A 72,089-nucleotide genomic window follows, 5' to 3' on the forward strand; every position below is an offset into this window, starting at 1 on the left:
TGAAACCCCCCCTCTATATATACCCAACTACTTCTTCCTTTCTTTTCTTTTCTCATCCAAACACACACACATACTCTCTCTCTAGCACTCGGATTTAAAATCCAAGCCAAAGAAGGATGGAATGTCGTGTTTAACATCGTCAAGCAACAAGAATCACGTCCAGATCTACGTATTGTCCAGATCTGAACTCGAACCCGAAGCAAAAGGTGGGTTTCGATTTAAATGGTTAAGTTTTATGGTTAGAATCGTCATGCAAACAGATATAATGATAGATCGGGTTGTAAAATGTAAGAAAAATATAAACTTGGTAAGTAATAACCTCTTGGGTGCACTTTAAGGTAAAAAGATGGCGTTGGACTATGAGAGATATGGGTTCAGGATCAGGTGCATGGGGTCAGAATGTGTCGGAAAATGGCTTTAAAATGGTAAAAACGTCGAAAGGCAGGAATTTCGCATCGCACAGCCATGCGAAGCGAAAAAGTTCCATGCGAAGCGAAAAGCATGTGAAGCGAAAAAAGTTTCATGCGAAGCGAAATTCCATGCAGGGGCGCTGCCCCTTGGACCCTGCTAGGGGCTGCCGCCCCTAGACCCCGCTACCAGGGGCGCTGCCCCCGGACCCCCGTTAGTTGAGGGTGTCATTGACTTAGATGTAAGAAGTAGTCGTAATGGATATTTGACACTCGTAATGCGTTATACAGTTAGCCGTGCACAACTAAAGAAGGGAATTACCATTAACGGCCAGAGAAATCGACTCCAAGTGAGTTCTAGCTCAATTTCTCTTTGAAATGTTTTCGGGGCTGTGTGCATACTCCTGTGTGATAGTTAATACATTTACTTAATTGATAAGTGTATGATACATGTATGACTATGTATTGGATGTTATTACTATATAATGATAGTATGAATGAGCATGTATATATATATATTATATACATGAGACAGGTAAAATATGCACGTATGATAAATGTATGGTTATTAGAGGCAGTAGGGACCAGACCCTTATAATATCTGTGATGTTAGGGACCAGACTCTTATAATATCTGTGATGTTAGGGACCAGAACCTTATAATATCTGTGATGTTAGGGACCAGACCCTTATAATATCTGTGATTAGGGACCAGACCCTTATAATATCTGTGATGATAGGGACCAGACCCTTATAATATCTGTGATGATAGGGACCAGACCCTTACAATATCTGTGATGTTTAATGTAGAATAGCTTATGGTATACCATAAGGTTTTATGAAAGAAAGTATGTAAGTACGTATGCATGTATATAAGATATACATGAAAGGAGTAATAGAAAAGTAAGGTATGAATACGTATCTTCGGACGCGTATGAGTAAGGGTATGAATGTATTGTATGTAAATTGATTAACTAGAACTCACTCAGCGTAGCTGACTTTTAGTATGCACGCAGGCAAATAGGTTGAGGCAGCTAGCTTAAGGAGGGACACAGGGCATGGACTGAAGAGACTGGCATCCATGATGAAGTGTTATGACTGTTTTAATTAATTATTTATGAAAAGACAATTTGTATGTTAAGACAAGAATGAATGTTTTGTAATGTGATGTTTGAAGTTTTTAATTATTCCGCGAAGTTTTTAATTTACTCTGATTTTAGAACTGTGTTTATGAGTAAATCCAACACCAAAGTAGGGTTACCGGGAACGGGGCCTTACACCATTTGGCAAGAGAGTGCTCGGTAAATGAAGCTGGGGGAAGTGGTAAGAAAGTGGCTGACCAGAACAGGCCAAAGACGAGAGCCTACATGCTCACCCAAGAACAGGCCAAGAAGATCCCCGATGTTGTGACAGGTACTTTCTTAGTAAATGGTATTTCTGCCTCAGTATTGTTTGACTCAGGTGCAACTAGGAGTTTCGTAACTACCTCATTTTGTAAGGCAGCTAAGATGATTTGTTGTCGTGCACCTAAAACTTTTATGGTAGAAACCGCTAGTAAGACTTCGGTTAGAATTATAAGGATGGTTAAGAATTGCAAGATAGAGTTAGAAGGACATGGATTCCCTGCTACCCTGTATGTGATGACCTTAAGAGGATTTGATGTGGTACTGGGGATGGATTGGTTGTCTAAATTCGAAGCTTAGATAGTATGCAAGAGTAGATTGATAAGACTGAAGACTTCGGATGGTGGTACAGTAACCGTTTATGGTGATAGAGAGAGTTCAGGGCTTAACGTCATCTCGATGATAAAAGCCGAGGGTTTGTTAAGGCGAGGGTGCTACAGTAACCGTTTACGGTGATAGAGAGAGTTCAGGGCTTAACGTCATCTCGATGATAAAAGCCGAGGGTTTGTTAAGGCGAGGGTGCAGTGCCTACCTGGCGTATGTTGTCAAAGCTATGGCCAAGACGAAGGAAGTGAAAGACGTTCCTGTAGTGTGTGACTACCCAGAAGTATTCCCTGAGGACCTTCCGGGGTTACCACTGGAACGAGAGGTGGAATTCCAGATAGAGTTAGTACTAGGAGCACAGCCCGTCGCGAAAGCACCTTATCGTCTGGCGCCATCCGAGATGAAAGAACTAATGTCCCAACTACAAGAACTTCTCAACAAGGGTTTCATAAGGCTGAGTGTTTCCCCATAGGACGCGCCGATGTTGTTTGTTAAGAAGAAGGATGGGAGTATGAGAATATGCATCAACAAGTACCATTGATGTAAAAGTGCCATTTTGTTAGACGGTTACGCTAGTGCATCTGTATGCATATAAAGAAGCCTAATTCCGGACACGCACGTTACTCGTGAAACGTATGTATGAATGGACTCACTCTAACTCAGTCACGCGCCCTGGTCAACTCGCTCGAGCCACACCTATTCATTCACAACAAACTCTCACCGGCCGTCCGCTTATTCTACCGGAAAATCTCCGCCGGAGCTCCAAATCACGCACTACAACAACTCCGACGAAGATCCACCGCCACTCTCCGCCACCGAAATTCGACGGCGATGGATTCCGAATCTGTTCTAACAACAAAAACCTCCGATGACGGAGCAAATTCTGACGATCGGAGCGTTGTTGCCGATGAAGAGAGTCGCGGTTTGAATGAGAATGAAGTTAGAGGTTCGAATTTGTGAATTGATTCGTGTTTTATAGAGTCAGGTCCTTTTGATAAGGATAATTGTGATTATTACTGATGAGAAATTGATTGATGAAGGTGAGCGAAGGATTGAGCTGCCTGAGGAGCTGTTACGGAGTGTGGTGAAGCTTTCGTGTGACTCCTCTGTTGAAGGGGGAAATTGCGATGTGTATCTCGTTGGAACCGCGCATGTTTCTATGGTAATTCAATAAAATTCATGTTAATTTGCTTAATTGATTATTTTATTATTTGTTCAATTGTTATGTTTTGTTAATGTTATCTGATATTTAGTTGTTTAGGTAACAATTAAGGTTATAACAAGGTTTAATTAGTTATCAGGTTTTTTTTTCTTGTTTCTTAGCTGAGAAGGAAAGTATAAAAATGCTAGTCCGCAGTTCATGTTGCAACACCTTTTGATGTTCAAAGGCTAACTTGTAGGAAAGTGTGATATGTTGATGATCGAATCGGTATAAAAGTTCTGCTGTGTCTCAGGAAAAACAGCTATAATTTGTACTGCATTATAGTTGATTACATTAATATAGCTGACCTTTCAGAATGTGATTCATGTCAAACTAGGTGCTCGTATAATATCTGTTTCATTTCTAAGTTATTAAATTTGGTGAATTTCATAGCGAAACTGAAGAAGTTGAAAGTTGGTTGAACGTGTTGGCGTGTGTGTGCAGTCAATTGATATCTTGCCTCAAGGACAATAAGTACTTTTTTTTTTGTAAGAAATACACAGATATGGATATGTGTGTGTATGTATATGGATGTAGTAGAGTCAAAACACATTGAAATGATCAGCCAATGAGGTAGGCAGGGGCAGGTAAATAGTTGATAGTTGAACTACACATTATACCTTGTAGGTAAAGTTAAAGGTGGTATATCAATGAAAAATGCTATTACCACTCCAATTCATAAATCTCTTCGACTTTCAGTTTAAGCTGTGATGTTAGTGTTGTTATTAGTTTATATTAAATATCTTTGGAGCCATTTTGATGTTATTTCTTTAGTAGGTTACATGCTCTATAACTTGTTGTTTCCCTTGGTTGTTTTCATCTACATTTCCCCTGGAGTTCCAGTTTGATTTGTTCTTTTTCCTTTCTCAGTAACGAAAAATGGAGCTGAAAAATACTTTTTTTTAACCACAATAGCTTATCTGTTTATAAATCTTAACTTTATAATTAACTTATTTAAGTAGATGTCATTGGTCTGTTCTTACTTTTGTATTTTCTTACAGTTAAGCAAGCGCCACACATTTTATAATGAAAGCTAATTTGTAGGTCACTGCCTAGTCCTGTTAAGAAGATCTGTATTATGTTTTACTTTGAAATTGCAATTATCTCCTGTTTTGTAGCTCTGATATTGGCGTTTAAAGATTGACTTACTTTTATTTATTTATTTATTGAATCATAAATGCACATAAAAGTTTATTTGAATAATGAATGTGTCTTAACGTCCAGCAATTACGTGTTGAATTTTCATTAACTGTCATTTTTTTGGAAGGAGTCCTGCCAAGAAGTTGAAGCCGTGATCAGTTTTTTGAAACCAGAGGTACTTCTCTCTATAACTTATTACATTTGATTGATGGATGAACCTTTTGGCAGTTTAGCGGCTGTAGTTATGATTTATTTGATATTTTTTATGAATACAGGTTGTCTTTCTGGAGTTATGCTCAAACCGTGTGGCTGTACTCACTCCTCAGAATTTAAAGGTATTCAGGTTTATTAATTGTTTATTCTTTTGGGGACACAAATATCACAGGAATATAGATCCTTGTTTGCAACTGTACTGATTTTTAAGCTGGATAGATACCTACAATGGGAGAAATGGTGGACTTGTGGAAGAAGAATCACAACACATTTGGAATACTTTACAGTTGGTTTCTTGCTAAGGTATGATATTATTGTTCATACTTGCATATTGTAATAAAATAATTAAATAATTGAATGACTGATCTTATGTGCATATGTGTGCTAAACATATTCTATCTCTTAGTTTTTTTAAGTAGTTATAAATAATTAGAATGGTTATAAGCTAACGATTAGTATACCATCAAATCATTATATTTAAAATTTGGTAAAAATACGGGTGCAGATTTCTTTTGGTGCAGATAATTTTGATTTTGACATTTCATACGTAATAACGACTCAATGTAACTGTCCTCATCTAATGATAATGTTTTAATATGTATGCACATCTTCATTTATATTATAGAAAAATGCTTGGCATGTTTAAAAATCAACTTAAAAATATGATTTGAGACATGCAAACTACATAAAGGGAAAAATGAGTTCATATAAAATGTATAAAAGGGTGTTTATAAACTGCCCAATTTGAAGCAAGTCAGCTCTTTTGAGATCAATATGGTTTGTTTCAAGGTTGGGTTCCAGTGTGGCTGTTTAATGATGCGGTTTGGAACTTGGAACCAACCATATGAACCAAACCTTCCGTTGAACTTTTTTCTATTTCCTTTTTAGGAATAAGTGTCATATTCATGATTCATATTTTATCATTTTAAATTTTATAGTACAAACTAATGAATTTGGACAGAGAAAAATTGGTTCATACCCTCAGTTTGTTTTTCCTGAAACCATAGTTAGCAATTTTGTTCAAAATTTTTGTTAGTGAACATCCCTGCTAAGTAATATCTCAGTTCTTAAATGAATCAAGCTTATAATTAGGCTGATATTTCAGTCTAGGCATATTTAAAACCACTCTGTTGTATCGTTAGTATGCTTTCTTAATTCTATTTTATTTTTATGCTCTTCAAAATTAAATAACTAATTATGCTTATTCTATTTATACAAGATTATTACATGTGATATTTTTATGAGAAGTGTATTTAAGGCGTGTCAATCTTATGCTCTTTCAGGTTGCTAGTAGGCTTGAGGTTTTCCCTGGAAGTGAGTTTCGTGTTGGATATGAAGAGGCCATGAAGTATGGCGGAAAGGTGGTTCTTGGTGATCGTCCAGTAAACGTAAGATCATAATATTATGTATCTTTCTTAAATCTATATTTTATAATATTAACAAATAGCATACCGTTTTTTGCTCATGTGATTGTTCAACAGATAACATTACGCCGAACATGGTCAAAAATGCCACTGTGGCATAAAACAAAGCTGGTATATACCTTCATGTTCCAATCAATATTCTTACCAAGCCCTGCACGCTTAAATGAAATGGTACTTGTCTCATTCGCATAGCAATGCTTTTGTTTTCCATTGTAAATGTTGAGAAAGTGAAATTTATATAAAAAAGTTGGTGACTGTATATTTGTATTTATGCTTTGTGGAATAATGCATTTATTACTTGTAACAGTTGAAGGAATTGGATGATGTGGACATGCTGACACTTGTAATTCAAGAGATGAGCAAGGAGTTCCCTACTCTAATGGAAACCCTTGTGCATGAAAGAGACAAGTTAGTATCTTCTTTGATGCATGTATCATCTTTAATAACTTTATACACACACATATGTGTAGACACGTACATGCACATTAATATAGCTTTACGTACGCACATATATGTAAAGGTGCATTTATTACACAATCAATGATAAGTAGAGGCCCGCAATAAACACTTGTTCTCGTGCTCATGAGATGTAGTGGGCGGTTACATAATCACCTTATCACATTTAAAGCAATAAGTACAAGTATTTATACAGTTCTCAAAATGGTTCTGTAATGAATGCGCTCCTATATATATGTACTTGCATATATATACATAATATTTGTATACACAATACATATTTATCATTTGCTTCTGCTGAATAGGATATTGCTATATTTAGGGGGCATTTGGGATTCCTTATTTTGGTCTCCTTATGACTTAAGGAAAAGTCATAAGTTACAAAGTTGTAACTTATGAAACTTTTCCTCTCACATCATAAGCAATTCCAAACACTTTTTAACTCTTCAAAAGGTTAAAAAGTGATAAGGAGGCCAAAATAAGGAATCCCAAACACCCCCTTAGAGGTGGAAGTTTTTGCCAGTTTACCTTTATATGGATTACATTTTTTTCGTAGTGGTAAAGTATGCTAAGCTATAATATTTAAGGGATATTGGCTTTTAATACTCCCAACTTTTACTCCTTGGTTAATATCACTCCCAATTTTCACTGTCTTCCACCACTCCCAACTTTCAACCTATTTGTTTTTGTCACTTCCTCGCTAACCGACAACTAACGCTGTTAGTTGAGATGCTGGCGTGGTTTTTTTTTTATTTTTTAATTGAGTCAGATGAGGAGGCATGTCTACTTGGAAATTACATTTTTTCTTTTTTATTTATATCAAACATCAATAACAATACTTAAACAAAGCATGGGATTCAACACAATCTGCAAATCATTCTCGCTGTCACTATCATCATCATCGTCTCTGCAGCCGCAGTCGCTGTCGTCGTCATCATCATCACTCACCATCACCGGGTTCCGAAACCCGAGCTCCGGATTCCGATAGCCCAGAATCACAAAACCTACCTACCCATCATCATCAATTCCAAAATTCTCATCCAAAATCTGACCTTTACCAATTAGGGCTTCATCTAAAATACTAACTCCTGAATCAACTAACAGCAACACCTTCTGGGTTTCAATTACACCTTTATTCACATCCAATTTCAATTTCTTATCATCCAATTCATCCAATTTTGCGCCATATAGAATTTCATCATCGTCGCTTGGAACCCTAACGGTATCAATTGGGTGAATATCCGGAAACGATGATGATTGTGCCGGCAGGAGGACATTGGAGTACGGATCGCCGAACTCATCATCGTCTTCCATTGGATTGTTAAGCTAGGGTTTGAAAAAAAAAACCGGTGAAATTGGATTTCGGCGGTGCGGTGAGTTATACGGGTTATGTGGGCTGAATCATGACTGGTGTGATGGATTTGTAGGTGAATGATACCGTGGATTGTGTTAACTTTGATATGGAGTTTAGGGTTTGTTGAATCCCATGCTTTGTTTAAGTATTGTTATTGATGTTTGATATAAATAAAAAAAGAAAAAAAAGTAATTTCCAAGTAAGCATGCCACCTCATCTGACTCAGTTAAAAAGAAGCCACGTCAGCATCTCCACTAACGGCATTGGTTGTCGGTTAGTGAGGGAGTGGTAAAAACAAATAGGTTGAAAGTTGGGAGTGGTGGGAGACAAAACGAAAGCTGGGAGTGATATTAACCCATGAGTGAAAGTTGAGAGTACTAAAAACGAATATCCCAATATTTAATATGAAAAGAAAGGCTCAAACGGGTGGGATCGAAGGCCATCTGAAGCATATTCAAATGCATAAAATCTAAAAAATTTGTTTTATATCTAATAATATTCAAATACAAAATCTGATTTAAGTAGAGAACTTCAATAAGCATTTTATATGTAGTACTAATCATAGGTAGTGGAAGAGAGAATGACATGCAATTATGCGGTTGCGTGTATGCCTTATATGTTACAGTTAGTCATTCAAAGCAACAAATGTTAGTGTTTATGCGGTTCTTGTAGTTGTCTTGTCTACTTATAATTAGTTATGTATTGAATGTCCTAATTATCTATATAAATTAGGAATGGATCTGTGTACCTAACCTGCCTCCCCGTCCATTTGACAACCTCTGAAAACTAAAGGTCTAATCAACTCAAAACAACGATAGTTGGTATTTTAACGATATAAAGTATAAACCAGTTAGTTTATATATAGAGACTATAGTCAAGACGTGTTTCATAAACATGAATGATAATTTTAATTTATGGACCTTTTCCATGACTTTATGTATACCACAAGGTTGATTGTTGTAAGTTATTCTATAATTTAATCAAGGTTGACCACATGGGCTGTGAGAAGATGATATTTAAGACCAATTATTCTAAAAAGATTTAGTTTCAGTTGTTTTATTTATATGCTTCACTTATCTTTTCTTTTCCCTAATAACAACTACACATGAACCACAAGAACAGAAGTAGAAAAAATCGCATATATTCACTTCAAGATTCTAATAAGATCATACTTTTGCTATCTAGCCCTTCTGTAAATACTTCATGATTGTAAATCATTTTCCTATTCCTATTTTTAAGATTTTTTATTTTATTTATGTATTTTTTTGTTGAGTTTCTTTGACTGTACATATAGCTTGATTCGTCGTATCTTGAGCTTGTTTGGTTGTACATAAATAAAGATTTTCATAAATAGGGCCGTTCATGCTTTTAATAACATTAAGTTACGTGTAATTCTTTTGATTATCATATTTATTGGGATTCAAGGATTAGTAGCGTATTAATTTTACCTAGAATTAGTTTACAAAATGATATATGATACCTTACTTTTGGGACCTAAACTCTATGAACTTGAAGTGCCTTTTGTAACATGGTTTGCGTGTAGGTACATGTCTTCGAGCTTGCTGAAAGTAGCACGCGAACATAGTTCTGTGGTTGCAGTTGTGGGCAAAGGGCACCTTCAGGGGATACAAAAGTATTGGAAGCAGCCTGTTGAGGTCAGTGATTCTTTCCCATGAAATAATTGGATAAATCTATTATTCTGCAATTACAATAATAAACTGGTTTAAGGAATGATTTTTAAAATATATTAATTTGTGCCTCGGGCCGATGCAGATGAAGGAGCTTATGGAGTTGCCTTCAGCAAAAGCATCAATTTCGGTAGCAAAAGTTTTGTCAACGGTTGGGGTGGCGGTTGCAGGGGTGGCCATAATTTCTGGAATCTATCTTTCTAGCCGGAAATGATTCCAGTAATAACATTTCGTTTTACAGATAACTTGAATTTCTTGACTTTTTTTTTTGTTTTTAAATCTTAAACTTAAAACTCTTGGTGTTTTATGCAACAAGAGAGGAGGTAGATAAACACATTAGCGGATACAACACAAACATGTGTTCCCCTTACTTTACCCTTTTTCTGTTTTTACTTCAGAGCTTCTTGATTGGGATTTTTTTTAGTTGTTTTTAAGTCTTGTTTAAGTTCTGTTTGCGTGTGTTTGTTGGTGGTCAACCATGTTAAAAGAAATGTTTTCATAGCCGGCCGGCCGGCCATGTTCATCGTCCAGACAAGTGTCAAAAACCAGATCATGTCATAAATGATTTAATAACAAAGTATGTGACTTTAAACTCTCAATGTCAAAAGAATAAAATGTGAAGCTTTAAAATAACAAATACGTAGATAAAGTAGCTGAAGTAGTACTAGTAAATGATGTATTGAGAAAAGAAAAATTAAAATCCGATGTGATCACCCGATCTGGCTTCATCGGTAGCTGACCGGTTCAAAGAAAGATTGTTCAAATTGACTTACGAGCGGTTCAACCTCTTTGGAGGCATAAAATGGAGTCTAATATTGAGATCTTTTCTGAATTTCACTGCCAACAAATAAACTGATCATAACCCAAATTAAAATAAAGTCTAGAGCTTGTCAAGGTAAAATATACAATGACTTTTGCCTAAAATTTTACTGTGCTGCCCATGTTCTGCATAGCACAGCACAGCACACATATTGTCTTCTTACAGTCAGTTGAGCTTTGAGTGTTCCAAGGGAAGTAAGGATATAACTATGTATATTAATATCATAATCATTCAACAAATATAGTACATTATGTGACAGGCGCCTCAACAATCAAAACTATATCATTATCCGGAGAATACTACATCTGTAACACTGGTGAGGAGAATACTACATCTGTAACACTGGTGAGTTATAACAGCTCGCACCCTCGTCTTCAAATGTGATATAATATTCATGAGCTATCATAAACCTGAAACAAACACAGAAGTGAATTTATCAGAAATTGAAATCTGACTTTCTTAAGTCAAACTATCACTTTCCAAAATTCGAATTTGATATCAGTTTTGATGAGAATAATCGCCAATATCTTTTGGCTTGCAAACCTTTGTTAGATAACTTAATGTAGCTATTGATTGCTTTCCCAGGAAAAAAAATTTCAACAATAATCTCAATGCCAGGAAGTGACAAGTTTGACTTTTGAAAGTAAAAAATGTATCTATGTTCCAAAAATGGAGTACCATTAACAGAAAAATAAGACATGTTTGGGAAAATTATCATCTAAATGAATTACCTCAGTGCTCTGATACGGATTGAGAGCCTGCCACGTCATCAAGTGCCCATACATAAAAGAATCCTATGGGTCCATAGCAATCAATTCATCTGTTTCACAACGCCTCAAAGCAATAACCATCGTTTCATTGTACGGCTGTAAGATTTCACAGCATTCACGGCGCAGTGAACCCATCTGCACACAATACAAAAGCAAATCACCATAATTTTCATGGGGTCAAATAACTACTTAAAAGTAAATTAAGCGACCGTTAATCAAAATCATATGCATACTTGTCGCGCATGAGAATCAAGCTTCTGTGAGAAAACTTTAATATTACTCAAATTCCGTATCGCGTTACTTCTAGTGCAATTCATCGACTTTTTCATTTTATAAAAAGTATAAGACTTGTTATCATCTGGTCCAACATCTTCAAAGAAGAACAAATCTGGGCTTTTACATGGGTCTTTTTTATAATCCCGCGTATCAAACATATGAAGACTCGAAAAAAAGGTCTCTTTTCTTCTCCACGAGCTAAACGATTTCTGCACACGAATCAGATCAGGAAGTAACTGATTGCCTTCAAAAACCTGAACTGCATAACCCCACGAAACCGATACTGTGATCGATTTGGAAGAATCATAGCAGACTGCTTGCTGAAGGATCCGAGTAGGGTCGTGGTTGGCCGCTTTGAACAGATGTTTGACCGACTCGAGCTTGGTCAAACCCGGAAAGATTGGATCTATGATGTCAAAATGGTGAAGTGATAATAACGGTGATAATGGGTGTGCAGCAAGGATCCCAAATAAGTCACCTCTAACATCAATCTGGTATGCAAACAATGAAATAAAAGTCAACGCAAAGATTCAAATCCAAACAAATTTGTTCAAAAAAATGTAACGAATCAATATAAAAAATCAAATTATGAATTTATATAGCTAAACTAGCTGTGTAAACAAGCCGATCTGAGCCCGAGTTTGGCTCGTTTTGACCTACAAGAGCTCAAGCTTGGCTTGTTTATTATTTATTAATAATTAATAATTAAGTTATATACATTTTTAATTATTTTTGAGAAAAACCTCAAAAGAGCCTCAGCTCGGTTCAAGCTCGTGTAGTACCTTAAGCAAGCCAAAGCTCGGCTCTCACTCGACCATGCAATGTAAAACTAATACATAAAAGTCAAAAAGAGGTAAAACTTAAAAATACACAATGCTCGAGAACTAAACTAGCTTTATTAGAGGCTCGGGCTCGGTTTGTTTTAAGCTTTTCATGGATCCGATCTCAAGTATCTCGGCTCGTTTGCACCCCTAAGCTAAAACACCATTGGTTACATTTAAAAAACATAACTAAAATCATTTCATCATTGACTTAAAAAAAAGTCAAAATTAAACAATATTCACCTGATGAAACCCTGGTTCAACAGTCAAGTCAACACCAAGTTCAACCAAGCAAGAATAAACCCTAGAATCACTTCCATACACATGCGGGTACCTCATCAAACACGAATCCAAAACCCTCGCCAAAACCCGAGCCAACGAGCGGCTAATCGCAAACCCACCGCCACCAAAGGCCATATTAAACGAATGCTGCATATTCTGATCATAACTCTCGGATCTACTCCCGATATAAAACCACTCATTATGATCATACTTATTCAAAACCCTAACCAAATTCTCCGTAAAAAACACCGTGTCATCGTCGCCGAAAACGTACCACCGAATATCATCCGATTTCAGTTCCACCGCTTCTTTCACGATCCGCGCCACACGAATCGCTGACCGCAGGCCCTTGGGGAAAGTGTACGGGAATGCCGACGTGTCAGCGGAGATAACTACTGGAGGAAGATCGGAATCAGACCCACCACTTGGTGGAGGCACCTAAACAATAACAGGCGCGTCATTATTACTGTAAGCTTATTTACAAAATAATGACACGCCTGTTACTAACAAAGCTTACAAAACAATAACAGGCGCGTCATCTTCAGACCCACTACTTTGGCCTAGCTTTTTTAACAAAGCTTAGAGTTTTTTTAGCTTTTTTTTACAAAAATAAGTTTTTTTTAGTGTTTGGTTTAGCCTTTTAAGCTTATAAGCATGCTATAAGCTTATATAAGCTAAGTTGAAGATGGTTATTTAGCTTAGTTGTGTAAGGGTGAAACAACTTATTTATGTAACAAATTAAAGAATGATGGATCTAACAACTTATTATGAACTTGTAGAATATAACCTAATCCAAACACTTAAAAGAGCTTATCAATAATAGAAAATAAACTATAAAATAAACTATATAAGCAACTTCATAAGCCAAAAAATAAAAGCTAGGCCCAAAAATAACTTTTTTTTTCTTTTTTTGAAAAACCCAAAGTTTGGATTTGAATTCGAAACCCGACCCGTGAATAAAAAGGTAAAAGATGGGTTACCGGACGGTCTAAGAAGACGAGTGCTTTAGTGAAATTGGGTTGATACCATTGGCGAATGTATGGTTTTCGATTTGGGTAGGATTTGGTGGAGGATGCGATTGAGAATAAGAGGTGGCGGAGGGCGGTGGTGGTGGGCGGAGGTGTGATGGAGATGGGATTAGATATTATTAAGGGGTGAGAGAGGAGGTAGAAGATGGAGAGGCTGGATATTATTAAGCATATGTCTTTGATGTTCGATGGTCTGATTCTGAGAATTGGCATTTTCCGGTACAAGCTGGTTATGCATCAAGGAGGCTCATCATTTGTAGGGGAGAGAGAGAGAGAGACTTTGCTTATTGGTGTCAAAAGGCATCCTCCATCTGTCATGCCCAACATTTTTTCTTTCAATAAAATATCTTTGATTAAATACTGGTCAATCTTTTAAAAACCAGTATTTAATTCATACAGGTTTGCAATAAAAAATAGTGTAATCGGTTGAACTGGGTTGTACCGGAAGATTCAACCGGGTTAGTAGTTTAACTTGTAATATCATATAAATATAACTTTATATAAAAATAACCTAAAATTATATGATTACATAATAAAATATAATTCAAAAGTTAATCTATAATAAAAAATTAATAAAAAAGAATTAAATTTTAAAAAGATAATCCTGAAGTTTACTCGTTTCGATGTTAATTGCTAGGTTAAAAATAAATTTTAAAAAACATGAGCCACAAAATATCAAAAATTGCTTGGGTTAGAACCGGGTTGCCGGTTTAAACCAGTATTTTAGAAAAAACCGCCAGTTCGATGTTTTAACAAACCGCTCAAAAATACCAGGGCCAAAATATCGGTCTAATATGCAAAATCCGGTATTACCGGTTCAACCGGCCAATACGAATCGGTTTTTAAAACACTGATACTAGTAGTAGAGCCCGAGTATTATAACCAGATGCACGAGGGATTTGGTTGAAAGGTGGTTGCTTTGTTATTATACGGTTTTGGGGAGTGAAGAAACACTAAGTGACCCCGGCAGATTACGGATAATCTGGGGATTAAGTAGATGTTTCCCACGAGGGTTAGGTCCGGCAAAAATGGTTATTCTTCTGATGACCTGCAAAACAGACACCGTGAGCTCGTCACTGAGAATGGGGGGTTCCTCCTTGTGACCACCCTCCGGCGTGAGAATCAGACTAGATTGCTCTGAATATAAGTGTATATTAAGAGAAATAGCCAGAGAAGATAAGATACAAGATGATGATACCGTTCCAATGTGTTGGAGTATTTATAGCCGAAGGTAGGTTTCCAAGCAGGTACAGCCAGCTGTATAATATTCCTTTTCTACCAACTGTGGGCTACGCACGTGCCATGCTGGTAGTTGGTGGATAGGCAGCGGCTGATAGTGACATGGCCGGCTGTGTACTATTCCTTTTCCGCCGGCTGTGTACTATTCCTTTTCCGCCAACTGCAGGCTATGTACGTGCCACGACAAGGGTTGGTGAGTAAGCAGCGGCTGATAGTGACATTTTGTACTAGAGCGTGCTCCTCGTACTGTTGTCGGTGAGCTGTCACCCTGTGATTGGTTCATGGGCTGCTTTGGTCAGATATTGTCTATTTTGTCCATACCTTGGCAGGTATAGTACAAAAGATCTTCCAGAAGCGTACGGACTGGCTCATTTGGGCGGGAGTATTCCCGCCTTGCTCATTCCTTCTTCAGGTGACACTGAATTATTGAGAGTTAGTGCCTTGTGCGTGTAGCCTTGCTATTAGTGCGGGTAGCCTTCCCTGATGGCTTGTATCCGCAACTGCGGGAACAGGCGGGGTACTTCACCATTGGGAGGCTTTTCCTGCGGGAATAGCTGGCGTACTGCGCGTAAGGTCTTCATCTCTGAGCATGGTTGGTCCTGCGGAACCAGTTGGTCCTTGCGCAGACGTCCCTCTTCAAGGTGAGTCTTGCGGGTCCAACTGGGCTCTGTTGGGACCTACCTCTTCAAGTCCCCCCAGTCCAATGTTCTTCTCATGAATTGTTAATAAGTGAGGTGAACTTTTGGACTTAAGCAAGGGGTTTTGGAAAGGCTTTTTAGTTTTAAGGTTTTCCGTGGGGATTCTTCCCGCGGTTTTCCTAATGTCACTCGCAGAAATTCCCGACTTTTCTGCCTGATCTTTGGTTGTGATGCGGGTAGGTGTTTAACCCCTTCGCACATCGGGAGCGTTAAGTTTCACTTGTATAGATTCTTCACGAGGTTTTGGTAGTTTCGGACATAGTGATCAGTTATGTTAAACCACCAACTCCGCCTTGAAGTTTCAAACAAGCTGGTTCTCAACTTTCCCGCTATGCGGAGGTGCTATTTCTCTTTCCGCAAGCACGGTCCAGAAGATCCTTCTTGGTTTCAATTCCCTGCAAGTGCTAAGTATGTGAAGGGTTTCGCCTTGACACTGTACCCGCACTCGTCTTATAGTTTCTTTACTTCCAAGGTATTCTTGGCTTCCATTCCCTGCAGGTGCTAGGTATGTGAAGGGTTTCGCCTTGACACTGTACCCGCACTTGTCTTATGGTTTCTTGGGCACCAAGGTAAGGGGGTATATTCCCTCTTATTTTTGAATCTTTGAATCTTTTTGAATTTTTTTTTTTTTTGAAATTCGAAGAGTTAGTGAAAGGATAAGAACAGTCCAAACTGTTGAAGGGACGTTAGTGTCGTCCGACGGTTTCTTCTGACAGTTTCAGAACGTGCAGGAAGTTATGGCGACGTGACAGTATATGGTCGTTCCAGACGCTTTTTCAGGCGCGTGGGTGCGAAGTTTACGGCGCGCGTCCTGTTAACAGTTGTTGTCAGCTTGCTTTTTCCAAGTGTCATAGTTTCATTGCACTTGCGATTTCCTCTCTCTTCCGCATTAAATTCATCGCATTCATTGCGATGAGTATATAAAGGGGGAGAGGGTTCATCTTAATCCACACTTTCACTTCTCTCTTCTTCTTCTAAACGATTTCCGGCGAATACTTTAACTTTCCGTCGAGCATTCTCCTGAAATCGTTTTTTACATCTAAAACATGTCTTCTACTCATGATCCAGTATTTTAGAAAAAACCGCCGGTTCGATGTTTTAACAAACCGCTCAAAAATACCAGGGCCAAAATACCGGTCTAATATGCAAAATCCGGTATTACCGGTTCAACCGGCCAATACGAATCGGTTTTTAAAACACTGATACTAGTAGTAGAGCCCGAGTATTATAACCAGATGCACGAGGGATTTGGTTGAAAGGTGGTTGCTTCGTTATTATACGGTTTTGGGGAGGGTTTTTTTGGTTTTCAAAATGACCAAATTGGTAATCTGAACATCAATTACTTTCAAATTTTCGAATCTTCCTACTATTTTTTTTCATATGACCAAATTATGATTGCTATACACCTCCATCAATACAAGGCATCATTAAGATTTAATAGTGTGATGCTTAATCGAAGTTATTAAATCATGTGTAGTTAAAACTTTCTATATAGGACGTTATGCGACATGTGACGTCCCGGTCAGCAATGAGAAATGAGAAGACTTGTAAAAAGTGGTGTGATAGTAAAAAATCATTGTAATCATTATTTAACTATTATAAATTAAACTAAATATAATGAATAAATATTTAATTGGTTGAGTTTGTGGAAAAAACCAGGTCAGTGGGAGGAATAAAGGTGGCAGCATTTTGTTGAAAACGTCGAAGGCCAAAAAGTAGCCCAAAACGCCGTCGGGGCGGTGTAATTTTCTTTTTTTGGTGGTGGGTGTGGGGGGGGGGAGTGGGCCAAAACACACGCCACCCGTGGTCTTAGTTCATCCAATCAATGCAAAATAAACTCAATAGATCCTATTAAAACCTTAATAGAGACCATTACAAAAAGGATGCTCGCTAGGCCCGGTAATTGTACACAAGCAAATTAATATTGATAAGCCAATACTAATATTACTTAGGCAAATATTATAAAAAACCAACATATTTTCTAGTTTTGCTCAAATAAGTCCATCAATTTGACTTTTGCATATAAAAGTCCTTCCATTTGTTGAATTTAAACATAAAAGTCCTTCAACTCAACTTTTGATATAAAAGTCCCTCAACTCAACTTTTACATATAAATCCTAGTAAACTGAAACAACAACTCACGGTTACGGACATGAAATGAACGATCAGCAAATTTTGGCAACTTGAAATCAACACGAGGTATGTAATCGGAATATAAATTAATAAATAAACTTGATATATATATATCACCGTTTATTATTCTTGTTTGATATCATCACCGATTTGTGTTTCTTGATTTTTCATTCTTACATGTTTTTTTATACTTACATTCATGTTTGATAATATCAATATATTAAGTTATATAGTTATTAAGTTTCATGTCATTTGAGTATTTGACTATATGCATGTTTGTTAATTATCTAGTGTATTATGGTTATTTTAGCATCGAGTTAATATTAAATTATTGTTAACAGTATTAATATGGTTTCTTCATACATTATTTTATTTTTGTAGATGTTATTTATTTACGGGTTATGCACGTATTTTCATAAAATGGAGTAATACCCAAATAATGAAGAGGATGATTATAGCACTACTTATGAAGTAAGTCATGAAGATTAGGAAATGTTAGACTCGTTATCAATGGATCTTAAAGATGGGGATCTTGTTACTTCTTTATATGTAAAAGTTGAGTTAATGGACTTTTATATGTAAAAGTTAAATTAAGGGACTTTTATATATATATATATTTAAAAAGCATGTTTCGTTTGTGAGAGAGACTTTACTGTAGCTAATTGTACAATTCATTAAGCCTTATCTACAACTGAGTTAAGCACAAGTTCTAGATAGTTCTTACCCATATCCTCTAACACGTAACCTATCCACGCCATCAATGGAAAACCCCCTTACCGTCTCTCTGCAGATTCCCTCGCTAGCTTCCGATGTGTTGGTCATACCTTCGGTTCATGGTGATGAAACTGGTCGCCATGTCTTCTTTCAGGTCTACTGTATTTCACTAACAATTTCGTTTTGATTTATATGCAATTGTTACTGATCGAATTATTTTGCTTTGCTTCCCAAGTGCTTTTGTATTTTGAATTGACCGTGAATCTGTTAATTTTTTAGGAGATAATATTCCATATGATGGTAATCATATGTAAGAGGTTTGGTCATTTTTAGCTATATTTTTTTATCATTCATCAGCAGGACGATTATTTTTAATTTACAAATGTTTCATTTTATATAACTTTTGCAATTGCTAATGCTTATGTAAGAATGTTGTTGTTGCTTTGCATTTTTTATTTTTTTAATAGCATTGACAGTTTGACATATATCTCTTCATATGTTGGTGTACATATTGATCGTAACAGTTACATTTTCATCCGAATCTTTGCTATCTAGGCTGCTAAAAGTGGAGGAAACGAAATAAAAAACATAAATGAACTAACCTAGGGATGAGCTCGGTACCGTACCGGTACCAAAAATACCGATTCCGAAAATCACAAAATCTTGGCGCCGGTACCGGTACTAAAATATTCGGTTTGGTACCGGGAAGGTACCGGTACTGAGGGTAAAAATTCGGAAAATACCGGTACCGTACCGATTCCAAAACTCAAAACTTTGGTACCGATTCGGTACCGACGGCACCAAATCGATACCAATTTCGGTACTGGTACCGGTTCCGAACCGGTTCCGAACGGTACCGGTACCGAATTTGCTCATCCCTAAACCAACTTAAACGAACATTCAAGAACATAAATGAACAAACAAAACATGTGTTCATGTTCATTTGTTTATTAAATAAACAAACATAAGCGAACTTCTCAAGCATTCATGAACGTTTGGTTCGTTTAAAGGCATAGGCTGAACTCTTCAAATTTTACTTTTTTTTGATGCTGTTGATGTTTTGAAAACATATTCTTTCTTTATTTTTGTTGCATGTATTCATGAAGTAAGCCAATAGTATCCTGATGTATAGCAGCATGACATTTAGCTACTTTGAAAATGCTTTGTATGCACGCCATTCTATCTTTTATTTTTTAACTGATTAGAATTATTGCATGAACGTACTATGTGTGATATGTTGGTACAAGATTCACTAAAGAGGATATTGGGGCTGTTTGTTTAAACAACTTATCTAATTTTTGCGTTTAATTTTTAAAAGAATATTCAGTCACTTGTACTAATAAGCTGTTTCTAATAAGCAGTAATATTGTTTATGTAAGTTTTATTTGTTATGAATCGTTTTGAGGCTATGATAATGACTTTAAATTTGAACAAAAATGAGCTTTTGTCTTCGCTTCACAACCGAGATGGATACCTCATGCGTTTATGTTTCACAAAAGCACGCTCTAATTTAACATCGATAATGACTGCTATTATACACTATGAATGACCACATGAATATGTCTAACACAAACAAAACATGGAACCAACTCGGCCCGCAGCAACGCGCGGGTATGATTTCTTGTTTGGTTTAAATTACCACATCTACTATTTATAATTGTTTTACTTTTCTGGCCATCTCTTTTGTAACATGCTCTTATTTATTAACAGACGGCAATTGTAAAAGATTATTTGGATAAGCATAAAGATACAATGGGCAAAATGGGAGCTATTTTAGGAATTCTTGATGCTGGTGGAAGAAATATAAAATAAAGTTGCATTTCAAAACAAAACATGACAAAATGATTGCATTTACTAGGCTAGCAAATTCAAAGGTCAAAGCCACTAACCACCCATTAGACTCCACGACATGGACGCGGTGGAGGGGAATAATTGGCGCTGAAGGAGGGAGAACACCGCCCCGGGGGGGGGGGGGGCAACGGTCAAAAAAGTGGTTGTTAAAAAATAAAAAAATTATTTTAACCATTTCTCTACAAATTCAAACCGTTTTCCTAATTTTACTCAAACAACTTTCATTTTTACACCACATTATAACCATTTTCACACCTTTTGCTCTAAAACTTTGAAACTTTCACAACCATGAATCCTAATTGGAACCCAAACCCAAACCCAAACCCGAACACAAGCTCGAGCTCAAACCCGTGAGATCCGAGTTGTATGTAGTGGGCTGGTTTGCTAGCAAATAACGTCGACCTTAACAACCCGTTCTATGCGAACCAACAACGACCGTTGATTCCTCCACCCAGAATTGTGGCTCGTGTGGGAGAAGTAGCTTATAAGCTAGATCTACCGGAGGAACTGGAAGGAATCCACTCTACCTTCCATGTTTCCCATCTGAGAAAAAGTCCTGATTATACATCTCACGTACCTCTTCTAGACATTGAGGTAGACGAGCAGATGAATTACGTCAAGCAGCCTATTGAGATAGTTGACCATAGGGAAAAGCAACTTCGTTGTAAAGTTATTCCCTTGGTGAAAGTAATTGGAAGCATCGTAAAGGATCAGATGCCACTTGGAAAGTTGAAGAAGAGATACGCAAGTTTTATCCATAATTGTTTAAGTAATAGTTAGGTTTCGGGGACGAAACCTCTTTTAAGGAGGGTAGACTTGTAACATCCGTATTTTGAGAATAATAAATAAAGGAAAATTTTATTATTTCATGCGTGTCGTTATTTAATTTCATAAGTAATAAAGGAAACTCGTTTATCTAGTGGTGTTATTGTTGGTTTATATTGCGTATGGACATAAGAATGGGCTAGGGAATGGGTAAGGCCCATAGACTAGGAGTATATAAACTCCAAACTCAACACTCTCACTTATTCTCCACCACGCTATTTCCATTTACACACTCAAGAACATACACAAACACTCTCTTCCAAACTCGAATCCAAATCCGAGCTAGAGGAAGGCTTGGTTTTGGTGTTCTAACATCATCAAACAATAAGAAACACCACCAGATCTGCGGGCTGTTCAGATCCGAACCCAAACCCGAGACCGTAAGGTGAGTTTTGGTTAAAAGGTTAAGTTTTTTAGGTCGGTTTCGACATGCAAATTGATATAACAGTAGATCGGGCTGTAGGATGTAATAAAAACATAAACTTTACGAGCCGTGAGTTAGCAGGTGCCATATAAGAAGAAATGGTGATGTTCGGGCTTTGTAAAACACGGGTAGACAAAGTTGGTACGACCCAAAACCCATAAAAAGGGTAAATTCGGATCATAAGGAAGGGTCACGGAGGAAAATGGCTGGAAGGAAATGATGATTCTGATCCACGAAACAAATCGCATCGCACATGCATGCAACGCGATTAGTTTGAGGAAATGCGATGCGATCAGAATTCTCCATGTGATGCGATTGGTTTTACATGCGATCCGAATTGTTGTAAAACTTAATTCGGCTCGTTTTTCTAATGAAAATTTAATAAAGACTTATAATGAAAATAAAATTTTTCTAAACTGACCTGGCAGCTCGACCTCAGCCAGGGGCTCTGCCCCTTAGACTTTGCTAGGGTATGCCGCCCCTAGACCCCGCTACCAGGGGTGCTGCCCCCGAACCCCCGTCCATTAGAGACATCACTTACTTAGAAATATGAGATGGTTAGAAATAGTTAATTGATACTTGTAATTATTACACAGTTAGCCTAGCTCAGTTAAGGAAGGGAATTACGATAAAACTCGGAGAGGAATCGTCTAAAGGTGAGTTCTAGCCCCTTTACTCTGTGACGTTATTTTGGGCTATGTGCATACTACTATGTTATAGTTAATACACTTACCTTAAGTGGTAAGTGCATTATACGTGTATGATTATGCATTGAATGTTATTATTTTAGAATGTTTATATGATTGAATACGTATATATATATATTTATATACAAGATATGTAAAGTATGCACGTATGATAACGAATGTATGGTTGACGAGACAGGTATGGTTGTATAGTTATTTGAGGCAGAGGGACCAGACCCTAATAATATCTAAGACAGAAGGGGCTAGACCCTAATAATATCTGAGACAAAAGGGAGCAAACCCTAATAATATATGTGATGGTAGAGATAGAATAGCTTATGGTATACCATAGGGAATTATGAAAGAAAGTATGTAAGTACGTACGTATGTATGTAAAGTATGTATGAAAGACGTAATAGTAAGTAAAGTATGAAATACGTACCTTCGGACACGTATGAGTAAGAATATGAATGTAATGTATGTTAACTAATTTACTAGAACTCTCTCAGCGTAGCTGTCTTTTAGTATGCACGAAGGTAAATAGATTAAAGGAGCTGGCTTAAGGATGACACATGGTAGGGACTGGAAGACTGGCATCTTGAGAAGAAATATTATGAAACTTTTATGTTATGTTTAAGATAAGTTAAATTTTGTTAAGCTAAGATTTTATGATTTGTAATACATTGGTTGATGTTTTCATGATTCCGCGAAAAGTTTTAATTAACTATGATATTTAGAACTGTGTTTATGAGTAAATCCAATGCCAAGTAGGGTTTTCGGGAATGGGGCCTTACACGGTAAACATTCCCCAGAGTTTTGGGAAGAAATACGCACTAAGTTCTTTGCTACAATGGGTCGAGGTGAGTACTACGGGAATGATTCCGCCTACAACAAATGGAAGGCAATATGCACAAAAATAACCAACTTCATCAACATTCACACCCGCGTTAACAACAATAGAAAGGCGGCATGAGCGATGCCAATGTGATGGAGGCTTGCTTAAAACAATACAGGGCCGTTTATTGTGGAGATTTCAATATGATGGAAATTTGGAGACAATGCATAAGCTAGCCAAAGTGGCATCCGGTCCCGACATCATCACCACTGCGACCGTCCAAAAGGTAAAAGACAACGTCTACTTCAGCCAATCAATCGACGTCTCAACCCATGTCAGATGGTTGTTGTCAACTTAATCTAAACAAGTTGGAGGATCTTCGTCCAGAACGACATCCTATATGAGTTCCGAAGTGAGCTCGCGTTTTGACAACTTGGGGCTCAAGCTAACCGAGATTGCCAACGCTAAAAAACACAAACAAGAGGAACTCATGAGAATGCACAAAGAAAGAAAGGCGATGAATGTGGAATACAAAGCAATGCATGAACAAATACAAAAAGTTCACTTGGAGCGGAAGTAAGAAAAGGAATTCGAGCTCCTCACAAAAGATCTATCGCATCTAGATCCTCCCACGCGGGCGGTGATGGAGAAAATAAAAGCAAAGATATTGGCCAAACATGCAAACGAGGACGACGAATATTAGTTATATTTTTATTTTTTTTATTTGTATATTTTTTTTATTTTTGTTTTCTTTATTTGTATGGTTTTTATTTTTATTTAAATTTAAATCTTAGTATCACTATATTATTATTTAATATATTATTTAAAGGGCTTCGAAGCCCCCTCACCATAGAGGGGCATTATCCCTTGGGGCTTCGATGCCCCCAATGCCCACGTGGTGCTGACGTGGCACTCAGGAGGGGCTTCGCAGCCTTCCACCATAGCAGATAGCCTTAGATACGTCTTGGCTAGCAAAGTTAATGACAATAGTCTAATTTTCAGTTTTGATATGTGACATTGTGTCTGTAGAGTATATATCTGGAGCTTCATTACTATGATGTGAAAGTATGTTTACATTTATAACTTCTTTTGTCAGCGTATGAAATAAACATAAATCACATATTGTTTACATTCTTTGTTATTTGGAACGCAAGTAACATCCATTAGAGACTAAAGTACCCGGGTTAGTATCATTTGCTCATGCCTAGTCGAACTTGCAATACAACCAATATATGTATGTATATATTCTTAGTTCTAATGATCCATAAAAAAGATTTCATAGTTTATAAATTAGATATTTAAATAAAGGAGTATTGGCCTCATATAATCCAAACTATGTCTGATTGGCAATTATAAGTCCCAACTATCGAAATGGCAAAATATAATCCTAACTACGCATGTGGGTGGAAAATTAACGGAAACTTAACGATCCGTTAGTTTTTGTGACGTGGCGGCTGACCTGTCTTGTAACCGGCTGACTGAGATGCTGACGGGGCTGCTGAGCTGGCTATTAATTAAAAAAAAATTCTTAAAACTACCTAGATAACATAATATATCAAACCCCAAATCGAAACCACCATCTCCATCTTCAACCCTTCATCAGCACAATCTCCATCTTCAACCCACCACCGTCGCTTAATTTTCAGACCACTACGAACCCCATGAGAAACCTTCGGTGGTGGTTGCCTTTGACTCCTCCGACCACCACTTTCATCACAGTGGAGCCACCAGATGTGGGGTAAAACGCAAGCTGTTTGTCCCCCCTCCCTCACTTGTAAGATCTATAATCAATCACCGTATTTTCGAATCTGCGTCACCAGAAAATCAAGTTGTCGATTTCTGTCTTCTATCAAATATATAAATTAGGTTTTGTAAATCCGGAATATCGAGTTCTCGATTCCTCTTCCGCTATCGCCATCTCCAAATCCCTCACCGATCGTTCGTGAATCCTCATCGCACAAGATTCCAACCAAACATGAAGATGATAAATGTAATGATTGGGAAGCGGACAGTTGTTCAATGTTCATTATGACATGATGAGGAAGACGGATTAGTTGGTGCCATCAATAGGATTGAGTTTAATTAGATAGGATAGGGTGTTATGTTATGCTACATTGATTGATTTGATGAACCCTAGATTCGTGAAAACTGGAATTGACTGGTGAATTGGATTTGGATAACAAATGAGTTAATTACCTGAACCCTAGGAAGGATGGATTTGAATCGGTATTGTGGGTCGTGTGAAGCAGTCATCAATGGAAGGAAGCCTACTACTCCACCTGTTCAAATCTACGACCCATTATTATTATTATTATTATTATTATTATTATTTGTTGGACTCGGTATGCCCAAGACACATATTATTATTGATGTGGCTAGTACGTTATGATCCAAGTCGGGTCATACCCAATAACAAGCTAGACAAAAACCTATAATATTTGTTTATATATGATATGATCATAACAAATAAATATTAACACTTGAGTTATTTGGAAAGGGGTTTCTAAATATAATATACTTGTGAAATAAATAAATCATATGGATGATTTATACTTTGAGAGAGAGCATTCCATAGTGTTATTTAAGATGGTTAAATAACAATATGTGAAAATGGTTACCAAGCATGTTACCTATATTGTGTTATGTTTATTTTGGGAAATAACACAATTGAGTTTTATGATATAATAATAATAATAATAATAATAATAATAATAATAATAATAATAATGATAAAGGAAGAGGGTGGCCGCCCCCCCCCCCCCCCCTCTCTTTCTTTCTCCCTTATTATTTTATTAATATATATTTCCTTAGTGGGTGCATGCAAAGGGTGTGAATGGTGGACTTATAAGGTGCCATTTTGAAAGACCAAATAACTCTTTCATTTTTTTCACAACACAAGAACAAGATACAAACTTTTCTCTCTAGCTTTTCTTTTCTTCTTGTATTTGGCCAAAAGGAAAGGAAAGGGAAAAGGATTATCAAGTGTTCAAATCCTAGCTAAGAAGGTGTTTGTTGCAAGGCTTGGGGTATACAAGCTTGAGGAACTCCCATTGAAGTTCTAGCCAATCTTTTCATCATCTCTTTTACTCATTCCTTGGATTTGAAAGGTAGTCATAACATGCATGGAATTATAGTGACATGCATGTGTTTGATAGTATGCATTTTGTATATGGATCCGGGATTGGGTTTTGCATGTGTAAAATCGGTTTTGTACATATCAAACTAACAAGATTTAAAACTTTTATCCGCTGCGTTTTTGATAAAAGTAAGGTTTTATCACTTTGATAATCTTGTTAAAACCCAACAATGGCATCAAGAGCCGCTTATACGGATGCGTGCTTCATTAAACCCGAAAATTTTCGGGTTTATGGTGGGTTTCACCATATGGCCGAAAAGGTTTTTGGGGTTTTGGTTTCTGTAAGTGCACGGATTTGGTGTCTGCAGCTGTTCGAATAGACTAGGGGTAGTTTAGTCTTTACACATAATGTATAAAGGCTCATTCGCTAAGGTTGTTTAGCGAATGAGGCCTGATTCGTTAAAGATTAGGCTATTCGTTAATGTAAGAGCCCATTCGTTACTACAGTGTAACGAATGGAAGCTCATTCGTTAAGGTATACCCATTCGCTAAGGGTGTTTAGCGAATGGGGTTATGGAAAGACCTTATTCGTTAACCTTGTTAACGAATGAGAGGTCTCATTCGTTACAACAGTTATAACGAATGAATCCAGCCTATAAGTAGGCCTTCCATAGTTAGAATGCATAGAGATCTGTGCCATATTTATCTAATGTAACGTTACCGTGCCGGATTCTCTCCAGGCTTAATGTATTGATCTCAATTAACGTATTGAATGAACACGAGATATAACGTATCAATTTGCGACTAGATCTTGGCTCGTAAACGTTCGTATAACGTTTCTACAACTAGTATCAGAGCCGGCGGTTGCTCGTGATACGTGTTCTTCTGGTATAATCGAATTTGGACCGAATTCGTTGATTGATTGATGGATTTGATGATGAATTCGTGTTTAGAATGCAAATCCGAAGCTATGTAATGTATTCAATTGGTTAATCATGGCAAATTGAAGAATCTGCCATTGATGATTAAGTTATGGTTTGATTCTAATTAGATCAGATTCAGTGCTTAAATGACGAACTGATTGTTAAATTCGAGTTCCTGATCAAAATCCAAGCATACGGATGTAATTTGGTGGTTGATTATGATGTTTGGGTGTTTCTGCCATTGTTAGAGGTTGAAGATTTGAGTTTTCTGGCGAGAAACCCGTTTTTCCGATGAAGATAACAGAATTTTTCGGCGACCAACAACCCATTCGTTAATTAAACTCATTCGTTACGGAGTTTTAATGAATGAGTTCATTCGTTAAGGAACATAACAAATGTGGACTTCTCAACGAATGAGACCACATTTGTACAATGTTCACACGAATAGGAGGTTTTAATGTATAAGCTCATTCGTTAACAGGCTTAACGAATGAAGATCAACATAACGAATGAAGGGAATTAACGTATGGAAGACATTCGTTAAAAGGTTAACGAAAGAGACCCATTCTTTCAAGGGTAACGAATGTGAATGGAATTCAGACGAATGTGACACTGTTCAAACGAATGTGAACAGGATAACTTATGAGATTCTTAGAAAAAAAAGTATTTTCGGAAAATTTTCTTAAACGAAACTTTTCGGGGATATTTTAGATATGCGGGATACTCTTCTGGCAAAATTTGGTGATATATTTTCCGGCCGACTTTTCACGCATATCGAGGGGCCGAAGGGGAGTAACCGCTTAAGTAAACGAGACGTTTATTGAATATATTTGAAGAATTGTTCAAGACCTTGCCTAATTTGTCAAGAAAAGGGGGAGATAAAACTTTCAAAGAGTTTAAACGATTGGTATATTTCCTACATTTGCAGGGATTTCTTGAAAAATTACTGCAATTCGGGTGGTAATATGTGATTGCAAAGCTATGTTTGACCGAGTTCAAGACTGTGTTTGTTCTTCGATTGGTGATTGATTTGTTTAAGATTGAAACCTGACTATGTGGATACGAGTGTCTGTCCGTTTACTTCTTTCTGAGGGACTTTGATCCTGACTATGTTGGCTACGAGTATTCGGCGGATTGTTTTTGTTGAAGAGGACAATTCTTGAATGGGTTGATCTGATTGAGGAATATACGAGTCTTGTTATCTGATTGAAGAATATGATCGTTCGGGATTGATTAACGAAGGTTGGAACTCTGAATCATATGCCCAAAGCATTAGCGCATCCAAGCGTATTGGTTGCCGAAGAGCTTCAAAGGGTTATATTTTGGGATAGACGTTATCGAGAGAGTGAAGACCGTTGTGAAAGATGTGGAATGATCAGGTTGTTCATGAAGATGTGTGACGAGGTTAAACGTAAAGACATTTGTACTTTACCGGTGCGACAGATAGCTGATGACTTGCTGCTAATTGATTCGTTTGATTGAACCATATCATATGCCAGCTGGATGATCGAAATGATCACCTGGACATGCTTGTTTGAGGGGGAGATCTATACGAGTCGCTACAAGTTGTTGGTTTGCTTACAAAGAGTTATATTTTGTCTGTTTGCTCAAGCCCAAGAATCATCAATCAAGGGGGAGGTTGGTTGTACGGCTGATGATATCAAGTTAAAGTATTAACGGTTAAATTATTCAACTTTAACGTATTCGTTGTTAACGTATTCGACATTAATGTATTGGTCATTAACGTATACGTCGCTAAAGTATTGAAGGTTAACGTATTCGACGTTAAAGTATTGGATGCTAAAGTATTGGATTCTAAAGTATTGGAAAGCATTCGACAGCTACGGACAAGGGGGAGTCTGTAAGTGCACGGATTTGGTGTCCGCAGCTGTTCGAATAGACTAGGGGTAGTTTAGTCTTTACACATAATGTATAAAGGCTCATTCGCTAAGGTTGTTTAGCGAATGAGGCCTGATTCGTTAAAGATTAGGCTATTCGTTAATGTAAGAGCCCATTCGTTACTACAATATAACGAATGGAAGCTCATTCGTTAAGGTATACCCATTCGCTAAGGGTGTTTAGCGAATGGGGCTATGGAAAGACCTTATTCGTTAACCTTGTATGAGAGGTCTCATTCGTTACTACAGTTATAACGAATGAGTCCAGCCTATAAATAGGCCTTCCATAGTTAGAATGCATAGAGATCTGTGCCATATTTATCTAATGTAACGTTACCATGCCGGATTCTCTCCAGGCTTAATGTATTGATCTCCATTAACGTATTGAATGAACACGAGATTTAACGTATCGATTTGCGACTAGATCTTGGCTAGTAAACGTTCGTATAACGTTTCTACAGTTTCCCTATGGTTTTTCAAGGTTATACTTTACATGCATGTGGTAATCTTGAAAAACTAGGTCATTTGGATGATTGATTGTATTGTTTGGACAAAACCCGAAAACTTTCGGTTTGGTTAGATATGGCCGAAAGTTTTGAGGGAAAAAGGGGAACCATATTGGTCTTGTATTATTGCATATTTGGATGTGTATTGGATGTTCATAACCTAGCCATGGCCTTGTGTTTGGTTGAATGATTGTGTTGATGTGTTTGTTCATTCAAGTGGTTGTTTGTTCATTCGATATGGTTGTAATATTTATTTGGGTTTGTAATCTATTTATTCATTCATTTGGTTTGTAATAATAAGTAGATTAGATGCATTTCTTTTACTAGAAAAATGTATTAGGACATATTTTGTAAAAGAAGATGTAAGGATGGAGGCCCAAATAAAGTGGAGACCACAACACGGGGGTGAACACTTGGAGCATTTGGATGCGGGATCAAGTGTGAGTTCACCGACACAAGATTATGTCCTTTCGGGTCCCTTAGGAAAGACCTTTTTGACACAATTGTCTTCGGTCAACAAGTGTAGTCAACATTAGGAGGCTATGGTTATGAACTTGTGGTTGTATGTTTTATGCTTGCATGGTTGATTTTCTTTTGTTTGTATTATTGCAATATGGTTTGCTAACTACTTAAAATCAATAACTAGCATAAAATTGGTTCTTTAGAAATCGTTAGGTAATAAAAAATTGGTTTTATTAAAGTCTAATGATTTCATAATAAAATGGGTTTTATTAAATAGGAATTTTGAAAATGAGTTTTTCAACTAAATACCATACATTTGAATGCATGCAAATGGAAGGTACATAAAAGGTTTTCCAATCTAGAATTTAGAAAACTAAAATCCTTTTTATAAAATAAGTCGAACACCATCCTTTTGTACAACACTCAATCAGTTGGGAACTCGGTATGGGATAAATGTCACTTAACCATGTTGGAGGAAACTTGTGAGTTTGAGGTGGGTTTACCATACTTGTGGGATAAAGGTCACCTAACCACATATATGTGTAAACTCACACGTGTGTATAAGTAGGACGACTTAAATTGGAAACCATGTGAATAGGGTCACCGAAGCATGGTATACAATGGTGTTGATGGGATTAAACATTGTAATGCCCGTTAATTCCGGTTTCAAGAATTAAAGCTTGTAGAGTATGTATAATTCTCGGGATTTATCCTACATTTCTCGGAAGCCTTTATGTCATCCCGGTACGTCTAATCGCTTAACATTTCTTCCAAGTTGCATTATTATTAAATTCCGGGGGCTAGAATGAAAATGTTTTATAATATAACACTAATAAAAAAACCCTAAACCCTATTGCAGCTGCTGTCCGATCGGCCAAGAGACCAGCCCCCCTCCATTCTTTGCTTCGACTTTTTGATCAATTCGAAGCTCCTAGAAGTAGTTCAAGGTATCTACTACAATCCCCAACACTCTTTTGGTTCACCCTTAATCGTTTTGATGCTCAATTTTGCCAAAACTTTTCGCTGGACAGATTTTCGGCCAAGGTGTAATTGACCCACTTCCCGTGGATAAAAATTAGAGTTTCCAGTGTAGAAAAATCCCCAAGTATGGCATTTACATCATATTGAAATTTTGTGGCCATTGGAGGTGTTTAGGTCGGTCAATCGATTTTAGTTCGAAAACTAGGGTTTATCAGGTGTAGAATTGTAAATTGTTGAGTTTGATGCATTAATCGGTTGGATGACCAACTGAATCAGTTTGCATGGCCCTAGGGGAGTCTAAGGGCTGTGGGAAAATTATTTTTTTGATGCTCGGGGCTGTTTTGGTTGGTGCTTGGTCAATCGAGTAGGCGGTGCGCGAATTTTCGTCTAAATGTTAAATTGAGAGTTGTAAAAAGGAACCATCAACCCTATCAACTCGGGTGACATAATTATGATGAATGAAAAGATTAAAATGGGAATTTGGCCCATTTGGGGCTGATTCGTTTAACAATTTGTTTTAAGGTTTATTACGCGAGTATTCGACTCGATTTGATTGCCGACGGGCGAGTGGTGCATCATGGTTAGCCCCGACTTTAATCGTAGGGTGGATTTGGTTAATTGAAAGTTGTTTGGCCTTGGGCCAAGTTGTTGGGCCTTGGGCCAAGTGTTGGGTCTTGGGCCAAAGTGTTGGGCCTTGGGCCAAGTTGTTGGGCTTGAACGGCCCATTAGGCAAGGGCGTTCTTACGATCTAGTTTAGTAACACGTTGTGTATATTTTACAGGCCCTTGCTTGTGATTGTGCACTTAGGGATTTCCTAGCTCGTTGCAGGTGTTCGATTGATTTTAGGTGAGTTCTTGATGCCCCGTTTAACTCTTTTTAAGTTTTGGGCTAGCATGCACACCTAAGTGTTTTCTCACTTGATGAAATGTTTTAAATTATTTTGCATAGGCTTACTAGTATTGGTAGGCCTTGGAATGTTATAGAATGTGTGTATGTATGTATGTATATATATATATATATATATATATATATATATATTTTAGAATGGCCAATATTTGGCGAATGTTGTAGTCGTCTCGACTACTGAATGTTGCGTATGCCTAATTTGTGTTTGCCTGCGCCGAATATTACGTGTTTGGGTTGTACGTTTTCTCGGCCCTGAATGTTATTATTGAATGTTATATATATATATATTGATATATATAGGAATGCACGTATAGAGATGCTCATACGTAAGAATGACTATTTATTGAATGTGGTGACCTAACCGATGTATTTCCGTTTACCGTTTTAAAACCGTTGGAATGCTTATTTAAGACTTTTGTTACTTATTTAAAACTTAAACTCACTCAGCTTAAGCTGACTTTGTGTGCATGTTAGTGTGAGTTTCAGGTTAGGAAGAGGATGCCTTATTGCTTGGACGTGCACGAAGCTACTTGGACGGTGAAGGGCATACGGGAATTGAAGATTTTATTATTAAACATTTATTTTTAAAAGTTTTTATTTAAAGATAATTATGTTGATTTTGGGCAAAATTCCCGGGTTTTGGGAACTCATTTACTTACCTACGTTTTCCGCCGAATTATACTCTGTGATGTTTAGTTTAATGCAGAGAATTGTTTTTAAGATTAATTATTTTTATGAATGTTTTGAATGATTACCAACTGTGGGGTTCCTGGGGTTCGGGGCCTTACAAACATGCCAACTAAACATAAGATGTTTAACCGATCCCATAAAACTAGAAGTTGCAAAGGGTTGCAATTGTCAAACGTTGACTACCTTGTTAATTTAAATAGTAGGATAAAGGTCACCTAACTACTATTTGAATGTAACGTTGGGTTCTAGATTTTAATCATTAATTGTCTTAGAGACATAAGGGTATTAACGATTAAAATTAATTATTGATATCGAAAATACTAAAATTGAGCTTTGTTATATTTGTAGATGGCCGCAATCAACAACCCACCTGACGTTATTATTCCACCCGTTAACAACCTATCACTTAGATCTATTCTTGACAAGGATCGTCTAAACTGTAACAACTTTATGGATTGGTATCGAAACTTGAGAATCGTTCTCAAGCAAGAAAAGAAATACTACGTATTAGAGGATCCTATTCCCGATGAACCTAGTGTTGACGATGTCCAAAACCATAAGGATTGGGTTAAGCACAATGAGGATTCGATGCAAGTTGCTTGCCGCATGTTGGGAACTATGATTCCCGAAATTCAAAAGGATTTTGAACTTCATGGGGCATACGACATGATCACCCAACTTAAGGAAATGTTCCTTACACAAGCTAGGGTGGAACGCTTCGAAACGGTTCGAGCACTTCATGCATGTCGTATGGAAGAAACCCAATCCGTTTCCTCCTATGTGCTTAAGATGAAAAGCTACATTGATCGTCTCGAGCGCCTTAATTGTCGCGTCTCAAACGAGTTAGCCACAGATTTGATCCTAAATGGGCTAACCAAGAAATTTGAGACTTTTGTTATGAATTATAACATGAATGGGTGGGACAAGAGCATTGGTGAGCTTCATGCAATGCTCAAGACGGCCGAGACGGGAATGGGTAAAAAGGTTTTACCTGTTCTCACGATCAATGAGGGAGGCAATAGGAAGAGGCATCACCCGGAACCTAAGGAAAGGTTGCCAAAGGTAAGGGACAAGTCATGGCTAAGTTCAAGGGAAAGGCGAAAGTGGGACCACCCAAACCGAAAGAAAAGAAGCCAAAGGTTTGCGCGGAGGATCCGTGTTTTGGATGTGGGGAGATAGGGAGTTGGATGAGGAATTGTCCAACCTATCTAAAAGAGTTGAAATCTAAGAGGGATACGGGGCAAACCTCGGGTACAACTTTCATGATTCATGTTGATCTTAATATTATTTTCTCTAACACATGGGTATTGGATACCGGATGTGGAACTCATGTTTGCAATTTGTTGCAGGGGTTCAAAGGAAATGAAGGATTCAAGAAGGGAGATATTAGTCTCTTCATGGGCAACGGAGCAAAGGTTGTTGTCGAAGCTCGAGGGGACTACGTTTTGAAGCTTCCAAATGGTTTGGAAGTTATTTTAAATAATGTTTTGTATGCTCCTAGTTTGACTAGGAATATTATCTCTGTTTCCTTGTTAAGACAATATGGTTATGATTTTAAGTTTATGGATGAATGTATTTATCTTTTCATGAATGATGTATTTTATTTTAAGCAATGCCATCTAATGGCATTTATGAATTAGTTCATGATAACACATCTTATGATAACATGTTGTACCAATCAAGCACCAAAAGACTCAAAATGGATTTGAGTAAGACTTATCTTTGGCATTGTCGTCTTGGTCACATAAACAAAGATCACATACATACACTTCAAAAGAATGGTCTTTTGGAATCAAGTGATGATTCATTTGATAAATGCGAGTCTTGTATGTTAGGAAAAATAACTGAGGACCCCTTTAGTGGAACAAACCAAAGGGTAAAAGACTTATTAGGTATAATACATTCGGATGTATGTGGTCCTTTTAAGGCAATGACAAGGAATGGTGAAAGATACTTCATTACCTTTATTGACGACTATAGTCGTTATGGATATGTGTACTTGGTAAGACATAAAGATGAAGCTTTTGAAATGTTCAAAATCTTCCAAAATGAAGTACAAAATCAACTCGATAAAACCATCAAAGTACTTCGTTTGGATAGAGGAGGTGAAAACCTAAGTGATGCTTTCCAAGATCATATTAGAAGTTGTGGGATCATCTCACAACTTACTCCACCCGGAACACCACAACACAATGGTGTGTCCGAGAGGAGAAATCGAACTCTATTAGATATGATTCGATCTATGATGGCTAGAAGCACATTGCCTCTATCATTTTGGGGTTTCGCTTTGCTCTCCGCGGCCCGTATTCTAAATATGGCCCCAACCAAGAAAGTGGATAAGACACCTTTTGAAATATGGAATGGAAGGGATCCATCATTAACATATTGAAAGGTATGGGGTTGTGAGGCTTATGTCAAGAACAACACCCAAAACAAACTTGAAATTCAGTCCACTATGTGTATCTTTGTAGGATATCCCAAGGACTCCATGGGATATTATTTCTACAACCCAACCGAGCAAAAAGTTTTCGTTGCTCGAAAGGCCGAGTTCTTGGAAACTAAGTTCCTTATGGAAAGTACTAGTAGAATAGTGGAACTCGAGGAGGATCGAGAACCGCAAGCCGATACACGTTTGGTTGACACTAGCAATCAATAAGAAGTTGTTGAGAATGATGAAATGGTTGATCAAAACACACTAAACGTTCGCAAATCCGGTAGAATTAGACATCCACCCGAAAGATATGGATTTTTCATGGATGGATGCTATGTGGTAGATTCGGATGAACCCACCACATACCGTGATGCAATGTCACAATCCGATTGTGACAAATGGCTTGAAGCCATGAACGTAGAGATGCAATCCATGCATGACAACCAAGTATGAGATTTGGTTGTACCACCTCTTAATTCCAAACCAGTTGGAAGTAAGTGCGTTTTCAAGAAGAAAACCGATATGCATGGAAACTTGGATACTTATAAAGCAAGACGTGTAGCAAAAGGTTTCACTCAAACTCAAGGGGTTGACTATGATGAAACTTTTTCTCCCGTAGCAATGCTAAAGTCTATTAGGATATTGATTGCCATAGCCGCACATTATGACTATGAGATATGGAAAATGGATGTCAAAACCGCTTTTCTAAATGGGCATCTTGAGGAAGATGTCTATATGGTTCGACCCGAAGGTTTTGTCGATCCACAACATCCTAACAAAGTATGCAAGTTAAAGAAATCAATCTATGGATTGAAACAAGCATCTAGAAGTTGGAATCACCGTTTTGATGAAGAAGTTAAGAAATTTGGATTCATCAAAAATGGTGATGAAGCTTGTGTATATAAGAAAGCTTGTGGGAGCATCATTACCTTCTTAGTATTGTATGTTGATGACATACTACTATTTGGGAATGACATTCCAACCATGGAAGGTGTAAAAGCATGGCTTGGAAGTTGTTTTTCCATCAAAGATCTTGGTGAAGCCGCCTATATTTTGGGAATAAAGATCTATAGGGATAGATCAAGGCGGTTGATAGGTTTAAACCAAAGTGCATACATTGACAAAATCCTAAAAAGGTTCAAGATGGAGAACTCTAAGAGAGGTTTGGTACCTATTCAAAGAGGAACGATATTGAGTGCGTCTCAATGTCCAAGCTCAAAGGAAGATCAAGATAAAATGAATGGGATCCCATACGCATCGGCTATTGGATCCATCATGTATGCAATGGTATGCACTAGACTGGATGTGTCATGCTCTTTAAGCATGACAAGTAGATTCCAACATAATCCGGGAAGTAGCCATTGGATGGCGGTCAAGAGTATATTGAAATACCTTAGAAGGACTAAGGATATGTTTCTAATATATGGTTCGGGTGGGGAGGAACTTGTCGTAAAGGGTTACACGGATGCGAGTTTCCAAACCGATTGAGATGATTCTAGATCACAATCGGGATATGTTTTCGTTATGAATGGTGGGGCAATCTCTTGGAAGAGCTCAAAACAAGACGTGGTAGCCTTATCCACCACGGAATCGGAATACATCGCCGCCTCATTGGCAGCTCAAGAAGCTACGTGGATAAGAAAATTCATTGCCGACCTAGGGGTAGTCCGTACCATTCAGGACCCTCTAGAGATCTTTTGTGACAACGAGGGTGCAATTGCACAAATCAAGGAACCTCGTGCACATCAAAAGACGAGGCATATTGAGCGGAGGTTCAACTACATAAGGGATGAAGTTGAAAAGGGAAAGATATGTATTCGCAAAGTTCACACCGATCAAAACATTGCGGATCCACTCACGAATCTTCTTGAAAGGCCAAAGCATGAGGGTCATACTTGTGCCTTAGGACTTCGGTATTCTAGTGATTGGATATGATCGAAATTTTGTATTTGGATATCGGAACAATTGTTATTTTGACTCATTCATATGATTATGGTTTATGATTATGACATTTTGAGTTATGTTCCATTTTAGCATGTTTAAATCCGTGAATAAATTACTTATTCTAAATGTCCGTAGTCGCTCATATTTGTGGGAACAAATATGATGGTAAGACTATTATGAACTTGGATTGGTGGATATTCGTAAGGTATGAATATAAAGCAAGGGTTGCTGCTAAGGTTCATAGATATTTATGGGATATAAATATTGGACTGACCCGCTCTCAAATGTTACTACATGGAATCTTTGTGATTGATCATAAGTAAATTTGAGTAAAAGGCGAATATCATAGTATCCTCCGACCTGAGATACATATTGGGTCTTGATATTCACCAAGTATTATACTTTGACTTAGTTCTTCGCTGCTCTGAAACATGACAGTACATAAGTCTAAGATCAGGTACAGTACTAAGTGATTGTGAAAGACATATGTAGTCAAAAGGGGATTTGTCCCTTTGATTCATTGAGAGTAAGATGTCTAAGGCCTGCAAAGTTAAATCAACAGAGAATGATCACTCTGTGTCTCTGGATTTGACTTGACATCTGTGGCAAAAGGATAAATGATAGATTCACCTAAATCATTTCAAGTAAGGGACTTGAAGGGGATGATGTTATTAAATGGCACTTCGTCATGCGTATTAGGGGTAGTAAACCGTAGTTAGGCGGTATTTGCTACTTGCATCAATCTTCTATGTATTTTGTGCAAGTGGGAGATTGTTGGACTCAATATGCCCAAGACACATATTATTATTGATGTGGCTAGTACGTTATGATCCAAGTCGGGTCATACCCAATAACAAGCTAGACAAACACCAATAATATTTGTTTATATATTATATGATCATAACAAATTAATATTAACACTTGAGTTATTTGGAAAGGGGTTTCTAAATACAATATACTTGTGAAATAAATAAATCATATGGATGATTTATACTTTGAGAGAGAGCATTCCATAGTGTTATTTAAGATGGTTAAATAACAATATGTGAAAATGGTTACCAAGCATGTTACCTAAATTGTGTTATGTTTATTTTGAGAAATAACACAATTGAGTTTTATGATATAATAATAATAATAATAATAATAATAATAATAATAATAATAATAATGATAAAGGAGGAGGGTGCCCCCCACCCACCCCCCCCCCCCCCTCTTTCTTTCTCCCTTATTATTTTATTAATATATATTTCCTTAGTGGGTGCATGCAAAGGGTGTGAATGGTGGACTTGTAAGGTGCCATTTTGAAAGACCAAATAACTCTTTCATTTTTTTCACAACACAAGAACAAGATACAAACTTTTCTCTCTAGCTTTTCTTTTCTTCTTGTATTTGGCCAAAAGGAAAGGAAAGGGAAAAAGATTATCAAGTGTTCAAATCCTAACTAAGAAGGTGTTTGTTGCAAGGCTTGGGGTATACAAGATTGAGGAACTCCCATTGAAGTTCTAGCCAATCTTTTCATCATCTCTTTTACTCATTCCTTGGATTTGAAAGGTAGTCATAACATGCATGGACTTATAGTGACATGCATGTGTTTGATAGTATGCATTTTGTATATGGATCCGGGATTGGGTTTTGCATGTGTAAAATCGGTTTTATACATATCAAACTAACAAGATTTAAAACTTTTATCCGCTGCGTTTTTGATAAAAGTAAGGTTTTATCACTTTGATAATCTTGTTAAAACCCAACATTATTATTATTATTATTATTATTATTATTATTATTATTATTATTGTTTTATTGTTTTAACTCATAACAACTCATCGTCCCAGTCAGCTGGTTAATGAAAACTCATCATCCCCGTCAGCTGTTTAAGAGACATGTTAGCGGCCACGTCACCAAAAACTAACGACCGGTTAAGTTTCCATTAATTTTCCACCCATACGCGTAGTTGGGATTATCTTGTGCCATATCGATAGTTGGGACTTATATTTGCCAATCCGGTATAGTTTGGATTATATGAGGCCAATACTCCTTAAATAAATTAGAAGTTGTTTGGATTTGAAATCGTGTTAACCACTAAAAATGTTATGTTCTTGTAAAAAAGGCTATACAGTTTAGTAGATTAAACCGTTGTAAGTATTAAATCTGTGAATTTTAAATTTTGGTAGATATGAAATGTTGTGTTTTTGTAACTATTGGCACTTAGTACCTTCTCAACTGTTGATGTTAGCCGGAAAGTTGGATACTAGCCTGCTCTCAAACAAAGAAGGCACTACTATATATCATGGTGTGTCAAAATCATTAAACTAATATCGGAGAGCGACTTGTTTCTAAAATCTTGGAGTTTAAGACACGAAAGCTCAATGTCTGATGTTTTCAAATAAAATATAAAAAATCAATTAATGGTACAAAAACCTCTAAGACAAATAAGAAATTTTAAAGAATTTTGGCTTCAAACGTACCAATTAAGACCAGAGTAGGAATACAAATGAAAATTTATCTTACAAATAGTGGTCAGACTTCAATCCCGAAACCCTTTCTGCTTCTTCAAAAATCTGGAAACATTTAACCATACAGATTCAGCAAATAACAAATAGAAGCAAGGAGGAAGTGTTTTTGATCATAGGTTTCAGCAAACCCTTGAATTCAAAACTTGCACACCAGCAGATGATGATGATTAGAATATGATATATGGACAGGTTGAAACCGATTAGCTTTAATTGATCATTCATTGGAAACAGTCGTTTGCGTACCCCCAATGATGTCGTCGTGAAGAGCGGGGAGAAGATAACCGATTATGCCCTAGTTTATAGGCGTCTTAAACATAAACATAAAACTGATGGTGTCTTAAACCGGAATTAAATGGTGAGTTAATGGAACTATTCAATTGTCCGGCAAAGTCTATGTTCAATTGTCAGCGACGGAAACAATCAACATTCAATTTTAATGGCGTCTCCTTTGATGGGTTAAATTACTATTTTGTCTATCTAATATGCTTAATAAGTAATATATATATATATATATATATATATATATATATATATATGAGTAGAGTATCTTCGGTAAATATTTTGTAATGTAATTTATAGTTTTTTTAATGGTTTTTTAAAAGTGAACTGAAAGAAAAGGTTGAAATAGTAAGAGTTAACAAATACATATTTATTGAGTTTGTCATGTATTTTAATTTTCGATGGATTACAGAAGTGTAAGTATTGGGTTTTGTTTTGTTTATATTAATCTAAGAAAATATTTTTATTTATATCTTTTAAAGCAAATAATAAAACCCGGGTAGCCCATAAGTGGTAAAGGGTAATGTTGTGTAAGGATTGAAGCTGGTTTTGGGGCTGTTTGGCAATTGCTGAATCATTAAGTTCTGAATCATAAAGAGGTCTGAATGGTTAAGAGAGTCTGAGCCAGTAAGATCTAAATAAGTTAAAGTCTGTTTGGTTGGGCATCTGAATAACTGTACAAAATGACCATCTTACCCTCTGAACTAATTTATGCTGAATGAAATGTATCTGTTTGTTTAAAACCCCGAACGATAAATAAGTATAAAAAGAAAATACAAAACATCATAGAAAATCCAAATCCCACATCGTTAGTGAACAAACACAAACACAAACAAAAAATATCGTCTAGTAAGGTGTTCGTGAATTGTTTGTTTGTCCGATAAATGCTTAACAGATGAACATGAACAACACTTTATTCGGTTCGTTTTCAACCCTTGATATACTACCAATCAAAAACAACTAGTTGGTAAGGAGGGTCATTCTACTATTTGGATTGAGACCAGCCTTTATAAAGTAGATGGATGAATAATGACACACAAGCAATCGGGCTTATCCGTCTTTTGAACTCAATGATACGGGGTTTATCTTCGACTTTCGAACAGATATTAACTCGTTACAAAAGATAATAATTTATTCTCATAACTACGCCTGGAAATGTAACAAGTGCAGAAAAGCCCGACCCGCATGCTTGGTTACTTAAAAACTCAAGTTTCAAAACAAATAAACTTAAAAACAAAACCAAATCACAAAACAATTGTTCAAGAAAAAACGTCACAAACATCTCAAAGCAAATTCAAAACAGATTTGCTTTCCGGCCCAATACTCGACCCTTGGTCATTCCTAGAACAATGCGCGCCTCGACGTTCAACACGCTCATGCATATCACTATACCATTAAGCCCATCACAAAAGATTACATATTTTGACAATAAAGTTGACTAAACAAATGTTAATTGGTACGTCATACCTATATTCAAAAGAAAACGAAAACTACATAACCAAATTCACCATCTTGTTTGTAACTGTAACAAAGAAACAAAATTTTGAACATACAATATTGGCTCCCTAAACAAACCAGTCTGAGACAGTTGGCCTTCTTTTGCGGCAAGATTCTGCAATATTCATCTCAACAAGCATGCATAAAAACTTCACAACAAACCTACAATTATAATAAAAAAAGATTCACTATTTACATCATTTTGTGTGGGCAATGTGAGACGTGTGTAAGCAAACAGATCTACCTATAATTTAAACAGATAGTAAAGCCAAAATAATATTTCCAAACTCAAAACAGATACAGTTCCTTAACCTTATTAACATCCATATTTGTTGCTATTAATAATATGTTAAATTAATTCTTGCAAAACATAAATACTTATATAAAGAACAAATTGATTACAAGATCAATTGAGGTCATTTACCGTCAATGTTTGACCAGTTCCAGAAGCATTAGTGAATTTGACTAATCCTTGAAGCACAAATACAAAGTCCAAACTACCCCAGTACAGCAAAGTCACATGTTTAGCAATTCCAGTATAAGCTAATACACATGTTTTACAAAGAAAATGGTTGTGATGCTTCATTTAGACCGACCGGTTTAACCTGCAACAAAATGCTTTTTTTATGTTACATAAATCAAGTAATCAATCAACTAACTATTATTTAAAGTAATTTTATAATGCGTAATATAATTAGAAAAACGGCGAAGCAAAAATGACGCACTCCATAGATGAGAACACAGAACTATAATCTTCTTCCTGGGTCAGTTTGTAATCTATTTGCAGTATGGAGCTTACTGTATACAGTATGGAGTAAGCTCGAATAACCTCCACAAATTGGTTCCCTGCATAACGGACATTTCCCTCCACAGAATTGTAATTACATCATTAGGTGTAAATTTAAAGCATGTAACTAAAATCAAACAGGATGAAGATCAAGCAGATTGCAGACTGTATTCAAATTGTATGGGAAGATTATTTCATAACTTAGATTATATACAACTGAATCTTTAAAGAAAAATATGAAGACTTCAAGCATCAAAAGCTTCAAATATAGCATACCTCAAACCAGAGACAGTGTGACGTTGTCTCAATTAATCGATTTGTTAATGAATTTATAACTGATACGTGTTAAATTATATATAAATATATAAATATTTTCTATACAAAAAGGAATATTTTTGAGCCAAGCTTTTATTGAATATTATCCTTAATTGGTTCATATTTGAGTTTGAATGTTTTTAGAGACAACGAGCTATAATGAAGTATTTTCACTAATTTTGAAATGGTGAACAAAATTTATATATTTTGATTTTGTTTATAACTATCATTTAAATTACATTCAATATTTAAATGCATTAATTTGTTTTGAATGCTAATTAATGTTGGACAAGTTTATGATGTGGGCTCTCGTGAGTTTTAATTCCAAACAAAGAGGAAAATTGCAAGTACACGTGGGAATGAACTTATAATGCACGCATGGATGCCTGTCATAGAGTTTTATGTAATTCAAATTTAACATGGATAAAGGAAGGGCCCACTACAAAAATCTTCAAGCCCACTAGTTCTAACTGACTTTGATAAGGTCTATTAAACAGCAACCCTACGGAGGATTGGAGGGAGAGAAAGAGAAAAGAAAGAAGAAAAGAAGCCTTTGGTAAGAGTAAAGAGTGTTAGGGTTCAACACCTTCTCATCCAAACACCCTTATTAGTCGGTTTGAATTTATTATTTTTGTAACATCCGTATTTTGAAAATTAATAAATAACGGAAAGTTTTATTATTATCGGTGTGTAGTTAGTTTGGTTGTGTGCGTGTTTGTATTTGGATAAGATTGGAATGGAGGTGGATGGTGGGGCCCATGGCTCCCTATATAAGGCCATTCCCCATCCTTTCACCATTTCTTTACACAACACACACACTAGAAAACACACACTTTCTCTCTAGCATTTTGGATTCAGATCCAAGCAAAAGGAAGGAAGAATCTTGGGTGTAAACACCATAAAACAACAAGAAACACCACCAAGCTCCACGGATCTGTCCAGATCCGAACCCGAGACCAACAAAAGGTGAGTTTTGGTTTTAAAGGTTAAGTTTTAGGTCGGATTCGACATGCAAACCGATAGAAGGATAGATCGGGGTATATGATGGAAGAAAAACATGAACTTGATAAGTTATAACCCTACGAGAATGTTATATGGTAAAAATGTGATGTTCGGGCCTTATAAAACGCAAGTATACAAAGTTGGTACAACCCAAAACCCTTAAAAAGGGTAAAATCGGGTCCTAAGGAAGTGTCACGAAGTAAAATGGCCATTAAATGGTAAAAACGAAGAAAAAGAAGAATTTCGCATCGCATAAGCCATGCGAAGCGAAAAAGGTTATTTCGCATCGCCTTGGACCCTGCTAGGGGCTCTGCCCCTTGGACCATGCTAGGGGTTGCCGCCCCTAGACCCCGCTACCAGGGGCGCTGCCCCCGGACCCCCGTTAGTTGAGGGTTCGTAAACTTAAATGTAGGAAGTAGTGGTAATAGATAATTGACACGTGTAATGTATTGTACAGTTAGCCGTACACAACTAAAGAAGGGCGTTACCATTAACGGCGAGAGAAACCGACTCCAGGTGAGTTTCTAGCCCCATTTTTGTGTTATGTTTTGGGGCTATGTGCATACTCAATGTGATTAGTTAATACACTTACCTCAAGTGGTAAGTGTATGCCGTATGAATGTTTATAAATATACCTAATTAGTGTAGAAAGAGTTAAACGTATGTGTGAAGAGGTATATGAGAACAGATATAGCTAATGAAAGAAAGGTATGTACGATATGTATAGTGTATGAATAGTATGTATGATGTGTAGAGCTGAAGAATAAAGGGTTGCCTACCCTAATAATATAGGCGAAAAATTAAGGGTTGCCTACCCTAAAAATATAGGCGAAGAATAGAGGGTTGCCTACCCTAATAATATAAGCGAAGAATTAAGGGTTGCCTACCCTAAAAATATAGGCGAAGAATAAAGGGTTGCCTACCCTAATAATATAGGCGAAGAATTAAGGGTTGCCTACCCTAATAATATAGGCGAAGAATGAAGGGTTGCATACCCTAATAATATATGCGAAGGTTATAGAGCGAAAGGCTCTTTAAAAACGTAGGAAGGTTATGTATGTATAAAATAATGAAGGTAAGTAAAAGTAGGAATGTATGGAAGTAAGAATGTAAAGAATGAGAATGAAATGTATGTACCTGCTTAACTAGAACTCACTCAGCGTAGCTGACTTTTAGTATGCACACAGGCAAATAGGTTGAGGCAGCTGGCTTGAGGAGGGACACATGGCATGAGCTAAAGAGACGGGTATCTATGAATAAGCGTCATGATTGTTTTATGTTATGTCTATGAATGGATAATTTGTATGTTAAGACAAGATTCGATGTTTTATAATGTAATGCATGAAGTTTTTAATTATTCCGCGAAAGTTTTAATTAACTCTGATTTTAGAACTGTGTTTATAAGTAAATTCAACGCCAAGGTAGGATTTCCAGGATCGGGGCCTTACAAGTTGGTATCAAAGCATAAGTTCGAGAGAATAAGCACCCTACATGCTTAGACTCGAACAGAGAATGGGACTTAAGGAAGAAAAGAAAGGAGATGCCAGTCCAAGAATGTCATGTGTCTCCCAAGCAAGCTTAGAAAGCGATCACCCTGTGTAAGTTGATCCTGTGTATAGTAAAGAATGAGTAAGAAAGCTAACTAAATAACTGGATATAGAAATGCTTGTTATGTGACGATGTGAAATGTACGATTGTCTAATTGTTATAAGTAGAACCTAGCACAAGTGGACTCACAAAGGGAAGTGTAAAGGACATGGAGAGTAACGTGATCAGCTAATCACAACTGGCCAATGTTATTACCTGTTAGCCTTACTATCCTCATACTAAATATTTCCTGTAGTGACGACGTTTGTGTTTTCCTATAGAATACGAATGGTTGGTACTAAGAAGACTGCTGGGCAAGGAGAAAGTTTGAGACGCCGTGGTAGACCACGTGCTACCTGAGTTCCCCCCGAGGGACCGATTACCGAGTCTGAGGAGGGAAGAAGCCTAACTGTGAGAAATGAAGGGTATCAGCTCGACCCTGCTATCCAAGCTGCCATTACTCAGGCAGTGGCTGCTGCAGTACAGAATCAGCAACCAGAAAAGTCAACCGAGAGTCGTGCAGGAACCGCTGAGAGGACAGGGGAAAGTAATAAGAAAGATGAAGAGACTGTGAGAGAGGAATCAAGTGAAGATCGGTCTGCGAAGGTCAATGCTGGTAAGAGGGGCCGAGGTGGGTGCAGCTTCAGATTGTTCAAAGGTTGCGACCCACCAAATTTTTTTGGTACAGGGGATGCAATCGCTACTCTCCAATGGATAACCGCGATGGACAAGGTTATTCGAATTAGCGAGTGCGGTCCCAATCAAGCGGTTGGTTTTGCTACCCAGTCATTTGAGGACGAAGCTATGTTTTGGTGGGAAACAGTTGAGCAGAGGAAGACCGCCGCTGAAATTAAGGCTATGACATGGGAAGACTTGAAGGAGATAGTCATGAGGAAGTTTTGTGCGGATGCTGAGGTTGAGAAGGCAGAGATGAAGTTCCTGAATTTGAAGGCAGGAAAGATGACGCTCCGAGAGTACACTACTGAGTTTAACCGTATGTCAAGACTCGTGCCTGACATGGTGAACTCCGAGGCCAAGAGGGTCAAGTTCTATTTGAGGGGACTACCACCAAACGTTCGTACCTTTGTCCGGGCCAGTAAACCCGCTACTTTCGATTCTGCTGTCGAACTCGCGGAAATGGTTTATGATGACCTGGCCGTGGACGAGGTGGTAGTGGAAGAAAAGAAGGAGAAGAAGTGGGTTGCTCCTGCTAAGCGACCAGGAACTCAGTTGTGGAACTCAAGGGAGAAGAAGCAGAATGCGTGGGAGAAGAAGCCGTGCAAGACATGCGGGAAGATGCACGGTGGTGAGTGTAGATGGGGAACTGGTTCTGATATATGCCACAAATGTGGGAAAGCTCATGAAGGAGAGTGTAAGTTTGGGTCGAATGTGTGTTACAAGTGTGGGAAAGTGGGGCATGACTCCAATGAATGTAATGCAAAACCGGCATGTTTCCAGTGTGGCAAGACAGGCCACATGGCGAGAGAATGTACTGAAGCTGGGGGAAGCGGTAAGAAGGATGCTGAGTAGTCTAGGCCAAAGACCAGAGCCTACATGCTGACACAAGAACAAGCTAAGCATATCCCCGACGTTGTGACAGGTATATTCCTAGTAAATGGTATTTATGCTTCCGTATTGTTTGACTCAGGTGCGACTAGGAGTTTTGTAGCTACTCCGTTTTGTAAGAAAGCTAGAATGAAATGTTGTTGTGTGCCTGAAACTTTTATGGTAGAGACCGCTAGTGAGACCTCAGTTAGAATTTTGAGAATGGTTAAGAGTTGTAAAATAAAGTTGGAATGACACGAATTTCCTGCTACCCTGTATGTGATGACCTTAGGAGGATTTGATGTAGTGTTGGGGATGGATTGGTTGTCTGAATTTGAAGCCCAAATAGTGTGCAAAAGTAGATTGGTAAGACTGAAGTCTTCGGATGGTGGTACGGTAACGGTTTATGGTGACAGAGAAAGTACAGGGCCTAGCGTCATTTCGATGATAAAAGCCGAAGATTTGTTAAGGTGAGGGTGCAGTGCCTACCTGGCGTATGTTGTCAAAGCTACGGCCGAGACGAAAGAAATGAAAGATGTTCCTGTAGTGTGTGACTACCCAGAGGTGTTCCCTGGGGACCTTCCAGGGTTACCACCGGAACGAGAAGTAGAATTTCAGATAGAGTTAACACCAGGAGCACAGCCCGTCGAGAAAGCACCTTATCGTCTGGCGCCATCCGAGATGAAGGAATTGATGTCCCAACTGCAAGAACTCCTCGACAAAGGTTTCATAAGGCCGAGTGTTTCCCCGTGGGGCACGTCGGTGTTATTTGTTAAGAAGAAAGATGGAAGCATGAGAATGTGCATTGACTACAAGGAGTTGAATAAGCTTACGGTAAAGAATAGATATCCGTTGCCACGGATTGATGATTTGTTTGATCAGCTACAAGGTGCAAGCTGGTTCTCGCGAATAGATCTCAGATCAGGTTATCATCAGCTGAGGGTGAAAGAGGCTGACATCCCTAAGACAGCGTTTCGGACGCGGTATGGGCACTACGAGTTCCTAGTGATGTCGTTCGGTTTAACAAATGCTCCCACGGCATTTATGGATATGATGAATAGGGTAAGTCGGTTATCGTTTTCAGGAAGAGGCATTCGAAGAGCGAGTCTGACCATGCTGAGCATCTGAGAGATGTGTTGGAAGTTCTGAAGAAGGAGAGACTGTACGCTAAGTTCTCAAAATGTGCGTTCTGGTTACGAGAAGTACAGTTTTTAGGTCATATAATTAATCCTGAGGGGATTGTTGTAGACCCAGCCAAGATTGAAGCGATAAAGAATTGGAAGACTCAGCGAAACCCAACCGAGATACGCAGTTTCCTAGGGTTAGCTGGCTATTATAGGAGATTCATTTCGGGCTTCTCCAAGATAGCCTCACCGTTGACCGGTATGACCCGAAAGACTGTGGTGTTCAGTTGGGGTAAGTTTCAGGAAGAGGCATTCGAAGAGCTGAAGAAGAGACTCACGCAGGCTCCAATCCTTGTTCTACCCGATGGTGATGAGGATTTGGTAGTCTGTACAGATGCTTCACACCAAAGGTTGGTTGCGTGTTAATGCAACGAGGTAAGGTTATAGCCTATGCGTCTAGACAACTGAAAGTTCACGAAAGTACATACCCAACGTATGATCTAGAGTTAGCAGCTGTAGTGCATGCTCTTAAGATTTGGAGACATTACTTGTACGGTACTAAGTGTACTATCTATACAGATCACAAGAGTTTGAAATACTTCTTCGAGCAGAAAGAGTTGAATATGAGGCAGAGAAGGTGATTAGAACTGATAAAGGATTATGACTGTGAGATCAAGTATTATCAGGGAAAGGCTAACGTGGTCGCCGACGCCTTGAGCCGGAAGAACGCAGAAGTTATCGCGACAATCAAGTCTTATAAGTTGATCATCAACTCAGATTTCTTCGAAGAGATCAGCAAAGTGCAGATGAAAGTGTTAGCCGATGAAGGGTTGATGAAGAAGGAGAGAATTTTTGGGCAACAGACCGAGTTGATGGATAATACTCATGGGGTAAAGACCAGATTTGATAGAATGTGGATCCCTCGACATGGAAATCTTAGAAATCGAGTCCTAGACGAGGCCCATAAGTCTCGATACTCGATTCATCCAGGATCAACTAAGATGTACCAAGACTTGAAGAAGGACTACTGGTGGCCGGGTATGAAGAATGAAGTGGTGGATTACGTCAGCAAGTGCTTAACTTGCTTGCAAGTCAAAGCAGAACACCAGAAACCGTATGGAAAGATGCAGCCGTTAGAGATACCCGAGTGGAAGTGGGAACACATCACCATGGATTTCATAACTAAGCTACCGCGTACAGCTAAGAATCATGATACCATATGGGTGATTATGGATCGTTTGACAAAGAGTGCTCACTTTCTGCCTATACGAAAGGCTATCTCATCAAAAATGTTAGCAAATATGTTCGTTAAGGAAGTTGTGGCGAAGCATGGGGTGCCATTATCGATTGTTTCAGACAGGGATACCCACTTTACTTCAAGATTTTGGAAGAGGTTCTCCATGAAGCCATGGGGACGAGACTGAACATCAGCACGGCGTATCATCCTCAAATAGATGGACAATCCGAGCGGACTATCCAAACCCTTGAGGATATGCTACGTACTTGTGTGTTAGACTTTGGAGGAAGCTGGGATGATCATTTGCACTTATCAGAATTCTCTTACAACAACATCTACCATTCAAGTATTGGTATACCTCCTTTCGAGATGTTGTATGGTAGACGATGTAGAACTCCCGTGTGTTGGGGAGAAATTGCCCAGAAAAAGATTGGGAGTCTAGAAGTTTGCAAGAAACCTCTTCGAGGTTTGATCAGATCAAGGCAAGGATGAAAGCCGCTCAAGATCGTCAGAAGTCATATGCCGATAAGCGGAGACGACCGATTGAGTTTAATGTTGGAGACCACGTGATGCTTAAAGTCTCGCCTTGGAAGGGGATTATTCGTTTCAGAAAAAGAGGAAAGTTGAGTCCTAGGTACATTGGACCGTTCAAGATCGTGGCCCGTGTGGGCGAGGTGGCTTACAAGCTAGACCTACTTGAAGAGCAAAAAGGAATTCACCCTACCTTTCATGTATCTCACTTGAGAAAATGTCTAGCTGATAACACGTCCCATGTGCCACTGCTAGATATCGAGGTAGACGAGCAGCTGAATTACGTTGAACCGCAAGGAAAAGCAGCTCCGTCGTAAGGTTATTCCCTTGGTGAAAATAATATGGAAGCATCGTAAGGGATCGGATGCTACATGGGAAGTTGAAGAAGAGATGCGCAAGTTCTACCCGCAATTGTTTAGTGATAATAGAGATGCCCCTAGACCCCGCTACCAGGGACGCTGCCCCGGACCCCCATTAGTTGAGGGTTCGTAAACTTAAATGTAGGAAGTAGTGGTAATAGATAATTGACACGTGTAATGTATTGTACAGTTAGTCGTACACAACTAAAGAAGGGCGTTACCATTAACGGCGAGAGAAACCGACTCCAAGTGAGTTTCTAGCTCCATTTCTATGTTATGTTTTGGGGCTGTGTGCATACTCAATGTGATTAGTTAATACACTTACCTCAAGTGGTAAGTGTATGCCGTATGAATGTTTATAAATATACCTAATTAGTGTAGAAAGAGTTAAACGTATGTGTGAAGAGGTATATGAGAACAGATATAGCTAATGAAAGAAAGGTATGTACGATATGTGTAGTGTATGAATGGTATGTATGATGTGTAGAGATGAAGAATAAAGGGTTGCCAACCCTAATAAAATAGGCGAAGAATTAAGGGTTGCCTACCCTAAAAATATAGGCGAAGAATAAAGGGTTGCCTACCCTAATAATATAGGGGAAGAATTAAGGGTTGCCTACCCTAATAATATAGGCGAAGAATTAAGGGTTGCCTACCCTAATAATATAGGCGAAGAATGAAGGGTTGCATACCCTAATAATATATGCGAATGTTATAGAGCGAAAGGCTCTTTAAAAACGTAGGAAGGTTATGTATGTATAAAATAATGAAGGTAAGTAAAAGTAGGAACATATGGAAGTAAGAATGTAAAGAATGAGAATGAAATGTATGTACCTGCTTAACTAGAACTCACTTAACGTAGCTGACTTTTAGTATGCACGCAGGCAAATAGGTTGAGGCAGCTGGCTTGAGGAAGGACACATGGCATGAGCTAAAGAGACAGGTATCTATGAAGAAGCGTTATGACTGTTTTATGTTATGTCTATGAATTGATAATTTGTATGTTAAGACAAGATTCGATGTTTTGTAATGTAATGCATGAAGTTTTTAATTATTCCGCGAAAGTTTTAATTAACTCTGATTTTAGAACTGTGTTTATGAGTAAATCCAACGCCAAGGTAGGGTTTCCGGGATCGGGGCCTTACAATTTTCGTCATGAATTTATTGTTTGAACCTATTTATTATCTTTTGGTCTTGAGTATGGTTGTTGGCTAAACCCTTAGACCACCTAGGCTTATGATGAACTTTTGTTGACGTTTGATTTTGACTTAGGATTTATTTATTGTTATGGTTTTTATGAACTAGTTAAAAGGTTTAATTATATTAAATTGATACATATGTGTGCTTAGGGTTGTTTAATTAAGTTTTATTATTCCATAGTTTCCTTGATTATTGTTTGTCATTATAAAAGGTTTCTATTAGGTCATCTACTTTGTGTTTTTGACTATTTTATGATTGATTTCGCGATAAGATCATAGGAATAATATTAGTTAATCAAATAAACCTAAGTGTGTTGCTAACCTAAATAGCTGTAAGGTGCTAGGTTACTGATAGGTCTTTGTTGATCATGATAGCTAGATTTAGTTCTTCGTAAGGAGTCCGTCTAGGTTTGATTGATTAACTTTGTCTATCGAGTCAATTGAATATATTAGACTGCCTTTGATTTCCACGCTGTAAGGTAGGATTTCGTATAAAGGAACTAGTTTGTAATTAATTAGGTGACCGTAAGGGAACTTGATTTTTAATACTGGTGTGCGTTAAAACTTATTAGAAATCCATAGGTGTCTCTTGAGAAGGGTCAGGGGTCCTGTTCGGGTTTTCTCTTAAGCGTCTATTTTACGATCCCAGTTCCATAACTAAATAGTCTCCCGGTTAATTGATAACTGAAACTTAGGGGATTCTAGCCTATGTGGTTGTTCATAATCATCTGAATTAAGTCTAAGTTATAAGTTTAGTCGTCTTTAGTTTTCTTAATTAGTTTATTAGTAAAACCCCCCTTAGGCAAATAATAAATAAAAAATCGTGTCTGTAGTTGAGTCTAATTTAGCTGGTTTACATAATTTAAAGAGTCTCGTGGGTTCGATATCCGGACTTACTTAGCTATACTAGAGTCGATCGGTTAACTTGCTGGTTAGTAGTTTAGTTAAGTTTAAGAGTCTAGAATTAATTACTTAGTGTCTAGATTAGCGTTTATTTAGTTAATAAATTAATAACTACTTTTAGCACATCAATAACATCTGGTCTAAATTAGGCCTATGATTGCAAACACCAAAATGCACACTTTATCACAAGTTTGAGAACAAAGGACATGTGGTCAACCATAAAAAGCCATAAAAAGCATAAATTCATTAATCTAGGGTTTCTATTCTCAAATTGAATCTGAATTTGTAACCTTACCGGAAATAAATGGCAACTGCCGTGGATAGGAGTCAAAAATCAACGGCTGTGAAGTTGTAACCTTACCTGTAACCTTACGCTGACATCACTTAAGTAAGCTTTAAGCAATCGACGGCGAGTAGATGGACGTTAATGAAGGATGGGGACGGGGACGCAGATCGATAGTCCTCTGAATCAGGGAAAAGGGTAGAAGATCGTGTGTTTATCAGGGCAAAGGGTAGAATAGTCCTCTGAATCATTCAGTTTAAATTTCAATCTGATTGAATAAAAGGTAACTTGAGCGATCCAGACATGTGATTTTAGCAAACCAAACATCCTCAAATCTGAGCGAATCAGATTTTGTCCTCTGAATGGATCTATTCAGATGCAAACAAACACACCCTTAGTTTAAACCATATTGAGAAACACGTAAAATGAGCACGGGTAAAAGCAAGTGACTCAAAGAAGGTTTCTTGTTACATTTGTTTCTATACAGCTAATGGCGGTGTTGGTGATGCAGGTGGTGATAATCCAATAATGCAGTGGAGGTGATAGCAACACGATAGCTGATGACAAGATCATTTGGATCAACTCAATTATACAGAAGGTCGACTTGGGTAAAATCAAATAAAAATATATGTTACAATTGGTCATGCTTAAAATACTTGCTTACTTAAAACGGGTTTAAATGGCGAGCAACACCCACCAACCATTATTTGTCGTCGTCACCTATCGGTCGCTGTCCCCTATCATCTAACAATAGCCACCTCCACCCCACAACCGATGAAACCCCCGCCTTTGTCACTAATGCTTCATTAGATGGGTATGATTCTTAAAATTGACATTTCTGATGGTGGTGACTAGTGCGGAAACGGTGATGGTGTCGATCGAGTGAAATGTACAAGTCAATAATGCACATAATATGTTAATTCAGTGGCGGATCTAGAGCATAAACTAAGGGTAGCACAATTTTTCTTGCGTACTTTAAAACAAACATGATAATAAGTAAAGATAAATGTGTACCTAACAAATTTCTCCTCATCAGCATTTGCAAGCTTGAAATCGAAGCATTACATCGTCTTATGTTACTTTATCATTAGACTATGTGTTGCAATTGAAGTCGATCCATGGATTCATCCTGTCACATAGCGCTACATTCCACTGATTGGACCGGACCCTTCACCCATACCCACTTGCGCCCTTGTTTACTTGAGCTTGTGTGGTAAGTTAGTCATTAGTGTTAGCACCTTTATCCATTCACTCCACTCGCATTCGTGGCCGCTAGCCAGCTAACACTTGCTCGTTAGCGCCTCCCATAGTTGGACCATGTTGGTGGTGTTCGTGATCTATGTGGCAGCGGGATGGGGCTAGCGTCCCCCATTAAATGACCACAACGCATCGTCTTAGCAATATTTGAACTTTGACCAATATCATCATTTTCTTGGTTTTTTATTAAAAGAACTTAATGTGGTTTCATCTTCCATATTTCATCCTAATTTTCTCTTTTAAGTTTCAAGTTCTCTAGATATACAAAATTGATTATTTAAACAATTAATTGATATCCATAAAATTACAATCTTGAAGTTGGTCGGTGTCGAAACTTTGATACCGAGATTAACTAGAATCAATTGTTTGGTATTTGCCAACATCACTTGATTGATTTGTTGCATACATATACAATCATTCATTGAAAGTTATATTATTTGTATCAAACTGACTATTAAAACAATTAATTCATTAATTGTGTGCTACCCATCCCAATATCATTACACCCATAAAACAATTAATTCATTTATTGTATGCTATCTCTCCCAATACACTACAACCGTAAACAATTAGTTCATTAATTGTGTGCTCTGAATTCTATAAATTAACAAGTTCAAGTGTCACACGACACTACTCAATTCTGACCTTTGTTCTTAAGCGTCAACAGAGGTAGGCTGGTGGATGGTGGTCCTGACTCTGTCGTCGCGGCAGACAAACGGTGGTCTTCAATGATTGTCGGTTGTTCCACTAGTTATCAGGCAGTCAATGCTTTTAATTTCTTCATCGTTCAAACTTCAAAAATCAAAACCCTTAACAAAGATAAGAAATTGATCTTGGGCTCATTTTTTTAACTTGGGTTTTTGGTTAAGTAATGGGCTTTTAAGTTTTTCATTAAATATTGGGCTGGTCCAAATTTGAGGGGTAACGTAATATAATCTTAGGTAGGGGTGTTCTTCTGGTTAGTTGTTCAGTTTTCGGGTTTTTTCGGGTCGGGTTTTTTAGGTTACAAAGTCTTAAATCCAGACCCGAAACCCAACCCAAATCTCTCACAGTTTCTTCGGGGGGTTTTTTCGAGTTGGGTTAATCGGGTTTCGAGTATCTTTGGAAAAAACTACATTGCTAAAATTTAAATGTAACGTATTCTTTTTTGTTTGTAATGTAAATAAACCAATAACAAAACAAAAATAAACCAATAAAACATCCTAAAAAGAGTAAATTTTGACAAAGAATTAAACCATAATAAACAAGACCGACATAATCATCTTCAGTATACCATGATTTGGGTGTTGGATTATAGTTGTCTTTAGTCATAAATTGAAACATTAATAAAGAATAAACAATCGATTCATAATATGTGGAATGAGAGCAGTCGATTTGGACGAAGCGTCAGAGGCTAAGGCTTAGCTTATAATACCTAAAAATATATATAGTTTTATAACTAAAAGCTTATTTGGGTTTTTCGGGTTGACCCGAAACCTAGAATTCGTACCCAAGAACCAACCCGAATTACTTTGGTTTGGGTTAGCCTTTTCTCGGGTTTGGGTACGAGTTTTCTCTGGTTGGGTTTTAGGTTTAGAGTAAAAGTGACCGCCCTAATCTCAAAGGTAACGAGACACATAAAACGTAAAAAAAAGAGAAAAATCTACTTCACCAAAAAATTGAAGGGTAACGGGTGCTACACTCTCAATACATTAGATCCGCCCTGCTAATATATAGGAGCGTACACGTATGACTCTACTTATCTGAGTCAAAAGATGATTGCATGATCCATCTCGCAAGAAACTCCACGTGGTGCTAATATATATTTCACGCCAACACATATATTTGAATAATGATATCAACACTTTTTGTGACGTTTTTATAGTTTTTTTCATGATTATTTGAAAGTAAACCGAAAGAAAAGGTAGAAATAGTAAAAGTTAAGAAATACTAGAAATATATATTTATTAAGTTTGTCGGTATACTAAACCTATTTTTAAAGCAAAGAATTTTATTTGGTTAACCTACAAATCGTCAAACGGATGTGTATCTTATATAACGGGTTGAAATGTTCAAATGAGTTCACTTTATAAGATCAGTTTTTGGTTCGGGCGAATCCAAAGATTTTGTTGATGTTATTGGATGATGCTCGTATTAGTTTGAAACAAAAAGTATTAATTGAAGTGGTTTACTTTACAACTTGGTGGACTCTTAATTTGAAGATTTAAAAATAAGATTGTTTTAAGCCAAACAAAGTTGGAAACGGAGAGATTTTCGAGAATCAATCAATCAATCAATCATACCCAGTAAAATCCCACCGACAGCAGAGCTATAGGTAGGGTCTGGGGAGGGTGGGATGTAGGCACACCGTACCTCTATCCAAAGGAATAAAGAGGTGGCTTCCAGAGAGACCCTCGGCTCTAAGAACATGTGTATGAAGCAAAAAAAGGAAATCAAAGTTTAACAGTTATATAAAAAACTACTACTAATTATAATAATATTAATAATAAGGTCACAGTTTAACCGCAATATAAAAGCTAATAATAATAATAATAATAAAATATGTAAGGGAAATACCATTATGGTATGTAAGAGATTTTCGAGAATATTGTTCATTATTCTTTTTTATGGTACACTGGTATTTAAGGTACACTAGTAGAAATCGCAAAGCTAGAGTCGCTTGGGATGAGTGGATTAAGAATCCTCTCTTATTGACGTAAATACTTTTTTCAGCTCTGAGTATTTTGTTCGAAGCCCGATTTTTTTTATTCCATGACAACTTTTCAAAAAAAAAGTTTTTAGAAATGGATTATATAGGTTCGGTAAAAGTGAGTTGGGTCGGAGTATGATCTATGATGTATTTGACTTTATATGGCTAGTGCAACAACCGGTAGCAGTAGTGGTGTCGACGGCATTGAGGATGTGGCACCAATGTCGAGCAATAGGGGGAGGTGGTACCAGCTGGGTGGTCACATTAGACATTGAAGAAACACTAAGTGACCCGGTACAGATTATAGATAATCTGGGGGTTAAGTAATGTTTCCCACGGATGAGATCTAGCTGAGAAGGCTGTTCTTCAGGAGACCTGCAAAACAAACACCGTAAGCTCGTCACTGAGAAGGGGGGGGTTCCTCCTTGTGACCACCCTCCGGCGTGAGAATCAGACTAGGTTGCTCTGAATATAAGTGTATATTAAGAGATTGCTAGATAACTGGATAGCAGATGATCTTACCATTCCAAGATGTTGGAGTATTTATAGCCGAAGGTAGGTTTCCTAGAAGGTACAGCCGGCTGAATAGTATTCCTGTTCTACCAACAGTGGACTATGCACAGGCCATACTGGTTGGTGGGTAGGTTACGGCCAACAGTAACAAAGTCGGCTGCACTATTCCACCAACTGTAGACTATGCACGTCCCACCTACTGTGGATTGTACGCAGGCCATGCTGGTTGGTGAATAGGTTACGGCCAACAGTAACACTATTCCACCAACTGTAGGCTGCGCATGCCCCACAGTAAGGGTTGGTGAGTAGGCAGCGGCTAATAGTGACAAACAGTACTAGAGGGTGCTCCTCCTCGCACTGTTGTCGGTGAGCTGTCACCCTGTGATTGGCTCATGGGCTGTTCTGGTCAGATCGTCTGTCCTATCCATACCTTGGTAGGTATAGTACAAAAGATCTTTCAGAATCATACAGACTGGCTCATTTAGGCGGGATTGTTCCCGCCTTGCTCATTCCTTCATGTGACTACTGAAGTATCTAGTGTCTTGTGCGTGTAGCCCTGCTGTCTGCGGGTAGCCTTCCCTGATGGCTTGTATCCGCAACTGCGGGAACAGGCGGGGTACTTTACCATTGGGAGGCTTTCCCTGCGTGTACAGCTTGCGTACTGCGCGTAAGGTTCTCTGAGCATGGTGGGTCCTGCGGGAGCAGATGGCCTTTGCGCAGACGTCCCTGTTCAAGGTGAGTCTTGCGGGACCAACTGGGCTCTGCTGGGACCTACCTCTTCAAGTCCCCCCAGTCCAATGTTCTTCTCATGAATGTTCAATAAAGTGAGGTGAACTTTTGGACTTTAAGCAAGGGGTTTTGAAAAGGTTTTTAGTTTTAAGGTTCTCCTTGGGGATTCTTCCCGCGGATTTCCTAATGTCACTTGCAAAAATTCCCGATTTTTTTGCTTGATCTTTGGGTATGATGCGGGTAGGTATGTAACCTTCTCGCAAGTCAGGAGCGTTGAGTCTCACTTGTGGGGATTCTCCTTGAGGTTTTAGTGGTTTTGAACATAGTGATCAATTATGTTTAAACCACAAATTCCATCCTGGAGCCTCAAAACAATGTAGTTCTCGACGTTCCCGCTATGCAGGGATGTTATTTCCGTTTCCACAAGCATTGCCCAAAAGATCCTTCTTGGTTTCAATTCCCTGCGGAGCGCTAGGTATGTGAAGGGTTTTGCCTTAACACTGTACCCGCGCTCGTCTTACAGTTACTTTACTTTCAAGGTACCCCTGGCGTCAATTCCCTGCGGGTGCTAGGTATGTGAAGGGTTTTGCCTTAACACTGTACCCGCACCCGCCTTATAGTTACTTTGTTGCCGGGGTTTTCTTGGCTTCAATTCCCTGAGGGTGCTAGGTATGTGAAGGGTTTTGCCTTAACACTGTACCCGCATCCGTCTTATGGTTACTTGGTTGCCAAGGTAAGGGGTATTTTCCCGCTTACTTTTGAATCTTTTTGAATTTTGAATTTTGAAATTCGAAAGGTTGGTAAGGATAAGAACAGTCCAAACATCTGAAACGTCGTGCGACGGTTTCTTCTGACTGTGTCAGGACGTGCAGGAAGTTATGGTGACGTGACAGTACATGGTCATTCCAGACGCTTTTTCAGGCGCGTGGGCGCGATTTTTCGGGCGCGTGGCCGCCAAATTACTGGCACGCGTCCTTTTGACAGCTGTTGCCAGGTTGCTTTTTGCCACGCGTCATAGTTTCATTGCACCTTCAATTTCTCTCTCCTCCGCATTAAATTCACCGCATTAATTGCGATTAGTATATAAAGGGGGTGGAGGATCCTTTCCAATTCATACTTTCACATTTTCTCTTCATCTTTACAGCGATTTCCGGTGAATACTCTAATTAGTCGAGCATTCCCCTGAAATCGTTTTCTTCTTCCTTTTGCAAGATGTCTTCACATGATTTCGAGCCTACGACCGATGATAGGAGTACTGCTGGCGAGTGCCAGTGTGCTCTGCCCGGCGATCAGTACCGGTATGTTGTTAGGAAGTTCATGCTCGATCCTCTCGAGCCTGAGTTTCCTGAATCCCACCAGACCGTGTACGATGCCCCCAGAGGCAAGATCGGGGTTTATGCAGCATTCTTTGTCTATGGGAATCTTAGGTTCCCGTTGACAAAGTTTGTTTACCGTGTCCTTGAGAGGCACGGTGTTCATTTGACCGAGCTGCACCCTATGGCGGTCGCCAAGATTCGCCACTTCGAGTGGGTGTGCCGGATTCTGGGCATCGAGCCCCATGTGGACCGCCTGATGACCTTTTATACTTGGAGGTGCATCCAGGGGTGGTACACCCTGACAACCCGTATCAAGGGTTTAAAGATTTGTGCGACCGAGCGCAGTCTCCGATCGTGGAAGCGGGAGTTCTTCTACATATCCGCCCGCGCCGTCCCCCTTGCCATGAAGTTTAAAAATGGCCAAGCAATTCCGAGCCTTCACGCCCCCAACTACCAGGAGGCGGAATGGGTCTCGAAGATATCCCTAGTCCAATCTCCGGTTTACCGGTTTGCGGAGTCCGGGATGGTGATGCTGGGGATGAGCCGGGTGTGGAAGGAGGCGTCTCAGGTTCCCATCCTTCTCGAATACGGTTTGAACTCTACTCCTTATGGTATGTCTTGTCTTTCTTGCTGATATGAGTTTGTCTTCTAATTGTTTCTTTTCTTTCAGAGGGGAACAATTTGGAGTCGCTCCTGTACCCGCGGGAAGCTGACGATCCTGTGCGGATGGGTACTCGTGCTCTTGATGAGAACGAGTTGCCCATCCTGGAGCAAACAGCGGATCGGTTTGTGGAGGTTTATCCGCTGGGCCACGAGATCCTGAGCCACCGGCGGCCAGGTAAGGCGTTATTCTCTCCTCCACCCCTCAGTGCTGTACCCGTTGCTGGAATTCCTTACACCCTGTCTTCTTCTGAGGAATCCGCAGATGGTCCTTCGTTAGTGTGGAAGAAGCGGGCTGCCGGCGGGAAAGGGAAGGAGAAGGCGGCCTCCACAGCCGATCCAGTGCTCCTATCTGACACTGAGTCAGATAGTGAAGAGGCGGGGGGGAAGCCTGGTGGTGAGAAGACCATTGTTCCGGAGGCTACGACTGTTACCTCTGGAGAACCAATGACGACGACGGTGACCGGCATCAAGAGACCGGCTCCATCGGGTTCGTCCCCGCCCGTCCGTACGTTCAAGCTGAAGAAACCCTGTAAGTACAACTCTCTTAGCTTTTATCTTCGTAGTTTAATCTTCAAGTTTTTTTACCACTTTTCTTCTTTACGCAGGTGTGGATGTTGGCGCATTCCAGGGTGAGGGGCCGAGTACAACCTCTCCGCCAATGACGGTAGGCTTGGTCAGCCTACCTGAGGCGTCGACCCAGGCGCCTGCGCCTGCTTCCGCTGGTTCAGTTGCTCATTCTGAGCCGACTGTTCCAGCCGAGATGACGTCACCGCCGGCTGTGAGTGCAATTTTTACAGCATCCTTCACAGAGCCGGCGGTTACTTTTGCCGCGGATTCTGCGGCAGCGACCGTGGCGGCGACTACGGCGGCTGCTACCATGCCCCCGTCATCGGCAACGACGGCCGGTCCTTCAGGTACGCGTGGGGCTTCTCGCATCTTTCCGCCACCTTCCCATCTGCCTGACCTCTTGGATGGATTTCCATTGGGTTCAGGTGATGGGTTCGGCGGCTATCGGCCTGTAATTGACCCTACAGGTGCGTAGGGTTCCTTTGGCCCTTCTTTACTTATATATTTTATCATCTTTTCCTAACTGTTTTTTGTCTTCTGCAGTTTCGGATTCCAATGAAGTGTATGTTCCTCGATGGAACATACGCCGAGGAACAACCCTTCGTACCCCTGTGGAGTGCGTGGAATGGGCTCGCCACGCTGCTCCCCATGGTGCGTTGGGGGAAGCCATGGCTAGCTACCAGGAGGGTAGGCTAACCAACGAGCTTCGAGTTCTCCAAGCCCGGATGCAGCCGCGCGTCGAGCTGCTTTGTCGTGAAAATGACAAGTTGAAAGCAGCTCGCGCCAAGGAAGTATCCCAAGCGCGGGCTCTTCGGGAGGAGAACCAAAAGCTGTCCGCAGCTGCTGCGGAGAAGGAGAAGGCCTTCAAGGCCCTCGAGGTTGCGGTTCAAGCGCGACTCGAGGCCCGCTCCAAGGCTGCCCAAGCTGTTAACGAACAGCTTCGGCTAGCTAAGGAGACTGCGAGGAACGCGACCGAGAGGGCCACCAAGGCTGAAGCCGTTGCTGAGCCTTTACGCGTGGAGAACGAGGAGCTCAAGGCCAAATTAGAGGCTCTCCAACGCGCTCATGATGCCTTGGCGATGGAAGATGCCAAGAAGCTCCAGGAGATCTTGGACCAGAGGGGCGTGCTTGACCATACAGAGCGGAAGCTTAAGGGCGTCGAAGAGGCTGCCGCAAAGGAAGTGCTACTTGCCAACCTTAACAAAAGCGAAGCCGAACGCGCCTGCACCCAAGCTCAAGCCGCCCTTAAAGAAGCTCTGGTTGCCAAGGAATGGCTTCTTCGAGAAGCGTTGTCTCAGGTAAGTCTATCTTCATGTCTTCACGCTTTTCTTTGTAGATAGGGTGTTGACACTTGTATATTTTCTTATGCAGGTTGTGCATCGGGTCTTTTCAGAGACATCTTACGACGATGCAATGAGCGCAGCCCTCAACGCTTCTCACGAGGATGGGGAACGGGTCGGCTTCCTGCTTGGTCTAGGGTTTGTTGAGAAAGGCGTCCCGCCATCCAACTTCCCTTTGTACAATGTAGATACTGAAGCCATATATGACCAAGCAGTAAATCAATACGCCGCCTTCCCGCATCCGGTGGTGGAGAAGGTGAATGAAATTGCTGCTGCTGATGACGGGCTACCTATCCTTAAGGCTTATCTTGAACAGCCACGCTCTACTGACGGCGCTGGTCCAAGTGGAAGTGGCCCTGAAGCCTGATCCTGAAGATCCCTTCCCGTTACTAGGATAGATTTAGTTTGTATAGATTTACTTTCTTGTAGGCGGGTAGTTACCCGGCCATTCTTGTAACGAATATTTATGAAATGTAAATCTTTGCGCGGCTAAGACCGCTTGATTCATTGGATTCCTTGCTTTATAAACGTTATATGACTTACATACTTAAGTTTAAATCAGCAATTTTCCAAGTGTTTGGAATAAGTTAACCTTTGAACGTGGTAGATAGGTGTGAAGTTTTGCTTCCTCTTCCGTGATTGTGCGGGTAGGACCGTCACTTGCACGTAGTAGGATGGCTAAACTTTACCATCTGACCTGCGTGTAGGTTTACCTTATTTGAGGATAAGTTAACCTTTGAACGTGGTAGATAGGTGTGAAGTTTTGCTTCCTCTTCCGTGATTGTGCGGGTAGGACCGTCACTTGCACGTAGTAGGATGGCTAAACTTTACCATCTGACCTGCGTGTAGGTTTACCTTATTTGAGGATAAGTTAACCTTTGAACGTGGTAGATAATAGGTGTGAAGTTTTGCTTCCTCTTTCGTGATTGTGCGGGTATGACCGTCACTTGCACTTAGTAGGATGGCTAAACTTTACCCATATCTGACCTGCGTGTAGGTTTTCCTCATTTTTTTTTTTTTTTTTTTTTTAGGATAACCTTTGAACGTGGTAGATGATAGGTTGAAGTTTTGCTTCTTTGTTCGTGATTGTGCGGGTAGGACCGTCACTTGCACTTACAAGGATGGCTAAACTTTACTTACATCATACATGCGTGTAGGTTTCCCTTAACGTTGTGTTTATGCGGGTTTTGCCGCCTTACACACGTAACGACTTACTTCTCCCCGTTTATGCGGTAAATACCGGCACTAGTGGGAAGTTCATAAGGATAAAGGTAAACACATTATGAAAGGAGAATCATTTCCATTAGAAGTGGCTCTAGGCCTTTTCTTTACAAGTTTTGGAATTGATCTACATATAACATTTGCGTAATTGAGCTCCATTCCATGTTCTTGGGATGGGAGTGCCATCGAGCCTCTCGAGCCGGTATGCGCCCTTTCCCAGGACTTCTTTGATAATGTATGGCCCTTCCCAAACCGGGGCCAGCTTTCCCGGGCGCTCTTGGTTTGAAGCCTCGTTGTTACGCAGTATGTAGTCTCCTATCTTGAAGTTGCAGAGTTTTACCCGCGTGTTGTAGTACTTTTGCATTTGTCGTTTGTAGTTCTCTTCACGCACTGCGGCTAAGTCTCTGCGTTCCTCGGCTAGCATAAGGTCTAACCGTCTTTCCGCATCATTGTCTTCTGGCTGGATCAAGACCCTTGGTGAGGGTAAACCAATTTCGACTGGGACCATGGCTTCAGTGCCATAAGTGAGACTGAACGGGGTTTCTCCCGTACTGGCCTTCTTCAGCGTTATGTTTGCCCAAAGGACGTGCGGAAGCTCGTCCACCCAGCCGGATCTGTGTTTCAAGAGTCTTTTCTTTATGCCATCGACGATGCTCTTGTTTGCTCTTTCCACCTCACCATTACCTTGCGGGTGTGCCACTGAGGTAAAGGTGTGGGTGATTTGAAGTTCTTTTAGCCACTGTTGTAGCTTCTTGTCAGCAAAGTTGGTGCCGTTATCGCTCACCAAATTCTGTGGAAGTCCAAAACGACAAATAATAAATTCCCAAATAAATTTTTTGATATGTTTTGCGGTTGTTTGGGCTAAAGGTTTTGCTTCTATCCACTTGGTGAAGTAGTCGATGGCTACCACTAGGAACTGAACATTTCCTGCTGCCGTGGGAAATGGGCCTGTCACATCGATGGCCCATTTCTGAAATGGCCATGAAGAAGTGACTGGAACAAGTTCATTCTTCGGGCGGTGCGTGTTGGGTGGGTAAAGCTGGCAAGACCTGCATTTTCTGATGTATGCCAGTGCATCCGTATGCATCCCCGGCCAAAAGTATCCCGCGTTGTTTAGCTTGGCTACAACAGCGCGGGGACCTGCGTGTACCCCACAGATGCCTTCGTGTACTTCTCTTAGGAGGTAATCAGCATCTTGGTTGTCCACGCATCTTAAGAGTGGGCCAAGAAAGTTACGTCTGTAAAGGATGTCATTGACAAGTTGATAATTTAGTGCTTTACAGCGTAGTTTTCTTGCCTGTGTTTTTGACTCTGGTAGTGTTCCTGCTGCAAGGTTTATTATCGGTGTCATCCACGTTTCTGTACCGGTTTGGATGACACAAATTTCCTTGTGCGGGACTGATGGTGCTTCGAGGAGTTCAATGCGGATGTCCTTTCCCAAATGGGTGAAGGCTAGTGACGCAAGCTTGCTTAACGCATCCGCAGATTTGTTTTCGCTGCGCTTGACGTGTATGACTTTACAATCATTAAATCACGCATGAGGGTTTTTGCCTGGGCGAGGTACAGGGCCATTGTGTCGTTCACAGCCGTGTACGTCCCATTTATTTGGTTGGCCACCAGCATGGAATCCACGTGGGCTTCCAAGTTTTTCACTCCCATCTTACGCGCAATTCTCAAACCGGCCAAGAATGCTTCGTATTCGGCTTCGTTATTCGTACTTGGAAAATCCAACCGAATAGCGTAAGTATATTCTTGGCCTGCTGGGTTGGTTAATTTTAACCCTGCGCCTGAACCCTCGTTACTGGCGGCTCCATCAGTGTAGAGTCGCCAGACATCATTGATGTCCTGTGCTGGGGAGGGTTGAGCCTCCTCCTGGCACTCTTTCTCCCGCGAAGCGGGGACTTCTGCAATAAAATCGGCCAGGACCTGGCCTTTTATGGCTGGTCTTGGCTTGTACTTAATTGCATATTCTCCCAATTCAATTGCCCATTTGGCTAGACGTCCCGATAATTCGGGTTTGCCTAGAACGTTTGAGAGTTTGAAGTTGGTGAGAATGGTAATTGGGTGACCCTGGAAATATCGTCTTAACCTGCGTGAAGCGTGTATAAGTGCTAAGACTAATTTTTCGAGGGTAGAGTACCGGGTTTCTACGTCTGTTAGTACACGGCTAACATAATAGATTGGCATCTGGATGCCCTTTCGTTCTACTAGCAGGACTGCCCCGGTTGCTCTATCTGTTGCGGAAAGGTATAGGATTAACTCCTCTCCTGCTTGTGGTGCTGTAAGTGTTGGAAGTTCGATCAAGCGTGACCGAATCTCCTGAAAAGCTGCTTCCGCTTCTGGTGTCCAGCGGAAGTGCGTTTTCTTCAAGCAGTTTCTCAATGTTGACACGAAAGGAAACGACTTATCCGCATGGTTTGCCAAGAAGCGATTAAGTGCGACTAGTCGTCCATTCAGTGTCTGAGCCTGTTTGATGGTGGTAGGTGATTCCATTTTAACAATGGCTTCGACCTTTTCAGGGTTCGCTCTGAAGCCATCTTTAGTAACAATGACTCCCAAGAACTTCCCTTCTTCCATCCCAAATGAACACTTGCTCGGGTTGAGCTTCATGTTTATTTTTCGGAGCGTGTTGAAAGTTTCTTCAATGTCTTTCAACATCGCTTCTGGCTCGAGGCTTTTGATGACCAAATCATCCATATAGACTTCCAAGTTTCTCCCGATTTGGGCATGAAACTCTTTGTCCATTAGTCGTTGGTACGTGGACCCTGCATTCTTAAGTCCGAATGGCATCATTTTATAACAAAATGTACCATCGGGCGTCCGAAATGCGGTTTTGTCCTGGTCATCTATGGCCATGTGGATTTGGTGGTACCCCTTATACGCATCCAAGAAGCATTTAAGGCGAAATGGTGCCAACGAATCCACCTTGAGATCAATTTCTGGTAACGGATAACAATCTTTGGGGCATGCTTTGTTCAAATCTTTGAAATCTATGCACATGCGCCATTGTTTGTCATTCTTCGGTACCATTACGGGATTTGCAACCCATGTTTGATATCTACTAACGCGTACGATGCCTGCGTCAAGGAGTTCCTTGACTTGGGTTCTACACGCGTTAGTTTGTTCAGGCCCCATTACTCTGCGCTTTTGTACGACTGGCGTAACAGCCGGATCGCACTTGAGCTTATGCTCCGCCTTACTTCGGGGTACACCAGTCATGTCAGCTGGTGCCCACGCAAAGATGTCAGCGTTTTTCTGCAGTAAGCGTTTGAATAATGTGCGGGTGGGATCAACGATTGTTGGTCCAATGGTAACGGCCTGGTCGGGGTATTTGCCATTGAAGGCCCATTTTTCCGGTTCAGTGATGGTTGGTTTAGCCTTTTTCGGTTTGGGTTTAGATGAGACAGATGCAATGCATAACTGGGGAATGCCAGAGATCATCGCTACACCCTCAGCTGTTGGCCATCCCATCATGCCGTGGACTGAAGATACCACGGCATTGAATCTTGCCATCCCGTCTCTTCCGAATAGGATGTCGTACGTGTGGTGTGGCTTTTTCATCACGACAAAATCCACGTCCTCTGTGCGTGAATGATTCCCATCAGTAAGAGTAACGGGGAAAGATAGGATACCCAGGGGGGTTTCTGTACTGCCGTCAAACCCTTCCATTGAAGCGTAGACCGTTTCCAAGCGTTCTTTATCTTCATCATCCAGCTTATCAAAGAACTGCCTGTACATCACTGTCGACGAAGCGCCGTTGTCAGCAAGAGTGCGGGAAGTGATGTAATGCCCCAGCTGGCTTCTGATGACGATGGGGCCTTCTTTGCTGGGGCCTCCTGGCACTCGCGGGAAGCGCACCTCAGCTTCCTTCCACGCGCATGGTTCTGTCACTCGCCTCTTTCTTCCTCTGACCTTACCATGAACCATGTTGATGCTGATGTCGACGGGCTTTCGTCCGTTACCTCTGTACCGGTTGTCATTCCTTCCTCCCTTCCTGATTGATGCCACGAGATGTGCAAGTCTTCCATCCTTGACAAATGTCTCAATAATATCCTTCAAGGATGTGCACTCTTCAGTACCATGACCCTTTGTCCCGTGGAAATCACAGGATTTGCTTTGATCCGCATTAGGTTTCTGCCGGATCAATGGGGCTTTTGGCCATGGCAATTTTTCCGTGGCAAATATCTCCGTGACGCTCTTCGTGAGTGGCGTCCACCGGTGTTTTCGGTTTGAAGGGTGTGTGTTATCCCTTCCGCCAACAAGAGGGCGAGAGCTGGATGAGGTGTCAAAGTTTACCCTTGACTGCCAAATACCTAGCCTCCTCTTTTTGTTCTGCCGGGCGATCCGGACATTGTTCTCTCTTGTCCTCTGCGTGTAGAGGTGTGTACTCTGGGGAAGATCCCTTCCCAGTTGCTTTTCCGTCTCGGCAAAGCGCTTTGCCGCCGTCATGATGGCATCCCAAGTTGATGGCATGCCATCCTTACCCGTCAATGTGCGGATAAGTTCTGGGTATTCGGCGCCTTGGATGAAGGCGGCGCGAACCAGATCCTCACTTATGTTGCCGAGACTAAGCTTTTTGGAGTTGAAGCGAGTGATGAAGTCCAGTAAAGATTCATCCTCCTCTCTCACGCAGTTGAGGATCGTCCACTGCTCTTCAGTGTACTTCCTCTGTTGGCTGAAGTGCTGGCTGAACTTGTTCTGAAAGTCCGCCCAGTCATATATGTGGTGGATCGGTAAACGATCGAACCATGCCCTGGCCGCTCCGACCAGAGTCATTTGGAACATGTAGCACCACGTGGGTTCCGTCCAGTTGCTGACGGTAGCCCCCGCAATGAACCTGTTCAAATGGTCGTCTGGGTCGGATAGACCATCATAAGTGCCAATGTTGGACATTTGTTTGGCACTTCTCGGGGCGATTGCTTCCGCAATGTCCCTTGCGAATTTTGACTTTCCTGCATTTGTAGCAGTTGGTCTAAAGGTTTTAGAGAAGTCACGCGGGTTTCTCTCCGCGATTGGTTTAAAAGCTTCCCCAAAATTCCTTTTTGGTTGGACGTCCGTTTCCTTACGCTTCCCTTTCGCCTTATGGCGAGGGTTCGCGTCGGTATCGGACTCCAACTCGTCTTCTGAGTACTCGCAGTCACTGCTCATATTGAGGTGTTGGCGAGTACTGCCGAATTCGTCGGCCTGTTGAGCTGAACGCAAGCGTTCATCCAATTCGGCTTGGAATTCTCTTTGCCGTGCTTCGGCCCACGCCTTCACTTGATCTAGTGTTTGGCGAGGGACCCCCAGTGGAATATTTACTGCACTTGCCCCGGCTTGGGTAGTCGGGGTAGTGTTCGTAAGGATTGTATAACCGCCGGTGTTCCCCCCAGTTGCTGGGGTTGTTATCGGGGTTTCTTGGTCGGTTACAGGCCTTTGGACCGGAGTAACGTTAACCATTTCTTCAGAAATTGTGAAAAAACTAAAATAGTTCTAGCTTTATGCACGGATGGCGCCAATGAAGAAACACTAAGTGACCCGGTACAGATTATAGATAATCTGGGGGTTAAGTAATGTTTCCCACGGATGAGATCTAGCTGAGAAGGCTGTTCTTCAGGAGACCTGCAAAACAAACACCGTAAGCTCGTCACTGAGAAGGGGGGGTTCCTCCTTGTGACCACCCTCCGGCGTGAGAATCAGACTAGGTTGCTCTGAATATAAGTGTATATTAAGAGATTGCTAGATAACTGGATAGCAGATGATCTTACCATTCCAAGATGTTGGAGTATTTATAGCCGAAGGTAGGTTTCCTAGAAGGTACAGCCGGCTGAATAGTATTCCTGTTCTACCAACAGTGGACTATGCACAGGCCATACTGGTTGGTGGGTAGGTTACGGCCAACAGTAACAAAGTCGGCTGCACTATTCCACCAACTGTAGACTATGCACGTCCCACCTACTGTGGATTGTACGCAGGCCATGCTGGTTGGTGAATAGGTTACGGCCAACAGTAACACTATTCCACCAACTGTAAGCTGCGCATGCCCCACAGTAAGGGTTGGTGAGTAGGCAGCGGCTAATAGTGACAAACAGTACTAGAGGGTGCTCCTCCTCGCACTGTTGTCGGTGAGCTGTCACCCTGTGATTGGCTCATGGGCTGTTCTGGTCAGATCGTCTGTCCTATCCATACCTTGGTAGGTATAGTACAAAAGATCTTTCAGAATCATACAGACTGGCTCATTTAGGCGGGATTGTTCCCGCCTTGCTCATTCCTTCATGTGACTACTGAAGTATCTAGTGTCTTGTGCGTGTAGCCCTGCTGTCTGCGGGTAGCCTTCCCTGATGGCTTGTATCCGCAACTGCGGGAACAGGCGGGGTACTTTACCATTGGGAGGCTTTCCCTGCGTGTATAGCAACGACGAGTCACGATAATGATGATAGAGACACTAATGATAATGTTGGCAACAAAGTGATTGTTGGTGTTAAAGAAAATGTACAATTTTGTCTATTCTAATTTCTAAGATCATCTCCGATACATGGAATATTTTGAAGTGTTTTTATATGCAATTTTACATTTGGCTCCACAATAATATCCTATTTCTTCTCTATTCGTCTCTCCATCTCTTTTCCTACTCATCTCACAAAAACATTATTAGATCTTGTGTAGTCATAATGTCCTACCTATAAGCATTTCAAGCCATATGACACCCAATTAGAATCTTAACATTTTGCGAAAGCGAGGGTGTAGTCATAATTTTGCAGCAATCATTACTCAATCACTTTTTCTTTTTTGCATTTCTATTTTTTTTTAATTAAAACTAAACAAATAATATTTCATTAAATAAATAAACATGACACTAAATTAAAAAAAAAAACTACTCGGCTCCATCGTCTTCCCTTCATTAGCACCGGCACCGTTGTCCTCGACTTAGTCTTCATTAGCACCGTCGCCGTCGTCTTCGACTTCATCATTGAACTCGTCTTCGTCTTCATCGTTCATCGTTGCCCCTGTCTTCATTTTCACCCGGAATACGCTGAAATATCCAAGCATGTTGGACCAAATCCGCCATAAGAGCGTTATGTATTTCTTTTGAAAACACGAAATACATGTTTTCTAGTCTCTGCTCCAAAGTTGATGGAGTTAGTGGATCATTGCCCGGTATATGAAAGCTGGACATATTGCTCTCCCGTCATTTTCGATGATCATGTTATGCAATATGATACACGTATACATAACACTTTTCATTCTTTCCAACGACCATAGACAACATGGATTTTTAACAAAATACCAACGTTGTTGAAGAACCCCCAAACACCTCTTGAAGTCCTTTTACGAAGACTCTTGCACTTTCGTAAAATAATCTCTTTTTTCATTGATCGGATCTCTAAAACTTTTTCACGATCATCGCATACTCCAGGTATATCCCATCACCCAAATAGTAACCGTGCGGTAGTAGTTATCGTTAGCCTAAAACAAAGTGACGAGAATAGTATTACAGATGTAACCCTCCATCACAGCTGATTGTTCCAAGACGTTTATGCCATTGTTGGAATCGGAGACACCAAAGAACGCCAACCAAATCCAAAGGTCGTATGAAGCATTAAAGACTGATTGTTGGTCCTTTTTGGTCACCTCGTGTGTATTGATCTCGCCATGCGGTTGAATAATTAGCCATTCCCAGTGCATACAATCTATACTCCTGACCATGTCGGGTAAACCATGCACCATTGCATGTGCCTCGTAAATTCGTTGTAGATTGTTACAATTGGGCATTTTGGAGCATGCATCTTTATTATTCCCATATAATATAATTAATTAAAATCAATTTAAAAAAAACTACAAGTGATATATATTTTTTAAAAAATCGAAATATACCGTAGCAGAAAAACTCCAAGGTGTCTCGGGTTCTTTTATCGGCCATCTTTAAGTACTCGTATGGCGGTCGTGTTTCCGTAGGCGAGCACGCGTATAATCGAAGTAATCTTTTGGATTGCGATGAATCCTAGCGTCCCTTGACTGTGCGGTTTTTTTCATAAAGTAATCAAACTAGTGCTCCAAATCTTTGGCAATGCGCAAAAATAAATGTTTAGACATCCGAAATCGATGCCTAAAAATCTTCAGGTTCTTGTATCTCGGCGACTCATCGAAGTAATCTGCCATCAAACGAGCGTTTGCGGCCAAACGGTCTCGTTCACTATATGCTCTTTTCGTAACCAGGGGTGGAGGAGAATAGAGAGAACTCATATAATTTGTCGTGAGCAAAACCGCACTCGTAATCGCCTTTTCCTCCGTGTCGTCATCGGCTTGTTGGTCGATCCCAAAAAAATGGTTGTATATAGTCGTGGGATAATTTGTAGGTTTGATTTTGTAGAGAGTTGGTTGCGTATAGAATATGAGAAGATAATTTTATAAAAACATTAGTTTTGATTGGGAAATTGATGAATTATATAGAAAAAAAATTGTTTTTAGGGCAAGTTTCAAAATTCGTGCAACCCATCGTTATATAATAAACACTAGACCAAAAAAATCAACCCAAAACGCTTGGTGGTGGTGGGTGGGGGGAGGGGGTGTTTCCCCGGCGTTTAGGGTGAAAACAGCGGATAACGAGGCGACTACGGACGGTCTTATTAAAATTTTCATTAAAAATCTCACCACATCCTCTCTCCTCCATATCATACACTTTCTCATTCACATCCTATTCTCTCTCCTTATAAACATCCAAGATCCCCCTATTGATAATGCTCCAACTCATTTTCATACATTATTATTAAAAGAAAGTTAAAAAGAAAAAGACATTATGCTTCTTGAGAAACATATATTACTCATTTTTTTTTAAAAAAAGTTGTATTAAATACCTAAAGTAACCTAAATTTAATTGTTTGAATCATATTGTCCTCATCTAAATCGGAAGGCATCTGGCAAATGCAAAAAAGAGTCTCCAGGTGGGAGGTTGATAAAATAAACAAACTCAAAGATCTATCGGACTAATTGTTCATTTGTGACTTTTGAAGTTACATAGGTTATTAATCTACTATAAGCATCAAACGCGATTAATGAGTAAACAGTGGAAAGTGTTTGAAAAGTTCGGATCATACGACAACGTCACCTTACCACAGAACCATCCATATAGACATGCAATTAGGGTGGTTGGTGTAGATAAGGGACGACACCACAAGGAGACAAGTGATAGTGGTATCAAAAGGAATGGGGTCGTGTTTCCGCTCCTCTCAAATTGACAGGATGAATTGATAAACTATTTAATGCATTCATATTTATTCTATAACCTGATACGATTTACATCAATATTTAAGGCATAATATATACTTAAAAAATATTATGAAACAATTTACACACGACATATTCATCTTATGCATTTTCATTTTCCATGTGTCAAAATATTTTTATCAAAGGCATGTGTTATAAGAGAAATCCCTCCATACATGTTGACTAGGAAAATTGTACTTGAAGTACATATGGTTAAGGAAAGAAGTACAATTGAGTTGTATAGTACCATTCGTATAAATAAAACATACACTTTTTGGATTTTTTGTGTTCATGACTTGTGAGGCTTTGGCAACCGGCAGCTCACAATTGGAGATGTAGACATCTAATGTAAGTTCATGCCCTTTATTTCTACCAGCTTATTTACGTTGTGTTCCTGAGTTCCACTTAAGGAGAGAAAGGAAAGGAAAAGGATGGAAAGATAGAGGTAAGTGTGTTCCTAAGTTTTTTATTTTGAAAGAAAGGAATGGAAAGTTAAAAACTTTGTGTTCCCAAGTTTTCATTTAAGGGGAGAAAGGAAAGGAAAAGGAGGGGAAATGTGAGG

The 72,089-nt window shown here is 39.5% G+C and overlaps 2 protein-coding genes across 2 annotated transcripts; one reads left to right on the forward strand and one right to left on the reverse strand.

The window, feature by feature from the left end:
* Positions 1-2,772: 2,772 nt before the first annotated feature.
* On the forward strand, positions 2,773-10,003 carry LOC143529166 (uncharacterized). The gene is made up of 10 exons (XM_077025010.1): positions 2,773-3,079; positions 3,174-3,295; positions 4,602-4,649; positions 4,750-4,809; positions 4,907-4,990; positions 5,971-6,075; positions 6,169-6,282; positions 6,419-6,519; positions 9,465-9,576; positions 9,695-10,003. Exons 1-10 carry the CDS (start codon positions 2,773-2,775, stop codon positions 9,821-9,823), a joined length of 1,182 nt encoding a protein of 393 aa, XP_076881125.1. The 3' UTR covers positions 9,824-10,003.
* A 1,158-nt stretch (positions 10,004-11,161) lies between these two features.
* LOC143529180 (uncharacterized) lies at positions 11,162-41,444 on the reverse strand. The gene is made up of 6 exons (XM_077025024.1): positions 41,419-41,444; positions 41,196-41,279; positions 41,115-41,142; positions 12,540-13,016; positions 11,433-11,966; positions 11,162-11,334 (listed from the first exon to the last, which is right to left on the reverse strand). Exons 1-6 carry the CDS (start codon positions 41,442-41,444, stop codon positions 11,224-11,226), a joined length of 1,260 nt encoding a protein of 419 aa, XP_076881139.1. The 3' UTR covers positions 11,162-11,223.
* Positions 41,445-72,089: the final 30,645 nt, after the last annotated feature.

The sequence above is a fragment of the Bidens hawaiensis genome, unplaced genomic scaffold (genome assembly GCF_021521415.1).
Source record: "Bidens hawaiensis isolate Kalapana, Puna unplaced genomic scaffold, B.hawaiensis_p1.1 tig00008513_1, whole genome shotgun sequence".
Taxonomy (NCBI): Eukaryota; Viridiplantae; Streptophyta; class Magnoliopsida; order Asterales; family Asteraceae; genus Bidens; species Bidens hawaiensis.

Bases quoted from the DNA above. Each gene is read 5' to 3' on its own strand.
- LOC143529166 (XM_077025010.1), top strand. From the start codon at position 2,773: ATGAATGGACTCACTCTAACTCAGTCACGCGCCCTGGTCAACTCGCTC. The intron at 3,080-3,173 runs GTTCGAATTTGT...TGATTGATGAAG, and splicing joins GAATGAGAATGAAGTTAGAG to GTGAGCGAAGGATTGAGCTG. The intron at 4,991-5,970 runs GTATGATATTAT...ATGCTCTTTCAG, and splicing joins ACAGTTGGTTTCTTGCTAAG to GTTGCTAGTAGGCTTGAGGT.
- LOC143529180 (XM_077025024.1), bottom strand. From the start codon at position 41,444: ATGGATGTTAATAAGGTTAAGGAACT. The intron at 13,017-41,114 runs GTAGTTTTCGTT...GTTATTGTTTAG, and splicing joins AAGATGGTGAATTTGGTTAT to GTGCCTCCACCAAGTGGTGG. The intron at 11,967-12,539 runs GTGAATATTGTT...TTTGCATACCAG, and splicing joins TTGAACCAGGGTTTCATCAG to ATTGATGTTAGAGGTGACTT.